This window comes from Chionomys nivalis, chromosome 7, assembly GCF_950005125.1.
Source record: "Chionomys nivalis chromosome 7, mChiNiv1.1, whole genome shotgun sequence".
NCBI lineage: Eukaryota > Metazoa > Chordata > Mammalia > Rodentia > Cricetidae > Chionomys > Chionomys nivalis.
In genome coordinates, this window is record NC_080092.1 from 77,320,700 (window position 1) to 77,390,342 (window position 69,643).

General features: G+C 46.9%; 3 protein-coding genes across 5 annotated transcripts in view; 2 read left to right on the forward strand and 1 right to left on the reverse strand.

Moving 5' to 3' along the window:
- The first annotated feature begins 988 nt into the window (after positions 1 to 988).
- Positions 989 to 12,661, forward strand: Mrpl45 (mitochondrial ribosomal protein L45). Its single transcript, XM_057775161.1, has 8 exons — positions 989 to 1,138; positions 1,937 to 2,114; positions 3,098 to 3,215; positions 4,839 to 4,937; positions 8,756 to 8,804; positions 10,208 to 10,357; positions 11,694 to 11,867; positions 12,071 to 12,661. The coding sequence occupies exons 1-8, from the start codon at positions 1,073 to 1,075 to the stop codon at positions 12,155 to 12,157; spliced, it is 921 nt and encodes a 306-aa protein (XP_057631144.1). The 5' UTR covers positions 989 to 1,072; the 3' UTR covers positions 12,158 to 12,661.
- Positions 12,662 to 16,790: 4,129 nt separating this feature from the next.
- Positions 16,791 to 32,252, reverse strand: Gpr179 (G protein-coupled receptor 179). The gene is made up of 11 exons (XM_057776603.1): positions 31,459 to 32,252; positions 29,289 to 29,397; positions 26,918 to 27,005; positions 26,405 to 26,640; positions 25,643 to 25,711; positions 24,787 to 24,896; positions 24,306 to 24,544; positions 24,000 to 24,138; positions 23,305 to 23,410; positions 22,475 to 22,621; positions 16,791 to 21,542 (listed from the first exon to the last, which is right to left on the reverse strand). Exons 1-11 carry the CDS (start codon positions 32,250 to 32,252, stop codon positions 16,791 to 16,793), a joined length of 6,789 nt encoding a protein of 2,262 aa, XP_057632586.1.
- A 10,104-nt stretch (positions 32,253 to 42,356) lies between these two features.
- Socs7 (suppressor of cytokine signaling 7) overlaps positions 42,357 to 69,643 on the forward strand; it is a 42,137-nt gene continuing 14,850 nt past the window's right edge. Inside the window, exons 1-7 of one of the 3 annotated variants that reach the window (XM_057774477.1) lie at positions 42,357 to 43,480; positions 55,606 to 55,670; positions 58,573 to 58,677; positions 59,114 to 59,215; positions 60,100 to 60,230; positions 60,647 to 60,815; positions 64,263 to 64,391. In XM_057774477.1, coding sequence (XP_057630460.1) covers positions 42,513 to 43,480; positions 55,606 to 55,670; positions 58,573 to 58,677; positions 59,114 to 59,215; positions 60,100 to 60,230; positions 60,647 to 60,815; positions 64,263 to 64,391 — 1,669 coding nt within the window. In that variant the 5' untranslated portion in view covers positions 42,357 to 42,512. The remainder of the gene's footprint in view (positions 43,481 to 55,605; positions 55,671 to 58,572; positions 58,678 to 59,113; positions 59,216 to 60,099; positions 60,231 to 60,646; positions 60,816 to 64,262; positions 64,392 to 69,643) is intronic. The other 2 variants (XM_057774478.1, XM_057774479.1) reach the window with 2 other exon arrangements.

Genomic DNA, 69,643 nt, shown 5'->3' on the forward strand with positions numbered 1-69,643 from the left:
CCCGGTAGTGCTGCATTTATTTAACGTAGGCATCTTTGATTTGATCTAATCTGGTCTGATTGAAATTGTTTGCTTCAGCAGAGATGCCTCTTCTTTTTTTTTTTTTTTTTTTTTTTTTTTTTTTTTTTTTGATTTTCGAGACAGGGTTTCTCCGTAGTTTTTGGTTCCTGTCCTGGAACTAGCTCTTGTAGACCAGGCTGGCCTCGAACTCACAGAGATCCACCTGCCTCTGCCTCCCGAGTGCTGGGATTAAAGGCGTGCGCCACCACCGCCCGGCGAGATGCCTCTTCTTAACAGTGAGGATTAAGTTGATATATGTAAATCGCTTAAATTGCCAGGCGTCTATTAAGCAATTTTGAAAAAACGAGCTATTACCAAATTTGGTAAGTGGGTTTTTTTTCTTTTCTCTCTCTCTCTTTTTTTTTTTTTGAAAATGACCAAAACAAAACAAAAACCCAGATAATTGTCAATCCACGTGCCCGTTTGCTTTTCAGTAACCACAGGGATCAGTTTTTCTAATGGAACAAGAAGAAAGAATTTTCATGTAGAAAACTAGGTGGGGCTCAAGTTTAAGGTTATACAGCATTTTACGGTCAGATACACACCCAGAAACTATCATTTTCGCCCTAAATTCCTCCAGTGTATTCCAAGTAATGAAAGAAAACACTAATCTCAAAGTCCTCCGATTTCAGAGAGAAACACTTTTTCATTCTTTTAGTGAAAGCAAACAAGGTGTAACACTGTGATAAGCAACCAGGAATGCAGCAAGCCGGTGTCCCATAGAGAGCTTCACGCGCAGGCGCAGCTGGTTTTCCACCGCTCTCCGGCTGGCGCGTGACAGCCGTGCGGTCTACCCTAGTTCCAACTTGGTCTCACCGCGCACGCGCAACCACATTGCGCGCGCCCGCTACCCCCACCCCCGCGAACGTGCGCGTGCGCGAGGCTCACCTTTCGGCCGAGGGCGCGCGCCCTGGAAAATTCCACTCCCGAGCTCGCTCCACCCTATGCGCCTTTTCTCCTGCTCAGTGCACTGCGGCTCAACTGGCATCCCAGCGGCCTTTGCGCGGACAAAATGGCAGCCCCCATACCGCGGGGCTTGTCCTGCTTATCCAGGGCTTTGGGACAGTGGTCTCGGCAGGTAGGTAGGGACGAGGCGAATGAAATTTTAGAAACAGAAGGAGGAGGACAAAGTAGAAGGGAATAATCGGACAGTGGCCGTTGATGAGTTTGGACGATACGTGTCTGACTTGGCCTGGGGAAGAATTGGAGGTGTATGTGATCCCTGGGCGGGGCCTTAAACTTCGCATTAGTCCCAGTCTCTTTGGCGAGATGTTAAAAGGAAAGAAGTAGTGGCTTGGAAGGTGGACCGGCTTCTTTTACATTATTTAAAAAAAAAAAACTGCCAAGGATAGAGGTACAAGGTCGGTTTTGTCTTAGCCTGGAGCAAAACTCATGATCGGAGAAAAAGGTCACCTGGCTTTTCAAATTTTATTGTCCAGTTTGGAGCTAAAAGGATAGAATTAGGTTAGTTCGACACTGCCCGGGTAGAAAAGGAAAAATAGAAATGTAGCGAAAATGCCCACCAGATCTTGCTTTTCAGTATTGGGTTGATCCTAAGGTTCACCGTCAAGCTAAATAAAAGGTCTTTGAGGGTAGGACTTCCGCTTAGCTCATCTCCGCATACAGCCCCACTGCAGGATGTGTCAAAGGAAAGCTTTTAGTAAGTGCTGACTGATGTTAATAAAGGTTATTAATTGGCTTGTGGTAAGAGCCATCTCCAGGTGATCGAGTAGTAATGTAGTTTCGCCATAAGTTGTTTCTTAACTTCTGAAGCATTCTCTGGATATGTCTGTTCTGTAAGACTTTGCGTACAGTTGCTCAAGATAGGTTTTTCTTTCCAAATCACTTCTTTGCTAACCTTTCCTTTACCTCCCAGCCCATTCTGGTGACTCAATCCCCAGCTGTAGTTCCAGTAAAAACCAAAAGCCGGTTCAGACCCCCTCTTCGTGAACCCAAGTACAAAACAGAGAAGGAGTTTTTGGAACATGCCAGGAAAGCAGGATTGGTTATTCCTCCGGAAAAGATGGAGCGTCCTATACATCTGGCCTGTACAGGTGAGGAATAGTATTTCTGGGCTCCTGACTCAATCCTCTACGGTCAGATATCTGGTGCTTAGAATGCCTTTGACTCTGATTGACAGCATTAAAGTCTCCCCCCCTCTTTTTGAGACAGACTTTCTCTGTGTAGCCTTGGCACTGGCACTGTAGACCAGGCTGTCTTCAAACTCAGAGATCCATCTGCCCCTGCCGCCCAAGTGTTGGGATTAAAGGCATTTGCCACCCACCACCTCTGATAACATCATTAAATTAACCACTAGGTTCAACCTCACTAATGATTAACTTTATATATACTATAGTTCATAAAGTCAGTTTTATTTTGTTTTTACAGTACTTGGGATTAAATATAGGGCCTCATACATGCTAAACAAGTACTGTAGCACAGAGTTATATCCCTAACCTCTCTTTCTTTTTGCCTTTGAGACAGAATCTTTCTAAGTTTGTCAGAGTGGACTAGAGTTTGTGATCCTCCTGCCTGGGTAGTAAGGGCAACTTAGGGCTACAGCACTAGTCCTGTGTATGTGGTCCTCCTTTGATCTTGCCCTCACACAACTTCGAGAAAGAGTGTAAGTTCTTTGGTTTGTGAAAGTACAGACACTCTAGAAGGAGTTCATTATTATTCTTTCTTTTTTTCTAGAGATGTTCCAGTAGTGCATATAGTTCCTGGTACTTGCACAAGTATGGCAAGGTTGCCTTTATGTGCAAATCTGATTAGGCTGCTTAATATCCTGTGTCCTGGGGGCTGGAGAGATGGCTCAATGACTAAGAGCATGGGCTGCTCTTCCGGAGGACCCGGGTTCAATTCCCAGCACCCACATGGCAGCTCACAACTGCCTGTAGCTTTACACCAATGCACATAAAATATGGTTAAAATAAATTATTAAAAAAATATATCCTGTGTCCTTCCCAGTGTTAGCTGCCCTCAAGGTGATGTTTTCTCAATCTTCCAACAGATTTTTAATTCCCTTCTCTCCTTTCAGCTGGTATATTTGATCCCTATGTTCCGCCTGAAGGTGATGCTCGGATGTCATCCCTTTCAAAGGACGGACTGACACAGAGAACCGAGCGATTAAAAAAGAATGTGGCATCACAGCTGGCGTAGGTGTCGGAGACAACTGGGGTTCAATATTCTAGGCTGAGAAGAACATGTGATATTTTATACTTATTGTATTATATAGTATATTACTTGATTTCCTTCTCTCTTTTTCTTTTTATGTGTTTTGCCTTCATGTAAGTGTACCAGAGAAACCCTGTCTTGAAAAAAGCAAGCTGGACCATGCTTTTATCTCAGCACCCAGGAAGCAGAGGCAGGCAGGCAGATCTCTTTGAGTTCGAGGCTAGCCTGGTCTATAGAGGGAGTTCTAGGACAGCCAGGGCTACACAAAGAAACCCTGTCTTTAGCTAGAAAGAAAGCAAGCAAGAAAGAAAGAAAGCAAGCAAGCAAGAAAGAAAGAATCCTGCTACTCCCCACTTCTATTTTTTGTTTGCTTTTTTTTTTTTTTTTAAAGACAGGGTTTCTCTGTGTAGATCTGACTGAGAACTTACTCTGTAGACAAGCTTGGCCTCAAACTCAGAGATCCAGCTGGCTCTGTCTTCTGAATTCTGGGATTAAAGTCATGAGCCACCAGGACCGGCTTTTTGTTCAGTTTTTAGTGTTGCTATTTAGAAGCTCTCTGCTCTGATACTTACCTGTTTGGTACTCTCTTTGGTGCTGCAGAGCTGGAGACTGAACGAGGACCTTATAAATATGCATTACCTCTAACGAACCTCCAGCCCCCAGTATTTATAAGTTGTAGATGTTTTATTTAATCCCAGAATGCTAAAATTTCACTTTGAAAAAAAATTTGCTTTGAGGTTTACTTTAAGTTATGTATATGTGTTTGTAAGTGGGTGTGTGCACGTGAGTGCTGGTACAGTGTTGGGTCCCCCTGGGGCTGGAGTTCAAGGCACTTTGAGCTACATTAGGATCTGGGACCCAAACCTAGTTCCTCTGCAAATCACTGTGCTCTTTTAGCCTCCGAACTACTCCTCCAGACCTAAGAAAACAAACCTATGTTTTGTTTGTTTGAAGACAGGATCTTACTATATAGCTCTGGCTGTCCTGGAACTCCTGTGTAGACCAGGCTCACCTCACACTCACTGAGATCCTCCTGCCTCTGCCTCCTGTCGTAAAGGTGTTGTAAACCCTTTTACTACCAAACCCTCGCCTGCTTGTTCTTTATAATGTTTACATTGAGAGAGAGAGAGTTGGATTTACAGCCTTGACACAGTCAAGAAATAATTATTAACTGTGTAGATGGACATGGAGATTCATGTGAACTAAGAGTTCTAGAAACTCTAAAGATTTCATAGGTTTTTTTTTTTTTTTTTTTTTTTTTCGGTTTTTCGAGACAGGGTTTCTCTGTGGTTTTGGAGCCTGTCCTGGAACTAGCTCTTGTAGACCGGGCTGGTCTCAAACTCACAGAGATCCGCCTGCCTCTGCCTCCCAAGTGCTGGGATTAAAGGCGTGCGCCACCACCGCCCGGCCAAGATTTCATAGTTTTATGACACTTTATTTGTTTGTTTGTGCTCATGCACAGGCTGACTCATCCCACAGCCCAAGTATGGCGGTCAGGGCCGCCTGGGGAGTCCTGAGATTGAACTCAGGTTGTTAGGCTTGGTGGTAAGTGCCTTTGCCTGCTGTGATGGCATCTTTATGATGGTATTATCTTAATTTTACAGAATTCGAAAGATAAAAGAATTTGATGCTAATTTTAAAACAAAAGACTTCCCTGAAAAAGCTAAGGATATTTTCATTGAAGCTCACCTTTGTCTAAACAAGTAAGTGAACTTCTGTCTTGTGTATGTTCAGTCTCCACAACTACTGTTAAGTAGTAACTGAAGCCGTTTGTTTGTTGTTGTTTGAGACAAGGTCTCTCTTTGTAGTTTTGGCTGTTCTGGAATTCTCTATGTAAACCAGGCTGACTTCCTCTGCCTCCCAAGTGCTAAGACTAAAGGTGTGTGCCTCCACAAGGTGTAAATGGAGGTGGAGTTTTTCTGTCCCATCTACCAGTCCCAAATAAAAATAGAAAAGCTTTTATTATTTTTTTTTTGTTTTTTCGAGACAGGGTTTCTCTGTGGCTTTGGAGCCTGTCCTGGAACTAGCTCTTGTAGACCAGGCTGGCCTCGAACTCACAGAGATCCGCCTGCCTCTGCCTCCCAAGTGCTGGGATTAAAGGTGTGCGCCACCACCGCCCGGCCTAGAAAAGCTTTTATTAATTGCAAAATGCTTGGCCAATAGCTCAGGCTTATTATTAATAGCTCTTACTTTTTTTTTTTTTTTTTTTTTTTTTTTTTGTTTCTCGAGACAGGGTTTCTCTGTGGTTTTGGTGTCCTGGAACTAGCTCTTCTAGACCAGGCTGGACTCAAACTCACAGAGATCCGCCTGCCTCTGCCTCCCGAGTGCTGGGATTAAAGGCGTGCGCCACCACCGCCTGGCAATAGCTCTTACTTTTAAATTAACCCATTTCTATTAATCTGTGTATTGTCATATGGCTCATGGATTTCTCCTGTTCTCTAGCCTCTTGTCTCTTGGGCGGCTTGCTGGCATCTCTCCTGACTCCACCTTTCTTTATCTGAGTCCTCAGTTTGATTGTCCCACCTAACTTTATCCTGCCTTGCTATAGGCCAGACAGCTTTATTACTAACCAGTGAGAACAATTCAGATTCCCAATGTGCAGAAGGATCATCCTACAGCAAAAAGGGGCTTGTCTTTAATTTTAGAAGGAGGATCTCACTATGTATCCCAACCTGTCCTTGAACTCATTGTATATTCAAGGTTGACTTTGAACCTTTTTTATTATTATTATTAAAATTATTTTGTTTCATTTTGTTTTTTGAGGCAGGGTTTCTCTGTTTTACCCTAGCTGCCCTGGAACTTGCTCTGTAGACCAGGCTGGTCTGGAACTGATAGCGATCCACCTGCCTCTGCCTCCCAAGTGCTTAGGTTAAAGGCATACACCACCAGCTCCCAATTTATTATTTTTTTTTGTGTGTGTGAGTGTTTTGCCTGTGTGCATGTCTGTGCACCATCTGACTTCTAGTGGCCTTGGAGGCCAGAAGAGGAGGAGTTACTGGAGTTATAGACAGTTGTTAGCAGCCACGCGAGTGCTAGGAATAAAACCTGGATTCTCTGCAAGGGCAAGAAGTGCTCCTAACTGTGGAGTCATCGCTCCAGTCCCAGGCCTCGAATTTCTCATCTTGCTGCCTATCTGAGAGTGGGATGATGAGCATATGTCATAGCACCTGGTATGAGTGGGCTTTTACAGAAATGGATTTTTTTTTCATGAACAGGGTTTTTCAGTAGCTGTGGAGCCTGTCTTAGAATTCATTCTGTAGACCAGCCTGGCCTCAAACTCACAGAGATTTGTCTGCCTCTGCCTCCCGAGTGCTTGGGTTAAGGGCGTGCGCTGCCGCCCTGCGCTGGCCCTGTGCTAGTTACAATCATCTTTCCTGTTTCTTTTTCTCCTTTCATTTGTTGATTGGTAGGATTTCCTTCTTTTAAAAAAAGTTTTGGGGACTGGAGAGATGGCTCAGCAGTTAAGAGTACTTCCAGAGGTTAAGACCTTTTCTAGAGGTCCTGAGTTCAATTCCCAGCAACCACATGGTGGCTCACAACCATAAGATCTTGTGCCCTCTTCTGGCCTGCAAGAACACATGCAGGCAGAACCCTGTATACATAATAAATAAATCTTAAAAAAAAAACAAAAACAGTAAAAAATAAAAAAAGTTTGTGTTAGCCAGGTGGTGGTGCATGCCTTTAATTCCAGCACTCTGTGAGTTCAAGACCAGCCTGGTCTATAGAGCTAGTTCTAGGACTGGTCTCACGGCTACTAAGAAACACTGTCTCCTGCCGGGCGGTGGTGGCGCACGCCTTTAATCCTAGCACTTGGGAGGCAGAGGCAGGCGGATCTCTGTAAGTTCGAGACCAGCCTGGTCTACAAGAGCTAGTTCCAGGACAGGCTCCAAAAACTACAGAGAAACCCTGTCTCGAAAAACCAAAAAAAAAAAAAAAAAAAAGAAACACTGTCTCGAAAAACAAAAAAAAAAAAATGCTTTAAGGATTTCACTTGTGTTCACTTTCACCCCCAACTTGTCCTCCTAACTCTTACCAGATCCACCTCCTATCCCCCTGCTCCCCTTTTTTTGATAACCCAAGTTCAGTTTGTGTTACCCATACATACCTGAGTAACTGGCCATCCACTGCAGTGTAGTTGACCTACCCAGAAAACTCACATTCTCTCCCCAGAATCTACTAACTCTCCTTTGCTTCTCGGTTAAGGGTAGAGCTTCAGAGCCCCTTCCCCTCCATGTTAGAATGCTGACTGGCTTGATTTTGTGCAGGCGGCCATGAATGTGGTGGTCCTGGTATGTCCAGAAGACGCTGTCATGGTCCTCCCTCCTCTGGCTCTCACAGCTTTCGGCCGTCTCATGTGTGGTAGTAGTCTCTGAGCCGAGGGAGGAGGGTGTTTTCTTTCTTTACTTTTTCAGTTTTCTTTTTTACTTCACACTAAGATCTGAGCTATAAGAAACACTTATCTTTGCCCTGGTGGTCTAGCTTTCTATCCCTTCTCAGAGATGCAGGACTCTTTGGAGAGACATAACATCAAAGTCCAAACTTCCTGCACTTGAAGAATCCAAGGGTGCAGGGGCAGGAAAGACACAGGCCACCTTTTCCTAGTTCAGAGATAAGAGTGTGCGATAGAGGCTGGCCGTTGGCACTGTGAGTGACTCATGTGCCCTCAGGAGATAAGGGACTTTTTATTCCTGCATGACATTGGACTTTGTTCCCTATGCCAGCGTTGAACAAGGGTCAGCGGCACATCTTAGTGAATATCCTTGCCCACCTCAAAAATCTGATTTCAGAGGAACTTCTCTCTGCTCCAGAAATAAACTGTTCAATGCTCTTAAACATCAAGGTTTTGTGTAGATCACAAATTAATATATCATGTGACCCACAGTGCATATGCAGAAAACGTTTGTATAAGTGAATTTCTTTCCATTTTCTTTTTTTTTTCTTTTTGGTTTTTCGAGGCAGGGTTTCTCTGTAGCTTTGGTGCCTGTCCCGGAACTAGCTCTTGTAGACCAGGCTGGCCTCAAACTCAGAGATCCGCCTGCCTCTGCCTCCCAAGTGCTGGGATTAAAGGCGTGCGCCACCACTGCCCGGCTTTTCAGGGCCATTTTCAACTTTAAAAAAGAAAAACTTTTTTTGCTGAATGGGGGTAGTGTACGCTTTTAATCCCAGCACTTAGGAGGCAGAGGCAGGTGGATCTCTGTGAGTTTCAGTACAGCTTGGTCTACAGAGTGAGTTTCAGGATAGCCAAAATTACACAAAGAAACCCTGTCTTGGGGGGGGTAAAAAAACCAAACCCTTTTCTATACACTTTGTTTTGTGTATATGTAAATGGGAACACACATACCATGATTCACGTGTGGAGTCAGTGCTTCTCATGTGGATTGTGGGGATTGAACTCAGCTTCTCAGGCAGGCTTTGTGGCAAGCCCTTACCTACTGAGCCATCTTACCAGCCCATTATCAGGTTTCATAGAGGGTACCATAAAAGTTGGAGTCAATGATAAATATATCTTTTTCTTTTCTAGCTCAGACCATGACCGGCTTCATGCCTTGGTAACTGAACACTGTTTTCCGGTAGGTTCATTTATTTATTTTTATTATTTATTTTTTTTGGTTTTTCGAGACAGGGTTTCTCTGTGGTTTTTTGGAGCCTGTCCTGGAACTAGCTCTGTAGACCAGGCTGGTCTCGAACTCACAGAGATCCGCCTGCCTCTGCCTCCCGAGTGCTGGGATTAAAAGCGTGCGCCACCACCGCCCGGCCATTTATTTATTTTTATGTGCGAGTGTGCCTCATCTATCCTAGCCCTGATAGCTCTGGAAAACACTCCCTTTCATTGCTGAAGTGTGCAGGGGTAAAATGAAAATAAAAGAGAGAAAAACATGCACTATCAATAGAAGTACACATAGTAATTATCAGTGTGTGAGAGGAAGTGATGTGTGCAGTAGTATGGTGTGTGCAGTGGTGTGGTGTGTGCAATGGTGTTGCGTGCAGTGTGGTGGTGTGTGCAGTAGTATGTGCAGTGGTGTTGCGTGCAGTGGCGGTGTGTGGAGCAGTGTGTGCAGTGGTGTTGTGTGCAGTGGTGGTATGTGGAGTGGTGTTGCGTGCAGTGGTATGGTGTGTGCAGTGGTGTGTGTGCAGTAACGGTGTGTGCAGTGGCGGTGTGTGGAGTGGTGTGTGCAGTGGCGGTGTGTTTGGTGTGTGTAGTGATGGTGTGTTCAGTGGTGTGTGTGCAGTGACGGTGTGTTCAGTGATGTGGTGTGTGCAGTGATGGTGTGTTCAGTGGTGTGTGTGCAGTGACGGTGTGTGCAGTAACAGTGTGTGCAGTGGAGTGGTGTGTGCAGTAACTGTGTGCAGTGGTGTGTATGCAGCATGAGTTTTTAGTGATTTGGAGAAGAGACCTCTTAGAGGTGGATGGGTCTATTTTTTTTTCTTTCTTAATGTGATTGGTGTGTTGTGTCATGGGTGTTGGGTCCCCTGGAACTGGGGTTACAGACAGTTGTGAGCTACCTTGTGGTTTCTGGGAATTGAACCCAAGTCCTCTATAAGAGCAGTCAGTGCACTTAATCACTGAGCCATCCCTTCAGCCCTGGTGGATTAAGTAGTTTAATAAAAATGTTGGGAGGTAAGTATGACCAAAACTTGATCAAACTTAGGAAATGCTGGGCGGTGGTGGCGCACACCTTGAGAAGCAGAGGCACGTTCATCTGCTGATCACCTGCCTCTACCTTCCGAGTGCTGGGATTAAAGACGTGTCGTCACCACCCATCTATAATTCTAGCACTTGAAAGATTGAATTAGCATTACTGCCTGGGTTACGGAGTGTGTCCCTGTCTCAACCCCCATTCCCACCCCTAAAATGGGGTCGAAGCATGGACTGCACTGCCTGTTGATTGCAGGTGATTGCAGGGTTGCATTTGTAGTCTCAGCAGCACCTTGCAGAAGGGAAATCTCATGAACTTTTCTCTTCTGCCCTCAGGACATGGTCTGGGACCTCAAGTACAAGACTGTCCGCTGGAGCTTTGTGGAATCTTTAGAGCCAGCCCAAGTCGTTCATGTTCGCTCTTCAGGCATGGTGAACCAGAGCAACATGTATGGCCAGGTCACCGTCCGCCTGCACACTCGGCAGGTAGAGTGGCTGTTTTATTCACTCCGTGTTAAGTACATTAATAATAACCTCAGATGTGAGTTCGAGACCAGCCTTGTCTACAAGAGCTAGTTCCAGGACAGGCTCCAAAACCACAGAGAAACCCTGTCTCGAAAAACCAAAAAAAGAAAAATAATAATAATAACCTCAGAGACACCAGCGTGCAGCAGTGTTGCTTTAAGGAATGAATATCAGACTTCCTCTTGGAATGGTTTGACCAGAAGTGAGCCCAAGTTTGAATTCTCCACTCCTCTACCTCCTGTGTGTATTCTGTGGTTCCTGGTCTACCCAGAATGTGTCTGTGCCTGACTGGATGCCATCTGATATCCAACTGCCACTGTGTCTGTCTTAACAAAGGACTTTCCTCTGTCTTTATTGAATAGCACAGAAAACAGGGTATGGAAAAGGGACGATGGAGTCTGGACAGAAATCTTTAGCAGAGTTTTTTATAAGAGATCAAATTTTGCTGACCCCAGCTGACCCTAAAGCACTCAAAAAAGTAAACAGCCCTGCAGAAATGTTATCAAGCGGCATCTACAGAAATGTTATCAAGGGGATGTCGGCTGCTTGAGCCAATCCTTACTGCAGCACACACATACACTGCTCTGTTCAGCCAATCCTTACCGCAGCACACACGTACACTGCTCTGTTCAGCCAGTCCTTACTGCAGCACACACGTACACTACTCTGCTGTGGGGGCACGGAGGAGTCCAGAACTGTGTCTCAGGCTAGGTTGGGAAAGCACGGGAAGGTCAAGATATTATATTGTTCTCTTAAAGGGGACTTAAACTCAGGCAAGCTGATGACACCATGGGCCAGCAGGCTCAGTCTAAAGTGACCCCAAGGGTTTTAACTGGGCCAGGGGTCCAGCAAAAATATTCAGTCTCTTTGAATGCAAGAGTTATTTTTATTAAATTTCGTCACTGCAACTCTCATGTAGGGCATCTGTCTCTGGACTATTGAGTTCGTGGCTGTTTGTTTTTCGTGGTTCTGGGGGTTGACTATGCTCCCACCACCGTGTTCTGCCCCTTGGCCCAGGACTGTAGGTTCTCAGGAGAAGTTTGCTGGCCTCTCGCCACTACTCAGTGGCGTCTACACTCAGGTGCGGTGTGAGACCACTGTTGGTCCCCACCTTCCCTGTCCATCAAAGAACTCTGAACAGTAGTATGTCAGCAATGATTAGTTCAAAGTTCAGAATTCTGAAATAATTTTAATTTTCATTAATTTAAAATTTTTTTGTTAGGATTGTTTCAAAAATGGTTGTATGACCAAAATAGAGCAAAATCCTGACAGACCAGAATTTATTTCATCATTACAGACTTTGGCCATCTATGATCGGTTTGGCCGGTTGATGTATGGGCAGGAAGATGTGCCCAAGGATGTCCTGGAGTATGTGGTGTTTGAAAGACACTTGATGAACCCATATGGGAGCTGGAGAATGCATGCCAAGATTGTGCCCCCATGGGCACCCCCTAAGCAGCCCATCCTCAAGGTAAGGCTGCTTGCATGCTTTGAGACTTGAGGCTGTATGTTGTCTTGACTTCCTAAAACTCTCCTCATGGGCTCCACCTAGTGGAGAGAAAGAAAGAAGCAGCACTAGAGAAGGGGAACTTTTCCTGGCTACTAGGGAGTGAAGTGATTCTGGGTAAACAGCAGACTTGATTGGTAGGTAACTCAGCCTCTTGTTCTTTTCAGACATTGATGATTCCCAGCCCTCAGCTGAACCCATGGGAGGCGTATGAAGAGACACAAGGAGAGGCCCATAAGCCTCAGCTTGCCTAATGGCATAAATGACTCCTGAGGAGCCTGGCGGTGGTGGTACACGCCTTTAATCCCAGCACTCAGTTGGCAGACACAGGCAATCTCTGAGTTTGCATCCAGCCTGGCCTACAGAGTTCCCGGATAGCCAAGGCTACCCAGAGAAACCCTGTTTCAAAAAACAGCAACAAACAACGAAAAGACTCCTGAGGGCTGACCGGATGATGGGGCTGCAAAACTACCTACATCCTTTAGGCTTCCCTTGCTCTCTCCTGCCCTGCCTGGGTCTTTTCAGAAGACCCTCCCCCTTGCAGTTGCGGCTGATATCCAGCCAGGTAGATGGCTGGGATCCAGACACATGGAGCACTTCCTTTTAAAGTCATGTTTACCTCCTGAAGTGACATGAAAAGCGGCATGTGTGAGAACATATGTGACACTGGCTTCTCACGGCAGGAACTGCGAGTAGGCCGACAGCGTGCATTTTTCTATACACAGCAGAGACCAACATTTGAAATAAAATACTATGAAAGTGTTGAACAAATCGTGGTTTTGTACTTTTGCCCTGGTTCAGACTGGGAATAGAGCGGTTCCATGTCAGAAGTGGAATCCAGAGTTATGAGTGACATAACTTCCAGGGGCTCGCAACCAGAAAGAGTACTTTGTGTCTATAAACCAGGGTATCTCTCTGTAATCCCATTGCTGGGGAAGTGGAGGCAAGAGGAGGACAGTAGCTCAATGTCATCCCTGGCTATGCAACCGTTTAGAGTCAGCCTGGGCTACCCGAGATCGTGTCTCAAGAACAACGACAAAAAAATAGGGTGTTACTTAATTTTACATGTATGAGTGTCCTGTCTGCATGTATGTTATGCACTACATGCCTGATGCCCCTGGAGGTCAGAAGGAGTTGGATTCCCCAGAACGTGAGTTATGGATGGTGGTAAACCACCATGTAGATGCTAGGAATTGGATCTAAGTCTTCACTTACTGAGGCAGGTGTATTAAACAAATTTTTCTACAGACAGGAAAAATGAGAGCTTAAGTTCTGCTTAAGTTCTCAGACTTGATCTTTCTCAAGACTGAGATTTTCTTGGTCACTTAAAGTCAAAAGTAATCTGGTCTGACCGTGTCTAGAATAGGGTGAAAAGAAACTGGAATTGGGAGCCGGGCGGTGGTGGTGCACGCCTTTAATCCCAGCACTCGGGAGGCAGAGGCAGGCGGATCTCTGTGAGTTCGAGACCAGCCTGGTCTACAAGAGCTAGTTCCAGGACAGGCTCCAAAACCACAGAGAAACCCTGTCTCGAAAACCCCCCCCCAAAAAAAAAAAAAAAGAAACTGGAATTGGGTCGACAATTAGTGACCTAACTCTGGTCTCTCTAAGCCTGCCCTTTGAGCAAAGCTGCCAACAGGACAGGCCTTATTGGAGGAGACTCGTGTTACTATTCATTTGTCCGTTATTTATTCATTATGCGTGTGAGAGAGTGTTTGGGAATGTTGTCGATGGTACAGCTTTCAGATAGAGGCCAGAGGATAACTTTTGCCTTCTAATGTGGATTCTAGGAATTGAACGTGGGTCAAGTTTGCATGACAAATGCTTTTACCCACGAGCCACCTCACTGGCCCAAAAAGACTGCTGTTTTTCTAACGGCCCATGAGTGTGGACTGTGGACACAGACCTGTATATATGCTTCGGGAAAAGAGCACTGGCGGCCAATGTCACGCTGTTTTCTCTCAGCCCTCTGGGCTTAAAATGTACATCGGTTTGCAGCATTGCTGTCCAGGTGGGGATTGGGCACATCCTGTTTGCCTGAGCCCTGGATTAAGGCCAAATAAGAAGTGCTTGAGCCAGATCCCTAACCGGAGAGTGTGAAGGAAGGGAGATAATCCCAGCAGGGAAGAGAAGTGGAGAAACAAAAAAACACATTTAGTAGGCAAATGTTACATTGATGTCTCTTGAATTTACGAAAAACAGTGATTCAGATAAGCTATTTCATCCCATTGCCATGGATCTGACTCAGGGTCTCTAGATAATCTTAAATTGCAGCTAAGCAATAGCTGCCACCAGGAGGCCAGGGGATAAGTGCAATTTTCATATCCTCTGGGATCCAATCCAGCTGAGCAAATGGCCCCAGATGTGCAGAGTTGTCTAGGAGAACCAGGCAGAGACCATCTGTTAGCTGTGATTCTGGGCACTGGGAGAGGATAAGCCGGACCACCCAAAGCCCTACCAGGCACAGGGTGGCTACCCTGGACATTGGAGCAGGCCCTGTTCTCTCATCTGCTGTCTCTGTCGACAAAGAAAACCACCATTATAAATAAATGGGTGCTGAGTACGGTAGCTGGGAACAAGCAGTCTTTATTATTTTCCCGGGAGGCTATTATAACAGCGAATGTGGAGATAGACGACCTTCCAGCTAGACCAGACCCAGTGGGATTGCCCTGGGGTGCACAGTTAGTGAAGTCTACCGTAGCTCAGAAGTTGTGGGGTTAAGTAGCCACAGCCCAGAACAACAACACACTGCTTTAGAAATCAGTGCAGGAGGTCTGGGTGGGTAGGAGGGCTCCGTGTGGGAATGAGGACAGCTGGCCCCCAAAGTCTGAGAGTAGGTGACTGTTTGTCTGCTCCCTTTTAGAAACAGAGTACTCAGCTGCTTCTGTGCGACATTTGCACACAGACTCCTGGTTTGCTCCCCCGGCATTTCATCTCACTTGGGGTTTCCCACCCCTTAAGCAGCGTCTCTATCTGTGTTGTTGTCTTTAGTGTAGCCAGCTCTGCTACATTACTCTGCCTGACTACACCCCGTCTCGCTCTCTTTACACGTCTTTCTCATTCCTAGTTTCCCTCTGGTGATAGCATGTAGCTGCAACCCTCTGTTATCTCATACTGCTCAAGCAGGGTAGCCTGAGTGACGCTTGAGAAGAGAGCCAAGGCGGAGTGGACCCATGAGAAGGAGCTTTTGTTCACCTGGTGCCTTGCCCAGCCCCTGGGCTTCTCACTCGCCCAGGAGCGCTGCTCTTTCTAAAGGTAGCAGTTGGAATTCTGGCTGTGAACAGGACCTCCTTTCTTTCCCAGGCTGCTCTGGAAAGGAGTGCAAGCGAGCCAGAGTGGTTCACTTGAGAACCAGAGATCTCCCCTTGTAGTAAATGCTCCCCTTGCATTCACTACAGAAGGGCCGTGTTGCTGACTGGAGAAAGACTAGAGAAGAAGGAGGCAGAGTGGTGAGCTGTGCAGAGGCTAAGAGAGAGCAGGACTGGAAGATGACTGAAAAAGCCAGCAGGAGGTTTACTGAGGATACCTGGAAGGGAGAACACCTTGTCCAGTGTGGGGAGGACCCCGAGAAAGTGTCTCTGTCCTGTGTTGTCACTGTGGACACCAGCTGTGGCCTAGATGTCAGCGTGTCTGATTGTTGTTACTTCAGCCGTCAGTCAGGGCACGTATGAGAGATAACAAAGTAGAACTAGGAGATTCGAGTCAAGACAAGGCCCTTGAGCTGGGGATGTGACTTACTAGTATGGTGCTTGCCTAATATTCCTGAGGATCAGGGTTCAGTTCTCAGCACCACACATTCCCACAGAAACACAAAGGCTGGGCTGGGGATATAGTTCAGGTGACAGGGCTTGCCTTGCATACAGGAAGCTCTGGGTTCAGTTGCCACCACTGAGTACGCTGGGCATAGTGATGCAGCCCTGTCATCTGGGAACTCAGGTAGTGTTGACACAGGGGGATCGGAAGATTAAGGTAAGCCTTAGACAAACCTGGGCTCCATGGAACCATGTGTCAGGGAAGATGGTCTAGGTCTGTCAGGCACATATTTTGTCTTTGTTTTTCCTCTGATTTATCTTTTTGTTTTGTTTTGTTTTGTTTTTTTGTGACAGGGTTTTTCTGTCTGTAGTTTTGGATCTTGTCCTGGAACTGAAACTAGCTCTTGTAGATCAGGCTGGCTTTGAACTCACAGTGATCCGCCTGCCTCTGCTTCTCAAGAGCTGGGATTAAAGGTGTGCACCACCACTGCCCGGTTTATCTTTCATCTTTTAAATACTTTTTTTTTAAATTTGTGTGTATGTTTATCTGTCTGTCTATGTGGGGATATGTGCACCTGAATGTAGGTGACCTCAGAGACCAGAAGAAGAAGCTGGAGGATTCCCCTAGGGCTGGAGATACTGTGGTTGTAAGCCACTTGACTGGGTGTTGAGAACAAAACCTAGGTCCTAAGCAGGAGCAGTGCATGCTCCTAACCACTGAAGCGTATTCTAGCCCTGCCTTTCATCCTGAATTACGTGGCTGTACAGCCTTCTCTCACCCACAGCTCCCCAATCACCACTGCCTTGTGTGGCTTAGTTCTTTGCTGCCTTGGGTAAGCTTCGTTTAAGTGAGAGTTCAGACTTGAATGGCTTGGGTCAGGTACACTGGACAAATAGCAGGGTTCTTTAGAAGGGGAGGGTCCAGCTTTTGTTTCCTCAAGCAGAAAGAGAAATGGAGAGGATGGGATGTCCCTTAGGGTTCAAACTGCACCCCTCTTGTACAGTTCCTTTTGAATGAATTGCCTTCTGGCCTCTTGAGGAGAGGAGTAGCCAAGCAAGGAGTAGTCTTTAAGTCAGCTCTTTGGGAACTGGAACGTGGGATGTGTCCTGAAGGAGCTCTGACCTCTCTATGGCGTTGTCATTCACAGTCCCAAGGATAAGCAGGTGGAGGGCTAAGTTCTCCATCTTGAGTCTCAGAAGCCATTTGTCCTTGGTCTTCAGTTAAGGAAGAAGACTTTGGAGCCTCTGCTTCTTCGAGACTTGGCTCTGGAGCTGACTTGGCTCCGGGCTCAAGTCCCAAAGTTCCTTGTTCTCTGACACCTTCCAGAAGAAAAGCACTGGGTGGCTTGCTCACTTCTGGGCGGATGCTCTTGCTCCCTGGAACAAAGCTCTCCAAAGGTCTGTGTATGGAGAGGCAGAGTGATTTCTCAGGAGCAGCAGGGACATCTGTCTGGGTTGTCGGTAAAGCCAGGAGGCCAGATCCATCAGCTGGGGCTCTGGTTTCCTCCCATGGACAGATATCTGCCATGGTGCCCTTGATTTTATTTCCTTCTGGGTCTGTGACTTCCCATTGACATAGTTCTGCTGGCCTTTTCCCTGGACTGCTTGCTCCATGGGGGCTCACCTTACAGTGGTCTGTGTCCAGGGTGTCTGCCTCAGGGAAGAGCTCTGCTGACTCTGCACCTTCCAAGGGGTAGACTGTCTCTGCTGCTTCTAAAAAGTGTCCTTCAGCCCCTCCAGCTCCCCGTGATTCTCCATCCTGCCCCTGGTCCAGTGCCCCCTCCACCACTGTTCCTGAACTTGTTTCCCCAGGGCAGATCTCTGCTTTCTTAGCAGAGGGAACCTCTTCTACTTCCCAAGGACACACTTTTGCCACCCTGGACCCCACAGAGCCCACTTTCTCAGAACAGCCTTTGCTTCCGTCAGAAGCACCTGTGGCTGGTTGCACCCCAAAGTCCTGACTCTCCCCAGGACACATAGCTTCCTGCTTCCCAAGGCCGCTGATCTGTGATGTTTCCTGAACTGCCACCCCTTTGTGTTCTGGTTTTTCAGGGGCCCTTTCTTGTTCCTCTTGAGGGTTCTCCTTTTCATCCAGTCCTGATGTCTGTGGCTCCATAATTCTCCCAGTCACCTTCCAGGGACAGAGCTCAACCTTGGTGTCACTGTCAGGTTCATTCTGTTCTGGGATAGGAGCATCCCATGGGCACATCTCAGCAACCCTCCTGCCAGCACTGACCAGTGTCTGGGAGCTGGCTAACTCCTTGTTTGTTCCTCCCCTGTCCACTGGGAACTGTGATTTCAAAGCTGCAGCTTTTCCTTGGGTTGTGTGTTCTGGGAGAGAACCCATCTTTGGATCTTCCCTCAGGACTCGCATATCTGTCAGCCTGTCACTTGCTTCCGAGGACTGCCCTTCTGCGATCTGACAGCTGATGTTGCTGGGCAAGCCTGAGACCTCGGTGACCTGGGCTGCCACCTTTTCCAGATCTTTTGGCCCTTCCTCTGCTGGCTCACTCTCTGTCTCTCGCTCTAGGCCTTTCACCTTGGTTCCCTCATACACATCCCAGGGACAGATCTTGGCTTTTTCACTGATAGGAACTTCCTCTGCTTCCCAGGGGCACACCTCTATTGACCTGGCGATCACACTGTCCTGGAGCCCATCTTTTGGTTTCTCGGTGCTCAGAGTATCTGGCTGCTGACAGGAGTCCCCTGGGCCCACACTGTCCCAGGGACAGACCACCTCCTTCTCCAGGCTCGGCCTCTCTGACTTATTTGGAGTAGTAGCCGCTATCTGCCTGGGTCCAGAATCTGCACAAGTCTGGCCTGTGTCATTCAGAGAGACCCCAGAGGCTCCAGCTCCCACAGTCCTCTCCTCTCCGGCGCCAGCACCCACTTCCCAGAGACAGATCTTGGCCTTCTCAGCTGTCAGGCTCTCCTCCATGTCCCATGGGCAGATCTCAGCAGCTTTGCCTCCCATACTGCCTTGCCTCTGGAGAATGGCTTGGGGTTTCTCTGTGTCTTTTTGTGGGGTGCCACCAAGGTCCGTGCTCTCCCAGGGGCAGATTGCTTCCTGCTTTTGGGTCTGCCTCCCAGTCTTTTCCCACGTTTGGATTCTTGCTTTTTCAGGTATTTTTTCCCCGTCTTTTTGAAATTCTCCTCTTTTTGGTGTGTGTTCTGATGTCCTGTCCCCGGTTCTTCCATCTGTTTCCCAGGGACAGATTTCTGCTGTTGAAGGCATTGCCTGCTTCTCTTCTGACTTGAGCTCTTCCCAGGGACACACTTGCAAGGCCTGGCTGGCCCCACTGCTTAGGAACTGCCCACCAGCCTTGGAGGAGGAGCTGTCTGGATGTGGGCTGGACTGCTCAGGGGCTGCGTCCTCCCAGGGGCACACCGACTCCTGCCCTGGATGGACTGTAGCCTTTGCCCTCGCAGTTTGCTCCCCCATCTTTCCCAAGTACCCCTCTCTAGAGGCGGTCTGCCCATCCCCTCCCTGATTCAGTGTGTCTGCGCCTGCTCCCAGTTCCCAGGGGCAGACCTCAGCTTTCTTGCCATTAGAGGTCTCCCATGAGCAGACCTCTGCAGTACCACTGCCCGAACTCCCTGAGCCTCCTGGGGCTTGAAGTGAGACTGCTGAGGGACCCCGAAAATCCGTACTTTCCCAAGGACAGAGAGACACCAGGTCTCTGCCCAGATTCTGTTCTCTCCAGAGAGCTGCCTTCTTGGGGGATTTCTGCCTTTCTTCAGGGAGTTCCTTCACTCTCTGGGGCAATGTCCCCTCCCCTATATCACTCAGTTCCCAGGGGCACAGCTCAGCCTTGGCAGCCTCAGGTAGAAGACCCTCTGGACTGCCCACTACTGCAGAGTTGCCCTGGGTTCTGTCAGAATCCCGATGGGCCAACTGTGGAGACAGACCTCTAGGGTCGGCATTTTCCCAAGGACACACTGCCTCCTGGCTCCGGATCAGCCTCTCTGGCTTTCTCCCAGTAATGGCTCCCACACTCCTGGGCTCTGATACCTCTGCGGCTTTCTCCCTCTCTTCCCAGGAGCGACTTAGAACTTGTATTGATGGCATCTTCTCAAGGTTTCCTTCAGTCCCCTCCCAGGGACAGACTGTGGCTTTGTCGCTACTCTCTGACTGGGACATTCCTGAGTGAGGTACTTCCCAGGGGCATACCTCTGCCACCCTGTGGTCAGCACTGCCTAGGGGCTGAAGGGCAGTAATTGGTGCCTCTTGTTCACCCACAGAGGATTCCTTCGCTTGTTCAGTATTTTTGCCCCCAAAAACTTGCCTCAGTGTAGCAAGCCCTAGCTTACCAGTTCTCTCAACTCTTTGCTCCCCTGGGCCCTGTGATGCCCTCTTGTTCCTATCGTCCTGTCCTCTGCTGCCTTCTCTGTGACAGCCATGGAGCATTTTGCTGGTGTGAGTGTTCTGTTGGTTCTGGAGGGATTCCTCATCTTCACAGGGGCTGAGGGCAGCCTGTTTGCTCACTGCCTTGGGCCGGCCTAGCCTGGGAGATCGGGGTGGAGCCCCCATGCTCACCCCTGTAGATTTTCCCTTCTCAGTCTCAGGGTTGTCCTCCCCACCCTCCTTCTCTTTGTAGGTGCTCCTAGAACGGGTTAGAGCTTTGATGGCCAGGCCCAGGTTGCGCACGGAGCCCTGCTGCAGGGGGGTCTTAAGGCTGTGGGATTTTGAGAAGACCTTGGGCTTGTCCTCATCCATGTCATCGGTTTCCCCCTGGACATGTCCATCCTCGGTGGTCCTCTCACTCTCTCCAGCCTCCCTTTTCTCCATTGCCACAGAGAGGGCCCTCCAGATCCTGGTCCGAGCTGAGGCAGGTAGGTGGCTGCTTTGCTCTGACCCCGTGGGACCTTCCTGGACCACATTTTCTTTCTTGCCTGGCAGTTCTGCATTTTCCCAGGGGCAGATGAAAGTGAGTAGGGGCGGGCTTTGGGGGGACAATGGGAGTGGTGCCAGGACAGGGGTAGAGGTTGGGGCCAGGCTTGGCAACAAAACAGGAGCCAGCGTGGAGGTTGGAGTGGGAGACAACATTCTTGGCTCTCCCAGGCAGGCCCCAGACAGAGCCAAGATGGGTGTGGAGACCTGGTGCAGGATGGGTGGGTGAGGTAGCCTTCTCCCAGCCTCCTCCTGAGGCCTCCCCGGGGTATGAGAACTGTCGAGGCTGCTGCTCTTGGCAGGGGATGGTGGGGCTGACAGAGGAGGCCTTAGAGGCCTCTCCAACCTCCTGGCAGATGGCCTGCGTGCTGGGCTCAGCGCTGGGCTTGGCGCTGGGCTCACTGCGACTGCCTCAGCTTTCTTTCTCTCCTCTCTCTCTTTCGCCTGTCGATAGGTTTCCTCCAGGTAGGCCTGACTGGCCACAAGCAGAGCCCTTTCCCTGGAGCCAGCCGCAACACTAAGTGACTTCTGCAGGGAAATGGGCCTGGCTCTGGGGAGTCTTTCTCCTACGGTCAGGTTGTGGGCACTGGCCGACCTGAAGCCCAGGGCTGGGGGCCCCTCTGCTTGGCCCTCTGACATCGAGGACTTCTTGGACAGGGTCCTCCTCAGTGTGGAGTCAAGGAGGGGTGTGTTATGCTCCCTGTGGTGGTCATACGTGCTGCGGGTCTTGCGCAGAGCTGGTGGCTTCTCAGTTTCTTGAAGATTGGAGCTAAGAAGCCTCTGTCGAGAAGAGCCTGGCAGGCTGCTGTGGCCTGGAGAGCCGGAGTCCCGGGAGTGCTGCTTAGCCAGGGCCTCTGGGAACTCAGCCAGGTACCTCATGAAAGAGCGCCCCAGTCCCTGGCGTGAACTTCTCTGCTTCTTGGGAAGATGGGGGTTGTTAGCAGTCATCTCCTTGGTCTTGCAGACCTCCAGCTGGGCGTAGAGCTTCTTCAGCTCATCCTGCAAGGAAGGGGCAGGGCAGCAGAGCCACCTCTGAGAGACGGAGCCCGCCCCCCACCAACCATGCTGCTCCCTTTCCTGGGGCATCGCTTCTCCACCAAGCTGCCTCCTTTCCTGTTCCTAAAATGCAGAATTCACCACTCCACTCCTGCGAGACCAGAGCCAAGTTGGTTCTGAGTTGGATCCACTCAGCCTTGAGGGTTCAGGGTGCCCTCACTTCTTTGGAGCACTGTGATCTGGGAAATGATCAGCCTGTGGCGCAGGACAGGTCTGGCTTTAAGACTGCTGACCCACGTGTATCTCTAAGGAATTGTATTGACCTCTCTGGGCCTCTGCAGCTTCAGTTTTGGGGTTTTATTGTTGTGGTTGTTGTTGTTTGGGGAGAAATTCAGAGCAGAGGTTTCGTGGACACTGATATGTAACAGTCTCCATCTGCTAGTTCCGTCAACCTCCTCAAATGTTCTAAGGAAGTGGACACAGGTTACATAGAAGATGTAGAGGTGCCCCGGTGTGGTGGTGCACACCCTTAATCCCAGCACTTGGGAGACAGAGGCAGGCAGATCTCTGAGTTGGAGGCTAGCCTGGTCTATAAATGAGTTCCAGGACAACAAAATCGAAGAAGGTGCTGAAACACAGGCTTGGGGACACTTTCTAGACCCCACATCTGACTCTTAGGGTCATTAGCCATCCCATCTTGCTAGGAACTCGAGGCTTTTCTAGTCTGCCCCACCTCCTGATGAGGACACAGGATTAAGAATCAACTCTTGGCTGGGCCTGGACGTCTGGATTTTGGGTATTCCTTTCAAGTGGATGGTATGAGATCAGGGAAGGTGATTCTGTGGTTTGTAGTCCCATGGCAGCCCAGCTGTGCTCCCCTGCTCAGACCTTAAACACTGATATCAAAGGAACTGGGGTGGGGGAGAGGGACCTACCCGAATATCCCCTGGGTCCAGGCTTCGCTCACTCCAGGCTGAGGCGATGCTGCTGTTGAGGTAGGAGCCTGAGCGCTGCAGGTCCAGCTCATCTTCATACACCTCATCCAAGATCTCCTCTCGGGGAGGCGCCCCTGGCTTCCAGAACTAGCCAAGATGGGGGGGAGGGGTCGGGAGACACGATGGCATCCTGCCTACTCCTGTCCTTACCTACTCGGTCTCTACTTCAGGAATCTTTACCCTTCTCTGATTTGGGATCCAAGGTCTCAGAGAATTTTATTCCCTGTTACTCATCTTCCTTAGGGACCAGCACAGTGTCTGTAGGCATGGCCTTCAGCTTTCTAACCTGCTCCCCACATCTTCAGAGTCTACCAGCTGGGCTGAAAGGATGCAAGACATGGTGGCACATGCTTTTAATGTGCACCGTGGCACAGTGATCAGGAGGCAGAGGTAGGAGGAGCTCTGAGTTCAAGGCCAGCCTGGTCTACAGAGCGAGTTCTGGGACAGTGAGGGCTACACAGAGAAACCCTGTCTCAAAACAAAACAAAACAAAGAACCAACCAACCAACCAACAAACAAACAAACAAAAAACCCAAACACAAAACAGAATAAAACAAAACAAAAAATCCAAACCAAACAAAGTCTTCCTCTATCCCTCTATGTTGCTTACATGGGAACTGGAAGCAGGGAGTAGCTTCCTTTCTCAGTCAGGTCCTTGTTCGGGATGCTCATCGTGTTTTGATGTGGAGAGGGTGCTGAGGTGGCAGGGCCATGGAGTTCTTTACCAAGGGGCTGAGGGCCTGCCTCACACAGAAGGGGAAAGACCTTACCTTTGGGATGAAGAGCAGAGCCAGCGTGGCCGTGACTGTACTATGGGTATGGAGGAAGAAGAGGAGAAGGGTCCAGTCTGGGTGCAGGGAAGGAACCAGCGCAAACCTAAGGACCAGATGGGACAGGGTGGTCAGTGAAGGTGGCAGGAGCCTGCCTGCCTGACCTCACTAGATGTCCACTCCAGCCCAGTCTGGTGCTCTGCCAGGAGGACTCCTTGCCTTCTCTGGATCAGAGGTGTGATCTCAAGGTTCTCATTAATTAATTCTGAGAAGCCCTCCTAAATGATTTCACCCCACCGCTTTTGCTTGTCCAGATTACAGAACAGAACAGTGCCCAGGACTCTATGAGGAACAGCCCGTAGTTTGCTTCTTCTTCTGCTACAGGGTCAGGTTCTCATAAACACACAGCAGGGCTGCTGCTCTGAAGGCTAAAGGGTAAGGAAGCGGTCAGGGTTCGAGGGGAAACACTCAGGGATGACAGGCAGGCAGTTAGGAACCAGACACACTTCCTGTGGATTGGGTATCTCTCCTGAAGGAGATGTGAGATAGAGGAGTGGTGTATGTGGAGTCCTTCTGTACCCTGCTGGGCATCACAGCCGTGCAAGGATCGCTGTTAGACAGACCGGACCCCTTCACCCGGAGGTGGGGAACACTGGCGAGGTGAGAGGAGTCTTAGGCAGGGGGCCAGCCCTCACCTGACCGTGTGGAAGATAGTAGAGAGTAGCAGCTCGTTGTGCAGGGCGATGCCCATGTAGCGTGGTTCATGGAAGGCTGAGGGGACAGCCCGGGTGGCGTAGCAGAGGAAACTGCCCCCACACAGCAGTAGCATTTCCGCTGGGGGGGAGTGAGAGAGAGGAGAGCCCTCACCATTTCAGCAGCCGGCTAACCCTCTCCCAAACCAACTGTGTTGGGCAGCGCAGACCCAGGGGAACCAACTCAAGAAGAACATGGCGGCAACAGCCTGGGCCAGCAGCAGGCTGGGCTCAGAAGAAGCAGCTCACCCACAACCATGATGTAGTCCCAGTGGTCGTGGTGACAGAGGTAGAAATGGCGGCCGGTGGGAGTGTGGCCTCGGGTCACCAGAGGCGTGTGCTGGATGCCTGGCTCCAGGACACCAGCTGTCCACAGGACCAAGAAACCCAATACCAACAACAGGAGCTGTCCCAGGCGCTGCAGCAGCTGCCCACTGCTTGGGTGTGGGCCTCGCTGGGCTGTTCGAGACAGAAACAGCTGGAGTACCCTGAGGGGAGTAAGGTACATGTGGGAAGTCAGGAGGACCGAGTGTGAGGCCAGAGTCCTAAGTCTGTCCATTGCTTCCCAGCCCCCCGCATATTTACCTCCCCCCATCTTTCCAAACGCTACATAGAGGGAGAAAGCTGAGTGATTGAGGCTGGGCTGGGGATACAGGGAAAGGACTGGCTTCAAAAAACTTCCCTGGATGAATGAGCTGGGTAGCCAGTGGTGAGGTCGGCAAGGGCCTACCTAGACAGTTTCAGTATAATGGTCCCATAGACAACGGCAAAACCCAGCAGCCGGACCCAGCGGAGAGCGATGCAGCGGAACACGCTGGGCTTGAAGTAGAGGATGAAGACCTGATGGCCAGGAGACAGAGACAGCTGCCCTCTGCTATGCTTTCCTCCCCTCTCCATCTGTGTCATGTACGTGACTAATCTTCCTAGCAGCCCCACAGAGGGGGCCTCACACTTCCTTTTTACACTGTTGGAGCATTAATTATCAGGAAGGGGAGGTAGGTAACTTGCCTTATTGCACCAACAAGTCAGAAATTTCTTTCTTTTTTTAATTTTATTTATTATGTATACAGTATTCTACCTGTATGTATGCCTGCAGGCCAGAAGAGGACACAAGATCTCATTACAGATGGTTGTGAGCCTCCATTTGGTTGCTGGGAATCGAACTCAGGACCTTTGGAAGAGCAGCCAGTGCTCTTAACCTCTGAGCCATCTCTCTAGTCCCCAGAAAATTCTTTTCAATCTGGGTGTCTGCCTCCAGAGCTTACTAGGCCAGCATGCCATTTGTGTGAATAGATAGGGAGAATTTAACTTTTGTTGTTGTTGTTGTTTGAGACAGGGTTTCTCTGTGTAGCCTTAACTGTCCTAGAACTCGCTCTGTAGACCAGGCTGGCCTGGATCTCACAGAAATCCACCTGCTTCTGCTTCCTGAGTGATGGGATTAAAGGCATGTGCCACTGCCACGCTGGTCAGGGGAATTTAAAGTCACTAAATCTTCCTAAGAGACGGAAAAGGATTCTGGAGGATGGGGACAGTTTGGGAGTAGGGGATACTAAGAAAGTAAGGTCAGCTACTGGTCGCAGACTCACAGGAAAGTAAAGAAGTAAGGATCCAAAAAGGATGGTCTCCAGCAGGAAGATTCCAGATGCCCGGATCCTCTGTAAGCCCAGGGAGAAAGGTGTAAGCAGGGCTCTGAGGACACCAAGCCTGGCCTGTCTGGAGGCTCACTCGGCCTTGGGCTTCCTCCAACAGCACTAGTTCCACCCCCTGTTCACAGCCAGTCTCCTGTCTCACCGCAGTGTCTGCCTATGTTTGCACCAAGGGCCCTGCCGGGCTCACACCGAAGGTTGCTGGAGCTAGGAAGGGCCTCTGGTATTCCTTCAAGCTTTGGGGCCTACTGCACCTTGGTCTAGAATAAGATTCCTCTTCTTTGCCCAGATAAAACCAATGAACCTTTGAGCCTGGCCCCAGTAACACTTTTTCTAGAAATTCTCTCCAATGCCATCTCCTCCAGAACAACTGGGTCTCTCCTCTGAGCCCCCATGGCACCTGAAAGTCACTCCCCTCCTTGCCTCTGTCTCATTGCTTCCTCTATGCCTTGGGAATCCAGAGCACTTCTGTTGTAGAGTGCCTATGTAGTAGTTTGCTCTGAGCAGACATTCAACTAATATTTGTTGAATGAATACAATGTTGCAGATGAAAAAACAGGTCGAAACAGGGCTAGAAAAGTACTGCCTAATGTCACACCTTCAAGTGTAGAAACAAGATTGGCACCCATTCTCCCAAGACTTGGCGCTTTATTTGAGATGGGTTGGACGTGTGCATAGAAGAGAGATAGGGGGCCTTCTTGCCTTGCTCCTGCGGCAACGGTAGGCGACCAGCATACTCAGGAAGACGGCCAGCATGCAGCAGGCCTGGCAGGCCAGCACTGCTGTCCTCAGTGCCAAGGCCTCCTCCACCAGGCATGGCGTGGCATCCAGACAGCTAGTGCAGCCCTCAGGACACGGCTGGCACCTCAGCAGCTTCCCTAAACTGCCTTGAGGGGACCCGAATTGCCCAGCAGTCTGAACTGCACTCTCTTCTAACCCTACGGAAGACAAGATGGGTGTAAAGAGAACTTGGCTAGGGATTTCTGAGGTTCTAGCCTTGGGTCCTGAGGGCCACATGCCCTCCTGTAACTTATGGCCCCAGGAATAAGAGGGAAGGGTTGTGTCCCAGTAAGGGCATGGTAACAGGCAGACACCAGGCTAAGGTTTGTTCAGAGGCTAACTTGCCTCATACCTGTGTGTCAACCCCACAGATATTCCATCCCAACTTCCCTTGGCTAGCAAAACCTCTGCTTAGCCCTCTCCACACTTACATACCCCCAGAACTGCTAGCCCCGTAGAATCCAGGTCGGCAGCGACAGAGATAGCGGCCAAGGACAAAACCCTGACTCTCCAGAGGGACACACTGTGGGGATGACAAATGACATTTGTTTTGACTTTTTTTTTTTTTTTTTTTGTTTTTCGAGACAGGGTTTCTCTGTGGTTTTGGAGCCTGTCCTGGAACTAGCTCTTGTAGACCAGGCTGGTCTCGAACTCATAGAGATTCTCCTGCCTCTGCCTCCCAAGTGCTGGGATTAAAGGCGTGCGCCACCACCGCCCGGCTGGCATTTGTTTTGTATGATGTTTTTCTCCAAAAGCTTTCCCTGCTGGGAAGAGTTCCCTCCCTCCATGACTTCTGGGTTTACAATAGGAGATTTCACCAGAAGCTTTCTCCGCTTCTTGCCCAGACACCCACTCCCACCCCCACCTCTGCAAACGTCCCCATTCCCTGCTGTTGGGTCTTTTCAAGGAGTATCCAAGAAAAGAATACAGAATACATAACCGGGATACATAACTCTTTTGTTCGGGCTGGCAGTAACAGGAGCCTCGTGTCCCATTTCTGGGTGCCTAGCTGTTGCTAGGGCTAGGTACTGGGGGAGGTGAAGACAGGGAGAACTCACAGCCCAATCACACCTCTTATGTGCCTACCCCCTGCTTCAAAGGGTTCCCACAACTGCCCCACTTGGCATATTGGTGTCATGCTGGCTAGTTTTATGTCAACTTGACACAAGCTAGAGTTATTGGGAGCAATAAGAGCCTCTGTTGGGAAAGTGCCCTCATAAGATCCAGCTGTAGGGCATTTTCTTAATTAGTGATTGATGTGGCCCAGCACACTGTTGGTAGGGTCATCCCTGGGCTTTTGGTCCTGGGTTCTATACAAAAGATGAGCAAGCCAGTAAGCAGCACCCCTCCATGGTCTCTGGAGCAGCTCCCATCTCCAGGATCCTGCCCTGCTAGAGTTCCTGCCTTCACTGCTTTTGATGATGAACTGTTATATGGAACTGTGAGAGAAATCAACCCTTTCTTCCCCATCATCATGGTGATCCACCACAGCAACAGTAGTTCTAATCAAGACAGGTAGCAATGACTCGGTGGTTGAGAGCACTGGCTGTTCTTCTCTAGGACCTGGGTTCAATTTCCAGCACCCACATGGCAGCTTATAACTGTCTGGAACTCCAGTTCCAGGGAATCTGATACCCTCACACCAATGCACATAAAATGAAATTAGAAAAAAAATCAAGTTGCTAAAATAAAAAAAAAAAAAAGCCGGGCGATGGTGGCGCACGCCTTTAATCCCAGCACTCGGGAGGCAGAGGCAGGCGGATCTCTGTGAGTTCGAGACCAGCCTGGTCTACAGAGCTAGTTCCAGGACAGGCTCCAAAGCCACAGAGAAACCCTGTCTCGAAAAACAAAACAAAACAAAACAAAACAAAAAAAAAAAAAAAAAGACAGATAAGTTTTTAAAAAGACACCCATGGCTGGGCAGTGGTAGCTTGGGAGGCAGAGGCAGGTGAGTCTCTATGAGGTTGAAGCGAGCCTTCTCTACAGAGAGAGTTCCAGGACAGCCAGGGCTACACAGCAAAACCCTGTCTCGAAAAACCAAAAACTAAAAACCATACAAAACAATAACAACAAAAAGACTCCTGTGGAGGGGTAACTTTCTCTGTCAAGACATATCTGGCTTTAACACAGGACTCTTTCCTCAGCGTAAGGCCAGGCTGGTGGGACGCCGAGCTTAGCTCTCTTTTTTACCTCCTCCTATTGACGTCTGCTCAGCAGGGGACAAAACATGGCCTCAGAGCCGGGCAGGGGTATTAAGCACGCAGCTGAGATCAGTGGTTGAGAACAGATCTCTGGGAGTGGCTCGGTTTGTCACCATCACCAGCCCCAGACCTTTTCAAGCTTTGGTTAGGCTCCTCCCACACCCAACCAGCAATTCTGTTGACTTGGGTGAATACCACTGGAGCATCCTCTGTGCGCCCTGAGGAGCTCAGAGCTGTGCTGATGTGGAGCATGGAGCCCAGGAAATGGAAAGCAGGCGAGGCTCAAAAGTTCCCCTGAAGAGGGACCCTGGAGTGCTGAGTACCAGGCGAGGGCAAACAAGGAGGCACATTAAGCTTTCCCGGGCATGCGGAGTAGCTTTCTTGGGAGAGATGGGAGGCATGAGATAGGCTGTACACTGGCCTCCCTGTCATTTCACCTCGACGATCAGTTAGGACCCCCTTGAAGCCCTGAGAAAACCATGTGAAAGGGTGGCTTTGCCGACTGCCTCTGGGAGCTGGATTTGGGGGCTTGGAATCTGGGGTGGGACCGGGGCCGGAGGGCGAAAGGGAATGAAGGCGGGCCTCAGTGGACCCATCCTCCTTGCCTGAGTGCTGTTGAGGTCACACAGGTGGGTGTTGGAGTACCAGCCTGGACCGCTTGCACACTGATTGATGTCCACGCTTTGGAGGTCGATGTCCATCTGCACCTGGCCCCTAGGGCAGCAAATTGGCAGTTAGGCGCCCAGCGGGGGTGCGGAGGCAATCACTACATTATTGAGCAGTGCAGTCTTAGCGGAGGGGCAGGATTGCACACATCCAAGGCAGACCTCCGGTGCCATTAGCCCTGTCTCTGCGGCAGCAGTCCCCTCCCACTAGAGTATTCCCCACCTCACTAGTCAGCATTATCTTATCATTTCCTGGTTCTCATCAGTTGGGAGAAGGGAAAGGCATGTCAAGACACGCAGGAGCCCGGGGCTCAGATGATCACCGTGAAGGGATTTTTTCCGCTCTTACCCATTGCATTTACACACAACATATGCAGCCCCGCTGGTTACCATTACTTTCCTTTGCCCAAACCAGGTCTGAACTAATCACAGCGAAGGAGTCCGAGAATGGACGAGCCCTGTTGTGACTGAATTGGGAGGGCTCTGGCAAAGAGCCAGGATGCCAGTTTACAGGAGGGGGAGCCCTGCTGGGAACAATGCACGGGGGCAGAGAACTGAGAAAGCAATGCTGGCTGCTGCATGCCTGGCTGCGCTGTGTTCCTTTGCTCCTGCTTCCCCCTAGCTGAGCGCAGACCCAGTTCTTTGAGGAATATCACAAAGTACCGTGGCAGGAGACATAGGATAACAGGTCTGCTCCGCCAAGAGCCTGGTCACTGGGAGTGACACCGGGGACTCGCCAACTCCTGTGCAAAAAAAAGGGGTTCCAAGCCCCTGTCCTGGGAAGCTTCCTGAAGTGTCCGTGTGGTTCCTCTGAGAAGTCAGGAATATGGATTATTACTGTCATTAAGTTCTCTCTCTATCTCTCTCTTTCTCTTTTCATTTCGTTTCATTTTGTTTTTCGAGAGAGGGTTTCTCTGTGTAGCTCTAGCTGTCCTGGAACTGGCTCTGTAGACCAATTTGGCCTCAAACTCACAGAGATCCACCTGCCTCTGCCTCCTGAGTGCTAGGATTAAAGGTGTGCACCACCACTGCCTGGCTATCAGTTTCTCTCATCTCTTCTGTCTATACCCCAAACCTGTGAGCCATGAGAGCCAAGACCTGCCCCATCTATACTCACCCGTCTGCACACACACACATATCCACATACACATGTTTAATACCTGTGTTTGCACAAGAGTGAAAGTCTCCTCACTCATTGTCCTCAGCATATAAACAACATCAAGAGATACCCAGGCACATGCCTGTCATCCCAACACTTGGAGAGTAGAGGCAGGAGGACCAGGATTCCAGGTTAGCCTTGGCTACAGGAGAAACTGTCTTAGAAAACAAAATAAACTGGGCAATGGTGGGTCACGCCTTTAATCCCAGCACTCAGGAGGCAGAGGTAGGTGGGTCTCTGTGATTCTGAGGTCAGCCTGGTCTACAGAGTAAGTTCCAGGACAGCCATGTCTGTAATACAAAGAAACCCTTTCTTGAAAAAGCAAAAATAAAAAATAAAAAAAAGAAAAGAAAAAAATAAACAAAATAAAGCTGGGCAATGGAGGCACATACTTTTAATTCTAGCACTCGGGAAGCAGAGGCAGGTGGATCTCTATGAGTTCAAAGCCAGCCTGGTCTACTGAGTGAGTTCCAAGAGAGCCAATACTACACAGAGAAACACTGTCTCAAAAAACCAAAATAAATAAATAAAATAAAATGAAGACATACAAAGAGATGTTCAGGGACTGGAGAGATGGCTCAGCGATTAAGAGCATTGCCTGCTCTTCCAAAGGTCCTGAGTTCAATTCCCGGCAACCACATAGTGGCTCACAACCATCTGTATTGAGGTCTGGTGACCTCTTCTGGCTCACAGGCATACACACTGACAGAATATTGTATATATAATAAAATAAATAAATATTTTTTAAAAAAAGAGATGTTCAGATACATATGTATATTGACTGGTTCATATACATCACAAGCACCTGAGAATGTTAATAGTATAGATACACACAGCTGAACGCACACACACATCTGTGCCCCCTGCAGACACATGTTCTGTGCACAGTGCAGTAGACTCGTGTCCCCCTCACCCTCACAGATCCATCGAGTCCTTCCCAAACCCACTTACCTGACTTCCGGGGTGAGATCTGGCTTGAGACCATAGAATGTGGCTGAGACTGTGACTAGCCAGCCAGGACGGAGCTGGCCCTCGTGGCATTCCAGGAAGGGAGGAGATAGCTTCACCTGCTGTATGTCCCCCACGTACCCATCCCCCCGTGGCCACTTGGGGCTTTCAAGACTCCTTAGGTCATTGGTCAGTACTCGCTTCTGCAGGGCAGGGCTGTCCAGGTTCTCTTCTGGATGTTCTTCCTGTACCTTGATCCCAGAGAGGTCGCGGAGGATGGTCTCATCCCCCATCCGGGTGGCCTGCAGGGCCAACTGAAGGTGGCTGGCCCCTGGTGGAGGGTTAAAGGTCAGTAAAGCCCTGTAGGCTTTTGGGTCCCCCTCTACCACACTTCGGACAAGTGCCTGGTACCACTCAATGTCCTCTTCCACACTTGATTCCCGGATGTCATTGGCTTGTAGAAGCATGTTGAGAAAATTGGCAGCCTGGGCCAGGGTACCCGCTGCTCTCTGTAGGACTGGGGGGATCCCCACACTGCCTTCTGTTCCATGGACTTCATAACTCTCACTACAATTAGTCCCTGACAGCTGTTGAACATCTCCAGAGTAGAGAAAAGCCAGGGCTGCTTTGGCCCCCTGTGGGGGTTTCCACGTGGGCCCAGGTACTGCCTTGGCTTGGGAGGGTAGTGGAGGCAGAGAGCGGAAGGACCGTTGGCTCCCCAGAGCCCAGCTGCAGAGGAAACAGCAACTTAGCAGCCCCCAAACAAGAAAAGGTGTGATCACTGCCATGGTGCCCATTCTTCAGTAGCTCTCATATCCCTAGAATCCAGGCTGCCTGGAGGTTTGGGTGGCTCAGGAGAAGGCAGCAGGCAGAGGCTTGTGTATAGTCTGTCTCCACACCTCTTTCCCTCCCTGCCTGCATCCCTCCCTTCCTATCTCCCTCCCTCTTCTCTCTCATGCTAATACCGTCTAGCCTGTTTTCCCCCCTTTCTCTAATGTTATCATCGGGTAGCTTCTGGATATAGGTATGATGGCCCCGCCCCCATCACTCAGTCTGCCCTCCCCATCTCAAAAGCCTCTTAATCCAGGCATACTACCCTTTTCTCTACCTCTGATCCAGTACCCCCACTCCAGACACATACACTCCACATCTGCTCCAGAGATAAAAGAGGGAAAGGGAGGAGACCGGTTGTTCTCTGAGCTCTGCCTCCCTCCTTCCTCTACCCTTTGCTCCATTAGCAGAGATGGGCAAATCCGGCCTGGAGCACCATAGCAACCACAGATGAATCCATGTCCCTCTCTCCGTCCCTCTGCCCCACTTGGCCTCCTGGCAGCAACTGCAATGGGCATAATAAAGGGTTAGTCGCATGTCCTGGCAGGGTGCTACTGATGCCTGCTCCTCTTCACCTTTCTGTATCCTAGCATCTCCTGTCCCTTTGGGACAACGAGCCGCTCTCATTCTCCCCTACCCCCTTTTCTGTTTGTTTTGTTGTTTGGTTTTTGAGACAATGTCTCATTCTGTACCCTTGGCTAGCCTGGAACTATGTAGACCAGGCTGGCCTTGAACTCACAGAGATCCGCTTGCTTCTGCCTCTGAGTGCTGGGATGAAAGGCAGCTCTTCCCATTTTTAAAGTTTGCATCTGTGTGCTTGGTGTCCCAGGAGGTCAGAAGAGTGTCAGAGTCCCTGGAACTGGAGTTATGAATGGGTATGAGCTGACCAGGGTAGGTCCTCTAGAAGAACAGTAAGTGCTCTTAACTGCTGAGCCACCTCTCCAGCCTCAGGCTCTCAGGTTTTGACCACAAGCATCTTTACCTGTTCATCCATCTTGCCAGAATTCCAAAGATTCAAGGAGAAAGACCACCGACCCAAATCATCATGACCAAGCTAACTAAAGCAAACAATTTTTAAAAATTCGTATGCACAGACTGTCTCCCCTTAAAAGTGGGGTTCAAGAGATTAACTTTTTTTTTTTTTTTTTTTTTTTTTTTTTTTGGTTTTTTTGAGACAGGGTTTCTCTGTAGCTTTGGTGCCCATCCTGGAACTAGCTCTTGTAGACCAGGCTGGCTTCGAACTCACAGACATCTGCCTGCCTCTGCCTCCCGAGTGCTGGGATTAAAGGCGTGCGCCACCACCGCCCGACTGAGATTAACATTTTAAAACACGATTTTTTTATAGCTCAGGGATAGGAGGTTTCCAAATGGTGGGGTTATAGAAGCCGAACACACGAATGTAAGAAGTGGTGTTGGCACATTCCTTTAATCCTAGCACTTGGGAGGCAGAGGCAGGCGAATCTCTGTGAGTTCAAGGCCAGCCTGGTCTACGGAGCAAGTTCTAGGACAAGCTCCAAGGCTATACACAGAGAACCCTGTCTTGAAAAGCAAACAAACAAACAGCAGAACATAAGCATAAAAAAGTAGTCCTAACACCTTTTTGAAACAGAAGCACAGTTGTTGTTTCCCCAACAGGCAGTACGAGGCCATGTGTAGTTAAGGTTACAGGTGGGGGCATAGCCCAACCCTTGAGAAACAAAGGTTTAATCATAAATGAGAATGAACCTAGTTTGTCTTTAATATAAGATGGCTTTTAAGCCCAAGATGGAAGCAGGCTGGTTCATTTTAAAGTTTTGCTAGGTATGGTGGCAATTGCCTTTCATCCCAACACTCAGAAGGCAAAGGCAGGCAGATCTCTGTGAGTTTGAGGCCAGCCTGGTCTACATAGAGAGACCCAGTCTCAAAATAAATAAGCAAATAAATAAATAAAGCCTCACTATTATCTTTCCTGTACGTCTCTGTGTTGAATATCTGTATGCAGGGAGCAAAGGTCAGCAGGGAGCAAAGGTCAGCAGTAGGTATCTCCCTCAATCTTTTTTTTCCTAATTTTTTTGAAAGTCACTGAACCCAGAACTCTGCAAGGCCAGCTGGCCAGACAGCCCCAGAGATCCTTCTGTTTCTCTCGGTGTCTGCAACTGGCTTTTTCCATGAGTCCCAGGGACGGGAGCCTAGGTCTGCGTGACTACACAGCAAATGCTAGCAATGGAGACATAGCCGCATTCCCTACCCGATTTGCTTTTACATTCATTTATGTGTTAGAAAGTGGGACATGTATGTGCCACAGCATATCACACGTGTGGGGGTCAGAGGAAAGTTGTGGGAGTCGGTTTTTTCCTTCTGCCCTGTATGGACTGGCGTTTGAACTCAGGTTGACAGACTCAGTGGCAAGTGCCTTTACCTGCTGAGCCATCTTGCTAACCCTGTATACAACCCTGTATATGCATGTTTATGCTTGTGTATATATTCATGCTCACTCTATAGCCCAAGCAGGCACTAAACTTACAGTGATTCTTCTGCCTCAACTTTCTGAGTCCTGGGATTACAGGTGTGAGCCACCAAGTCAGTTTTCCCTGTTTTATTTTTATTTTATTTTTTTAAAATTTATTTATTTAAGCCGTGTGATGGTGGTGCACGCCTTTAATCCCAGCACTCAGGAGGCAGAGGCAGGCGGATCTCTATGAGTTCGAGACCAGCCTGGTCTACAGAGCTAGTTCCAGGACAGGCTCCAAAGCCACAGAGAAACCCTGTCTCGAAAAACCAAAAAAAAAAAAAAAAATTATTTATTTATTATGTATACAACATTCTGCCTCCATGTATGCCCACACACCAGAGGAGGGCACCAGATCTCATTACAGATGGTTGTGAGCCACCATGTGGTTGCTGGGAATTGAACGCAGGACCTCTGGAAGAGCAGCCAGTGCTCTTAACCACTGAGCCATCTCTCCAGCCCCAGTTTTCCCTGTTTTATACTTCATATGTTCCCCCCTAAAATTTTTAAAAAATCATCACACTCACTTATTTCTTTTTGTTTTTGTTTTGTTCTTGAGAACACTTCCCGCCACCGCCTCCCATTTTCCTCCCCCTCCCCCAATCAAGTCCCCCTCCCTCATCAGCCCGAAGAGCAGGCCTTTGGGAAGTCCAAGGACCTCCCACCTCCTTCCAGGTCTAGTAAAATGAGCATCCAAACTGCCTAGGCTCCCATAAAGCCAGTATGTGCAGTAGGATCAAAACCCAGTGCCATTGTTCTTGACTTCTCAGCAGTCCTCATTGTCCACTATGTTCAGCGAGTCCAGTTTTATCCCATGCTTTTTTGGTCCCAGTTATTGTTATTTTTGAAGTGGAGTCTTGCTATGTTGCCCAGGCTGGTTTTGAACCCTTGGACTCAAATGATCTTACTGCCTCAGCAGGAACACCAGTGCTTGGATGGTCATATATCTCCAAGTCGTGGTATAATTAGAAACAAATGAGCCACAGCATTTAGAGGGACAAGGACCATGTCTTCCGCCATTGTCAAAAGATTAAGTGAACCTCAGAATTCCTAGAGGGTCTCTAAATCATTCTTCTTAAACCTTTTCCAATAAAGTGCTAAGATCCTACATCTGTAGGACACACACCCCAGTCTCAATTTAAAGTTTAGGTTAGCATAGAACACACAATCCTCCTATCTCAGCTCTGAGTTCTGGAGTTACAGGCATGGGCCACCCTCTCAAGTGTATAAGAATCTCTTTTACAGCTGGGCGGTGGTGGCACATGCCTTTAATCCCAGAACTTGGAAGGCAGAGGCAGGAGAATCTCTATGAGTTCGAGACCAGCCTGGTCTACAAGAGCTAGTTCCAGAACAGGCTCCAAAACCACAGAGAAACCCTGTCTCGAAAAACCAAAAAAAAAAAAAAAAAAAAAACAAAAAACCAAATAGTCAATAGATAGTCATTATATTGGTTTTGTCCCTCTAGAGAACACTGACTAGGCATAGAGCCACTCCATACTGAGAGACTTGAAGGAAGGAGGTTTACAGGTTCTAAGCCAGTCTTGGTTGTATAGGGAGATCAGTCTCAAAACAACCACTTAACTGGAGTCTAAGTCACACAGAGGTTTCTTTCCACTTTATTTGAAAATTTACTTATTTATTTTTAATAGAGGATCTCACTATGTATCCCTGGCTGTCCTGGAACTCACTATGTAGACGAGGCTGAGATCAAACTCACAGGAGTCTTCCTGCTTCTGCCTCCCTCTTAAGTGCCAGTATTAAAGTTCCATTTTCATATTTTCCCAGACATGGGGTATAGTTCTGGACTATTAAGTAAATAGAGAGAGGTAATATTTCCTTTCTCTATTTTTTTCTTTTTTCTTTGTTCTGGTCCTGACTCTATCTTACCCGCAGCTGTGCCCTATACCTCTGTAATTTACCCCATGCAATTTACCCCATGACTGACCTAAGTAGCCTCCTCTTGGGGCAAAAAGAAAGCATCTGAACAGCAGAGGGCGCTGCAGAGCTATAGATCTTGCCTTCGTGGAATTATCTCAGGGACCAGAGCGTTTCCCTCAGAGAGCCAGGGATCTTCCAAAGCTGGTTTCTATTTAAGGCAGCAAGTGTTCTGGGTTCTACAGCACCCAGCTTTCTTCCCTTTCTCTGTGTCTTTCTCTCGTGCTCTTTCTCTCCTTTTCTTTTCTTTCCTTCTAGAAATCTGAGTGACATGAGAAGTAGCTGAGGGGAGAAAGGATAGAGAAGAAAATCTTTGCAGCCAGAAGGCTAATTTTAAACTCCACTGCATCTTTCTGAGCAGATTGATCATAGCTGAACAACTCACTGTGTATGTTTGTTCGTTTATTCGTTTACGAGAGAGGCTGTTGATTCTGTTGTACAGAATTGAGGTGGATTTGAATCAGGAGTCTTTTTTGTTTGTTTTGTTTTCAAGGCAGGGTTTCTCTGTAGCTTTGGAGCCTGTCCTGGACCTAGCTCTTGTAGCCCAGGCTGGTCTCGAACTCACAGAGAGCTGCCTGGCTCTGCCTCCTGAGTGCTGGGATTAAAGGCATGTGCCACCATTGCCTGGCTGAATCAGGGATCTTTTATGAGGCTTAAGATTGCCCAAGGGCCTAGTCCATGTCAGGCAGAGTCTCTGACATTAGAGAGTCAGAGGGACAGAGAACAAACACAGTTTTCTAGAACTAACATTTTAATAGGAGATGCAGACTTTTTTTTTGTTTGTTTGTTTGTTTGTTTGTTTTGGTTTAGGTTTTTCGAGACAGGGTTTCTCTGTGTAGCTTTGGAGCCTGTCCTGGCACTTACTCTGTAGACCAGGCTGGCCTTGAACTCACAGAGATTCACCTGCTTCCCAAGTGCTAGGATTAAAGACATGTGCCACCACCACCCAGCGAGATGCATATTTTTTAAACATAAATATTATTATTGTAATTTTGTTTTGTGTTTTGAGACATGGCATCCTGGAATCTACTATGTAGATCAGGTTGGCCTTGAACACACAGAGATCCACTGGCCTCTGCCTCGGAGTGCTGGAATTAAAGGTGCGCACCGCCACAACCGGCTATTTAATTATTTTTTAATGTTTATGATGGTGTTTTCCTTGCACATGTGTCTCTTTACCACGTGTGAGTCTGGTGCCTGAGGAGGCTGGGAGAGGGCATCCCATCCCATGGGACTGGAATGAGACATTAGTGAGCCGTGATACAGGTGGTGGAAATCAAACCGGGATCCACTGGGAAGAGCAGTTGGCGCTCTTAACCGAGCCCTCTCTCCAGCTCCGTGATTTAGTTTATTCTGAATCATCTGTGTGTGGGTATGTGCACGCGAAAGCTAGAGCGATGGGATTCCCTGACACTGCAGTTACAGGTGGCTGGGAGCTGCCTGATCCCGGAGCTGGGAGTTGAACTTGAGTCTTCTGGAAGAGCAGTCTGTGATCCTACCTGCTGAGCCATCTCTCTAGCCTGGACAGATTTTTAATCCAGTCACACATATGCAATTAAGTGCAACAAGGACTTGGTCTTCAAGCCCAGAGAGAAGGCACATCTCTTGGTGTAGGGAGGAGAGTTCCATCCGAAGGCTGGCTAGTTCACTAAGCACAAAATAAAGGGCGGGGGGGACAGAATTTATCCAAGAAAGGAGATTACAAAGGTGGGACACGTTGCTCACTGGCTGAGCTATGTTTTTACTTTGGAGGTATAAACTCTGCATTTGCTCGCCAACACTGAAGAAAAACGGTAAATAATGCACACAACGCCCATACACGTGGGAGATGACGGTGTCGAGGAACTGAACTGCGTGGGACAGACAAGATACAGCATGGCGGGCAGTGTGTGTGTGAGAGGCAGCAGGGAGACCACCAATGTCCTCTGTGTCTCACAAAGGAGCTTTCTGTCTATCCTAGGAAAGAAGAAAACATGCATATTTCCAATCACAGGCTGTGGGTTTGGAGAGATGGCTCAGTGGCTAAGAGCACTGACTGCTCTTCCAGAGGTTCTGAGTTCAATTCCCAGCACCCATCTGGCAGCTCACAATCATCTATAATGGAATCTAATGGCGTCTTCTGGTGTGCAGGCATGTATGCATGCAGACATACATAGGTAAATAAATCTTTGTTGTGAGCAAACTTCCATTCTGAAAGGGCCCGTCCGGGCTGGGAAGTAGTGGCCCAGATGGTAAAGTGGCTAGGTTGACTAGTCAGTGAGCTTCGAGCTTCAGGGAGCCACCCCACCCCCCGCAAGACAGGGTTTCTCTGTGTATCTTTAGCTGTTGAAGACCAGGCTGGCCTTGAACTCACAGAGCTCTTCCTGCCTCTGCTCCCAGAGTGCTGGGATTAAAGGCGTGCACCACCATGTATGGCTTCTGTCTGGCTTTTATATTGTGCTAGAGATCCAAACTCCTGTCCTTATATTCAGTCGTCTACACTCGCACACACCTCCGTGCACACACATACAAAAGCCTCTGGTTGCTTAGGTGCCTACATCGAGCACACAACATAGTGACTCCTTCATCTTCCCCTCAAAGGTCCTGTGGATACTAAAATTGCTCAGTTCTGCTAGCTGCTCCTTCCTCCTTATCCCCTGTGAACTTCAACATCTCCCACAGGACAGGTGCAGTGAGTTCCTGTCTGGCCTCTCCATCTCCAGTTCCACCGCCACACAAGCTTGGTCTTATTTGGTCCTCACAACACCCTTGCCATGTAAGCAAAGCTACAGTGCTTGCCTTTCTTTTCCTGATGTGGAAGTGAGGTTTAGCGGTGCTAGACACGCTTGTGTCTGCTTCTGAAATTCAGTTCTTAAGTTTCTGGATTTTTTTTTTTTTTTTTTTTTTTGAGATAGGGTTTCTCTGTGTTAACAGTTCTGGCTGTCCTGCCTCTGTAGACCAGGCTGGCCTCAAACTCAGGGATTTGCCTGCTTCTGCCTCCCAAGTGCTGGGATTAAAGGCATGCACCACCACTGCCCAGAAGTTTCTGGAAATTTGTAAGCCAGTGGTTACACATAATAACTTCTTGGCCTCCTGCCTAAGATCAAGTGCTGCTAAACATAGTTGCGGGTTGGAGAGTTGGCTCAGTGGTTAAGAGTGCTGGTCGCTTTTCCAGAGGACCTGTGTTCTGTTCCCAGCACCCATGTGGTAGTTCACAACTGCCTGTAACTCTAGTTCCAGAAAATCTGATGCCCTTTTCTGGATTTTTTTTTTTTCGGTTTTTCGAGACAGGGTTTCTCTGTGGCTTTTTTTTTTTTTTTTCCGAGACAGGGTTTCTCTGTGGTTTTGGAGCCTTTCCTGGAACTAGCTCTTGTAGACCAGGCTGGTCTCGAACTCACAGAGATCCGCCTGCCTCTGCCTCCCGAGTGCTGGGATTAAAGGCGTGCACCACCATCGCTTGGCTCCCTTTTCTGGATTTTGAGGGCACCAGGCAGGCATGAGGTACCCAGACAATACATGCAAGAAAATCACCCATATCCATTTAAAAAACAAAACCAAAAACATAGTTACTATTAAAAAATAAATTGTATAAACTTTTAGGAATGGAGGTATAGCTTAATGGTAGAATGTTTACCTGGCATGCCCAAGGCTGTGGGTTCAATCCCCAGCAATATATGTGTGTGTGTGTGTGTGTGTGTGTATATATTTATATAAAATGTTATATATTATATATGTTATATATATGTATATACACATCAAAACATGAACATCATAGCTCGATCGTTGTGGCATACACCTTTAATCCCAGCAGTCAGGAGGCAGAGGTTGGAGAATCTCTGAGCTCCGGGCCAGCCTGGTCTACGTAGCAAGTTCTAGGTCAGCCAAGCTATGTAGAGAGACTCTATCTAAAAAAAAAAAAAAAAAAAAAACCAAATAAACAATAACAAAACGGAGGTACTACATCCTTAAAACATGTAATATTTATTACATTTATTTATTTTGTGTGGTTTGTGTGTCTGCATGCGCCATGCATGTACATGGAGGTTAGAGGATAACTTTAAGGAGGTGGTTCCTTTTTTCTACCGTACGAATACCAGGGATAGAACTCAGGCTTAGCAACAAGTGTCTTAACCCATTGAGCTATCTTGGTGACTCCAAACTCATAATTGTACCTATGCTCTTGGGATTATTTAAGCTCATTGTATGTAATGAAATCACCACAGAAAAGATGGCACATTAAAGCCAATGTCCTCCTTAGTTAGGAAGATGATTGGGTGGATACTAGTCACTGCGCAAGTGCTACAAGCCAGTGCTTGCTTTGTTGTTTGCTAGTCGCCTTGACTTGAAAAGTGATGGAGGAGCTGGGTAGTGGTGGTGATGGAGGTGGCACATGATTTTAATCCCAGCGCTCAGGAGGCTGAGACCAGCAGAGTTCAAGGCCGGTCTGCTCTATAGAACAAGTTCCAGGACAGCCAGGGAAATCCTAATCTAAGAAATCCTGTCTTAGAACTGCACTTCCTCAAAAAAAAAAAAAAAAAAAAAAAAAGGATGAAGGGATGGAGGAAGCTGGAGAGATAGCCAGCAGGTATGCTTTGCTCTTGCATGGGGCTGAAATTCAGCTCCTAGAAAAATTACAGCCCAAGGGGATCTGATACTCTGTTCTGGGTGTGCATGCGCACACGCACGCACGCAGGCACGCACTGTTTTAAGTAATGGAGAATATGAGCACAGTTCTGATTTATACCTCCTGTGTGTCCGTAGGTATTACGTTAGGAATAACAACAAAATGTTGAAGAAGACACCCTTTTAGTCATTAAAACCAGTTCTGGTTCAGCAAAGTTGTCCCCATTATTGACAATCAGATCAACTTTGTCTTCGTTTTTTTACTGTCCTCTTGCATCAGTAGAGGAAAGTATTTTTGTTACAGTTACACTCCTTGGTCACTTGTAACCAGTTTGGGAAGGGCTGGGAATGTGGTCTGGCTGTTGATCTCGGCATGTGCCACATCGTGGATTCTATCCTCAACATGACACACACACACTATATGACAAAAACCAGCATGCATCTGGCAATCAGACATTCAGGACTGGCTGTTGTATATTTTTATTATTTCTTGGAAATTGTGTACTACACCTCCTTTATTCCAGTCAAATTCATGATAAAATTATGCTAACTACATACACACCCTTTCTTCCCCCAAAGAACCAGTAGTTTAACACGGAACAGCACATCGCCGGATCTAGAACACATTTTCATGTAGTCATTCCATAATTCGTCGGATGCCAGGAAAGAGGACGCAGATTTAATGAAATGACTTGGCCAAGGTCACATACCCCAAGCAGCACAGATGGGACAAGACCCACAGACAGTGCCAAGGGCTGCGACCCTCTCCCAGGTCCAGACTCGGGTCCCAAGGCCTGTTCCGCTCCACAGGAAAGGGTGGACAGGGCCTGGGGGCCGAGGAAGTGAAAAGGCAGGGGTCGGCGTCGGAGACCAAGGAGGCCACAGACCCAGCACACGGCCAATAGCAACCAGGGCGGAGAACGACGTCAAGCTCAGCCGGCGGAGGGGGACGCTGCGCACCCTGGGGAAGGGGGCGGGACCTATACAGGAAGTGACGTCTCGGGGGCGGTCCTCGGCGGCGGCGCGCGGCCTGGGCTCGCGCTGGGCTCCGCGCGCCCCCCCGCCCCCTCTATGAGGCAGAGGCCGCGGCGGCCGTTAGCGCTGTCGCTCCGGGGGCCGCGGCGGGCGGGGCTCCGGCGGGGCCCGGCCTAGTCCCCACCCAGCCCGGCTCCCAGCCGCCCGCCCTCCCTTCCTCACCCCGATGCAGGGGGCCGAGCTCCGGGACGGCGAGGCGGCGGCGGCGGCCGCTTCGTACCGGGTCCTGAGCCGCCTCCTCGGCTATGGAGAGGCGGCTCCCGAGCCAGGCCCGCCGCCGCCGCCCCCGGGCCATGGCCCGTCGCCGCCACCCTTCCTCGCTCGGCCCGGCCCGCGGGGTGCCCGGCCGCCGCAGCTGATGGTGTTCCGCAACGTGGGGCGGCCGCCGGAGGAGGACGCGGAGGCGGCCCCGGAGCCGGGACCCTCGGAACTGCTGTGTCCCCGGCACCGCTGTGCACTGGATCCCAAGGCCCTGCCGCCGGGCTTGGCGCTCGAGCGGACCTGGGGTCCGGTGTCTGGACTAGAGGCGCAGCTGGCGGCTTTGGGGCTCGGGCAGCCGGCGGGGCCGGGGGTCAAGACTGCCAGCGGAAGCTGCTGCCCGTGCCCGTGCCCCCCGCAGCCCCCGCCGCCGCAGCCCCAGCCGCCTGCTGCCGCCCCGCAGGCCGGGGAGGACCCCACGGAGACGAGCGACGCGCTGCTGGTCCTAGAAGCCTTGGAATCGGAGGCCGAGAGCCTGGAGACTAACAGCTGTTCAGAAGAGGAGCTCAGCAGCCCGGGCCGTGGAGGAGGAGGGGGTGGCCGGCTTCTGCTGCAACCCCCGGGCCCCGAACTACCCCCGGTGCCCTTCCCGCTGCAGGACTTGGTCCCTCCAGGGCGCCTGAGCCGAGGGGAGCAGCAACAGCAGCAACCTCCCCCACCGCCGCCGCCTCCCGGGCCCCTCCGGCCCCTCTCGGGCCCTTCTCGAAAGGGCTCCTTCAAAATCCGCCTCAGTCGCCTGTTTCGCACGAAGAGCTGCAACGGCGGCTCGGGCGGTGGGGATGGGACCGGCAAGAGGCCTTCTGGAGATCTGGCAGCTTCAGCTGCGAGCCTGACGGACATGGGAGGCTCTGCGGGCCGGGAGCTGGATGCGGGGAGGTGAGATTGGCTGGGGAGGGGGGCAGGCGACAAACTTCCATTTCTTGTTTCGTTTCTCTCTTTTCCCTACTGCTAACACAATACTGTCAGTTGTCAAGCTGTGGACTACTGGAGAAGGCAGACACTTGGGACTAAAGGTGGTGACATCTCGCATTAGATCAGAGCTAATTGTGGAAACAGCTTTCACTGTTGGAGAGTTCACACTCGGTGACACTTCTCAGTGGGTTAGCATCTCTTGCTAGGACTGATTTATAGAGCCCTGCCTGTACTGGCCCCACTTTTTAAGACCCCCCCCCTTTCCCGTGTCTGTCTACCATTACTCACACTGCTGGGAGGTTGTTGGAAATGCGTGGCCTTGGGGCCAAAAAGCTAGTGTCAGTCACCTGCCTGTTATTATCTTGACCATCTTGCTTCTCTCTGTGCACCTGCCCCCACTCTCTTCACACGCCTATGCGTGCAAAATGGCCTGGGGAACCTGGCCAGCAGTCACCTGGGCATCTCCTTTCTTAATATATTCCTGGTTATTTCTTGATATTTGCTATCTAAAGCGTGTGTGCTGACCACGTTCTGAGAATAGCGCTATGCTTGCTCTCTCACTTTCACACAGATGTTGAGAATTCTTAGTGAGGAATACACATTGAATTCTAGGACAGTTAATGACAATTCTAAACTTAGACGCTGAGTTTTTCCCCCTGAATTTCTAGAAAGTGATGGACTTTTGAGATAAGGGCAGAGTTCTGTAGTGTCAATTTAGGAAGCTGTTCGCGCTTACAGCCACTAGTGAGCCTTACTTGTGGTGTAACTGTGGTGGTGGTTCTCGTTCTGACTCCTCTTAGACTTGAATTGGTGGCTTTTGTTTTGAGATGAGGTTTTATTATGTTGATCAGGCTTTCTTTGAATCCACTATGTAGCCCAGACTGGTCTAGATCTCTTGTTCTTCCTATCTCATCCTGCTGAGTCCTGAGTCAGCCTCTCCAGTGCCAGAATTATAGGCCTATTGCCACCATGCCTGGCTGGAATTAGTCTTGCTGTGGTTTATATGATGTATTCTTGAAACATACTGACAGTGACAAACCAAAGCCAAAAAGCAGACAAATCGATAACTTTGCTGAGAACTAGAATCTCCTGGGGATAGGGGTGAAAGATAAGTAGATCTGGGACTCAATTAGCATTTTTTTAAATTTTTATTTTATTTGCATTGGTGTTTTGCCTGCATGTATGTCTGTGTGAGGCTGTCGGGTCCCCTGGAACTGGAGTTACAGTTGTGAGCTACCATATGGGTGCTGGGGATTGAACCTGAGTCCTTCAGAAGAGCAGCCAGCGCTCTAACTGCTGAGCTACCTCAAACCCCTACTATTTGAAGTTTTTATTTATTTTATTTTATTTTATTTTATTTTATTTTGTTTTTCGAGACAGGGTTTCTCTGTGGTTTTGGAGCCTGTCCTGGAACTAGCTCTTGTAGACCAGGCTGGTCTCGAACTCACAGAGATCCGCCTGCCTCTGCCTCCCGAGTGCTGGGATTAAAGGCGTGCGCCACCAACGCCCGGCTATTTGAAGTTTTTATTTTTTTATTTTTATTTTTTGGTTTTTCGAGACAGGGTTTCTCTGTGGTTTTGGAGCCTGTCCTGGAACTAGCTCTTGTAGACCAGGCTGGTCTCGAACTCACAGAGATCCTCCTGCCTCTGCCTCCCGAGTGCTGGGATTAAAGGCGTGCGCCACCAACGCCCGGCTATTTGAAGTTTTTTTTTTTTTTAATATTTATTTATTTATTATGTATACAATATTCTGTCTGTGTGTATGCCTGCAGGCCAGAAGAGGGCACCAGACCCCATTACAGATGGTTGTGAGCCACCATGTGGTTGCTGGGAATTGAACTCAGGACCTTTGGAAGAGCAGACAATGCTCTTAACCTCTGAGCCATTTCTCCAGCCCCATGAAGTTTTTATTTTTATTTTTTTTATTTTTATTTTTTGGTTTTTCGAGACAGGGTTTCTCTGTGGTTTTGGAGCCTGTCCTGGAACTAGCTCTTGTAGACCAGGCTGGTCTCGAACTCACAGAGATCTGCCTGCCTCTGCCTCCCGAGTGCCTGGGATTAAAGGCGTGCGCCACCAATGCCCGGCTATTTGAAATTTTTAATGCTCCCCAATTGATTCTGGATACAAACCACTCGTTTTTGGATGTGGAATTCTGAAGGGAACTTGAATACGCCAAGATAAAAGGTGTAAGTTCCATTCGGCCATGTTGCCCTTTATGAATAGCTGTGCCATGCACCAAACCCAAATTCCTGGTATCCTTGGTTGTACCCCAGTGTGTTGTCCCTTTAGATAGGGCCTGTCCTTTTTTTTGAACTCTTTCTGAGAGCTCAAGTCTTGAAAAGTGTTGTTAGAACAGTCCCTCAATGGTAGGTTTCTGTATTTGATGCTCCACTTACCAATACGGGTGAAATTTGCATCAGCTGAGGGTGGACGGCAAGATTGAAACTGTGGGTAATGACAGGATGGATTGCTAATTTTCTTGTGGTTTGTCTTGCCTTTGTTCCACATTGACCAGGACTTGGTCTAAGATTCCTGAGACGCCGAATATGAGGTGTTGCGTGAAATTAGCTGCTATGTCTAATAGATTAGGAAGTGGAAAAGGCATATAACATTGTACGGATTTTTGCCTTTGGAAGCAGAATTTAATGGTCATTGGCTGCTCTATCACCAACTCTCACACTAAGCACAATACAAATTTCTGCTGCAGAGCAAATTAGGCTGTACCTCTGCAAAGAAGCTTAGTTCAGGGCACTGGAGAAATAACATTTTTTGGTCCAAGAGCTTTTTCTGATGAATTGGAGAAGAGCTAGGTATTTGTGTGTAAACATTTGGTTGACTGCTATTTGGAGGCAGCATGTTGTATAGAGAATTGGGACAGTCTGGGTTCCATTTGGAACTTCAACATTAGCTGCGAGATGGAGGACAGATTTATCATTTTCATCCTTACCTTTTTCATCTGTGAAATGGGACTGTTGTGAATTGTTTGTGTCCTTATAGGAATAAAAGGAAGATGAGAAACTGGATGGGATATTTTGTGCTTTTTGGAAGAGAAGTGATAAGATTGAATTGGTACATTTTTTTTTTCCTGTGCTAAGCTTTGGTGCTGCTTGCTAGCTTTTCCATGTGTGTTATGTGCCAGTCGTCCTGGCAGCCTCGAGACTGTGAGAACCTTAGTAAGTCTGGCTAGGGTACTTGTGATTTCTGTGGGTCTGCGTCTCCTAAGCAAGCCCTCCCTTGTTGGGAAGAACAGTAACTTGGATTTTCATTTGTTCTCCTGTTTTAAATGGTAATACCTGAAACACTGAGAAATGTCAGTCCTTTGCCAGAGTTATGAGGCTTCCACATCTTTGTTGGTTGAAGTTAATTATGGGCCTCTGCTGGCTTTGCTATGTAATTTGGGGCATTTAATGGTAAGCTCTAGGCATAATTCTCTTTCCTCTTGTCAACATCTACCTTTGTCATCTACATGTTTCCCACAGCTATTGCTTTTGATGAGAAGGTATTTCCTAGCAATCATTTTTTTTTTTTTTTTTTTTTTTTTTTGGTTTTTCGAGACAGGGTTTCTCTGTGGCTTTGGAGCCTGTCCTGGAACTAGCTCTGTAGACCAGGCTGGTCTCGAACTCAGAGATCCGCCTGCCTCTGCCTCCCGAGTTCCTAGCAATCATTTTTATAAAGCTTAGCAGTCTGCATGTTCTGTTGGTGAACAACTCTGCTTTTTTCACATACTTTGAATTTGCTTAAGTGGACCTGCCCAGATTATACCAAGTCTGAAGAGAATGGGGAGATGATGGCTTAGAAGTTGAGAAACTTGCTGACTTTGCAGAAGACTGGAGTTTGGCTCCCATACACCCAGGTTGGGTAGCTGTGAACACCTGTAACACCAGCTGCAGGGCATCCAGTGCCCTCTTTTGATCTCAGCAGGCACATGTACACATGCCCGCATGTACATGCACACACATATAAAAGCTATAAATCTTGGGCTGGAGAGATAGCTCAGTGGTTAAGAGCCCTGACTCCTCTTCCAGAGGTCCTGAGTTCAATTCCCAGCAGCCACATGGTGCTGAGATCTGGCGCTCTCTTCTGGTATGCGGGCATACATGGAGGCAGAATGTTGTATAATTAATAAATAAAATCTTAAAAAAGCTATAAAAAAAAGCTTTAAAAATAAAGAGAAGTATGAGGGTCAGCAAGATAGCTCAGCAGGTAAAGGTGTTTGCTGCCAAGCCTGATGTCTTGATTTTGAGCCAGTCTCTGGGACCTACATGGTTGAAGGAGAGAACTGACTCTCACTAGTTATCCTCTGACCTCCACATGCCTGCTGTGGCACATATGTACCCACTCTAGACCTCTTAAACAAGTGCAGCTGGGCATGGTGGCACTTGCCTTTAATCCCATCACCCAGGAGTTAGAGGTGAGCAGATCTCTGAGTTTGAGGCCAGCCTGGTCTACATAATGAGTCACAGGTCAGCCAGAGCTACATAAGAAGACTCTGTCTCTTTTTAAAAGATTTTTTTCAATTAAATAAAATAATAATCATAATAAAATAGTATGAGTTAGATTTGAGAATTCTTTAAAGTAAGATTGAGCCTGCAAACTAATCAGGTTTTTGTTCTGAGGAGCTGGGCTAGGCCTTATACCACACATATGTCAGAATTCAGAGAGCTGGGCTCCATGCCTGTGGGCCTTGGTAGAATATAGGACTTTGCTGTTTCAGGAAAACCAGTGGAGTTCCCTTGTCTGTTTCACGTGTGTTGAGCTAATTGTCTTCCTTCAGATTTTGTGGAATAAAACCAAACCAAACAAACAAACAAAAAAAAACCCCTCATCTCTGCCCTGTTTGAATCATCAGATAGTAATGCTCAGTTGGGAACAGGTACCTTGTTCTCAATATTGTGTACTGAGCTGAAGAGTTGAGGCTCTTCCTGGCAGTCTTCATGGTTGTGTAGTGGAGAAATGGAGAGCAGTTCTCTAGTGATTTTTGATTTGTTTGGGGAAGAAGGTGCAGTTCTGGATGGAGAGGCTTCTTTGGCATAAGTTTGGGGCCCTACTGTCATGGGTAGACTTGGCCAACATCAGAAACTTATTGTTTCTTTGGGTCTTGAGATCCAGGGGGAAAGGGTGTATTTTGCTGCTGTTGTTTTTGTTTCTTTATTCTTACTTTGGATTTTATTAAATAAGATTTTTTTAAAATGTGTATTTATGTATGTGCACATATATGTAGGTGCCCAGTGAGGTCAGAAGAGGACATTGGATGCCATCTGTCTGGTGGTGTTACAGGCAGTTGTAAGCTTCCCTGCTTGGGTGCTGGCAACCAAACCTCTTCCAGGTCCTCTGCAAGAGCAGCAAGCAACAGCTGATCACCCCCTCCACACACATACCTGTTTGAGAAAGTATCACAAAGCAGTCTGGCCTGGTCTTGAACTCACCATGTAGCCCAGCCTGGCTTCCAATTTGAGCTGGTTTTCCTGCCTCAGCCTCCTGAGCTCTGGGATTATAGATGTATACCATTATGCCAGGCCTCATATAACCCAAGATGACTTCAGACCACTGTGTATGTGCGTAAGGCGGGTCTTGATCTGATTCTCCTGTTTCCATCTCTTGTGTGCTGGAATCACAGCCGTGTGTTTACTGTAACAGTCAGGCTCAAAGGGGCCATTTTTAATGATGACATGACATGCCAAGAGCAAGGCAGTGGTGTGGTGTGGTGAGCTATGTTTGGGTTTTTGTTTCATACTCCGTTGACATTTTATTTTTTATTTTATTTTATTTTATTTTTTGGTTTTTCGAGACAGGGTTACTCTGTAGCTTTAGAGCCTGTCCTGGAACTCCCTTTGTAGACCAGGCTGGCCTCGAACTCACAGAGATCCGCCTGCCTCTGCCTCCCGAGTGCTGGGATTAAAGGTGTGCGCCACCACCGCCCGGCCTCTGTTAACCTTTTTTTTTTTTTTTTTTTTTAAATTATTTATTTATTATGTATACAATATGCTGTCTGCATGTATTACTGCAGGCCAGAAGAGGGCACCAGACCTCATTACAGATGGCTGTGAGCCACCATGTGGTTGCCGGGAATTGAACTCAAGACCTTTGGAAGAGCAGGTGATGCTCTTAACCACTGAGCCATCTCTCCAGCCCCTCTGTTAACCTTTTAAACTATCTTTTTAAAACTGCTTATGGTTGTCAGCTCTCTCAGAATAAGCTCTCTGGCTTTAAAATTTTTGTCTGTCCATTTGAGTCTTGTGTCTTTAATATTTTCCTTGCCAACATCATTCCTGAGTCTTTTAGGCTTTAGACTATGCCCCTTATGCCCCTTAGCTTATCCCTAGATAAGTTCCCTCCTAGAAGTTCCCTCCATCGGTTTTTCAGTTCGTTTTCGAGAGTTTTGGATCTGACCTTGCTGCACAGATGTCTGTGTATTGGAACTAAAAATGAACACATGGTTTTTGTGCCTGTAGCACACGAACAGACACTGGCTTATGACGTGTTGCAAATGGCACAAGCTGCCTGTCTTGGCACTGAGTGATTAGCAGGGGCAGAGGTGTGTTGGAGCTACACAAACTAGTATTTGGGCATCCAAGTTTAGAAGGTGCTTTAGGAAAGGGTACTTGTAAGAGGATAAAGGGATTTATGGGCAGGAGTGGTAGACATGATTCATCGTTGGATTTTAGGTTCCTAGGAATTTGAAAACTGGCCAATGATTACATCTCTGTGCTATTGTCCTGTTTAGTCTAGCACTTCTGATTCCTTTTATCTCATTAATCTGTTGCAATGTAGATGATTTGCAGAATGGAAATGGACAGAGACTTCCCTCACCTACAACTTAGGCAATTACTTACCTGACTCAGAGGACAGCAGGCCCTCAAAAGACCTTTGCCTAAAGCCATTTGTCCATCACTTGAGTCATGACCTACCAAATCCTTCTCCAGTGAGTCTGTTCTAAGGTGCAAGTGGCCCTCTGGCAAAGTTAAAAGTACTTAATTTTGTACCCCAGTGTTTTTCAAGGTGATGTGGGAAGGTATGATAACCATGAATGTAGTATGGAGGGTTAATTTGAAATTTTATTTGGGCTGGGGCTGTAGCTCAATTGGTAGAGCCTTTGTCCAGTATATTCAAAGCCCTGGCTTGGATTCCCAGCACTGCAAAGTATGTTTATTTGGAGGCCTGGGATGTATGTAGCTTAGTTGGTAGTGTATTTGCCTTTAATGAATGAAGCCTTGAGTTCAGTCCCCAGAAATGCATAAATTGGGCATGCTATACCTCATAAACAGTGTATGGTGGAACATGAGGAAGTAGAGGCAGAAGGGTCAGAAGTTCAAGGTCATCCTCATCTACATATCAGATTCAGGGACAACATGAGAACCCTGTCCAAAAAAGAATTCCCCCCCCCCCCCCCGAGACAGGGTTTCTCTGTGATTTTGGAGCCTGTCCTGGGACTAGCTCTTGTAGACCAGGCTGGCCTCGACTCACAGAGATCTGCCTGCCTCTGACTCCCGAGTGCTGGGATTAAAGGTGTACGCCATCACTGCCTGGCCAAAAAAAGAAAAATTTATCTGGTAGTATTCTTGTTGCTTTCCAAACACTATCTTATCATATTAGAAATGGGCTTTTATCATCCCAGGTATTTACTATATGTAAAAGGAGAGATAGAAAATATATATACTAAAGTAATAAATACATACCCAGGTACTCATTAAGCTAAGCAAATAGGTAAAGTGTTATCCATACTTTATCTAGACTCAAGTGTTGCTCTCCTCATTATGTTTACCACATCCCCCCAAGGTCACAGCCATCCTCATTTTTGTTTAATAATTTCTTTGGTTTTTTTTTTTTTAAATATATTTATTTATTTATTATGTATACAATATTCTGTCTGTGTATATGTCTGCAGGCCAGAAGAGGGCACCAGACCTCATTACAGATGGTTGTGAGCCACCATGTGGTTGCCGGGAATTGAACTCAGGACCTATGGAAGAGCAGGCAATGCTCTTAACCACTGAGCCATCTCTCCAGCCCCCATTTCTTTGTTTTTTTAGTCTTCTAGATTGGCCTTTTCATTAGACTGCCATCAGAATGCTCACATGGTCCTTGAGATGGAAAATGGGTTTTTAGCTCAGCAGAAAGAAGGAAGCACGCATATTTATTATTAGCCTTTCACCCTCTTAAACCTTTTACCTTTTAGTTTCAAGCCACAAAGTACCCCTCTTTGCCAGGAAAAACCATCTAGCGCTCTCAGATGGCTTGCTTAGGTTTAAATTCAGATGTTTTTCTTTTTCTAGCTCCTAGAAACTATGATTTTTCTTCTTCAAAATGTCGGGGGTGGGGGAGAAGATGAGCTGAAGTGAGAAGGCCTCCGCAAGACGTGTGCGTTTGGGTATTGCCGTTCTTGAGAACTTGGCACTAAAGAGACTCGTCCCCAGCATGGGCAGATGGCAGAGGGATGCAGCTTCCTTTGAAAAGAGGCAAACTGCCAAATGGCTGAGGTGTGAACCTTTTGAAAGGCCAGTGCTTTGGGTTTCTACTTGCTGAGTTTAATGTTTTACCCACAAGTCACCAAAGAAGAGTCAGCTTGGAAGCTGCCCAGCTGCTTTAAGTTCATGTCCAGTGGAGTTCACCTTCCAGTCTAGTCCTTTGGGTTGCTGGCACTAAGTAGTAGTCATGAGCAACTTTTATAAACGGAAACCATGTGTGGTTGTATCTTGTTTTTATGTGGCCATGTCCCCTGTGTGGGCTGTCGATGTATTCAAGTGTGGATTATTAGACCCTTAGAGGAACCTGCGTATGTTTTATCTCTTTCTTTCCTTGAGACATGGTCTATGTAGCCCTGGCTGGCCCTGGAACGCACTGTACAGATCAGGCCAGCTTGAACTCACAGAGACTGTCTCTGCTTCCCAACTGCTGGGACTGAAGGTGTTCTAAAAGTGTGGGCCTTTTTTGTTTTTTAAGCTGTGGTCTTGTTACATAGCCTAAACTCTTGGATTTCTGTCAGTCCTGCTTCTGCTTCTCAAGTGGGGCTGTTAAGTAGTTCTCAGCTCTTTCTGACTAAAGTCTTCACGGTCTGGTTTTGAAATTCTGTTGAGTTTTGAGAAGCTCGGGCATCTATATTAAAACATGAAAGCAGAACTGAGCAGTGATGGCACACGCCTTTAATCCCAGCGCTTGGGAGGCAGAGCCAGGCTGATCTCTATGTGTTTGAGGTCAGCCTAGTCTACAGAGCAAGTTCCAAGACAGCCTGGGCTGCACAGAGAAACCCTGTTTCAAAAAAACATAAAACAAACAAAAAAATATAAAAACAGGAGTGGGAGAGGTGGCTTAGCAATTTAGAACATGTGTTACTCTCGCAGAGGACCTAAGTTCATTTCCCAGCATCCACGTCAGATTGATCACAACCACCTATAACTCTAGCTCCAGGGGATCTGACACCTCTGACCTTCATTGGCACCTGTACTTACAGGTGTAAACACACAGGCACACATATACATAATTAAAATGAATAAAAAAAATCTAAAAAGGTGAAACAAAAATCCAAAGCTGGGCATACTGGCATATACCTATAGACCCAACACTTGAGAGGTAAAGGCAGAGGAATCATGAGTTCAAGCTCATCCTCACCTACTTAGTGAGTTAGAATCTAGTCTGGGCTACATGAGATTGTATTTTAAATAAAAAAAATGAAGCATAAACATGTATTTCACTTTTATTTTTGTTTTGAGACTGGAGCGATGGCTCAAGGGTTAAGAACACTTAAAGTTGTTCCAAAGCACCAAGCTCAGTTGCCAGTATCCAGAGTAGCTCACAGGAGCCTAAAACCCCTTTTCCAGGGGTTCCTTATCCTCTTCTGGCCTCAGTGACCACCCATATACATGTGGCAGACGAACACACTCATGCATATAAAGAAAAACAAGCACGCATTTTTAAAAAAACGTGCTTTTTTGGGGGAGGCAGATGGTACATGATAGGCAGGTGCTTTACCAACTAGACTGCACCTTGGACCCTGAAAACAAATAAGCTTTTTGTTTTGTTTTTGATGGTCTTGAAACTCGCTTTGTAGACCAGACTGGCCTCAAACTCACAGAGATCTGCCTGCCTCTGCCTCCCAAGTGCTGGAATTAAAGGAATGTACCATCAGCACCCTTGAAAACAAATAATTTTTGGTGACTGGAGAGATGGCTCAGAGGTTAAGAGCACTGGCTCCTCTTCCAGAGGTTCTGAGTTCAAGGCCTAGCAACCACAGGGTGGCTCACAACCATCTGTAATGAGATCTGGCGCCCTCTTCTAGTGTGTAGGCAGAACATTGTATGCTAAATAAATAAAATCTTTAAAAAAAAAAAGAAAACATAATTTAAAATAGAATTTCATTTTAGATTTTATTCTGCTGTAATAAAGCATTTGGTTTATGTTTCAGAACATCTGGAATGCAGACTTTCAGTGATTGAAATACTTGTATGTTTACTTCTCTCCTTTATTCTCTGTGTGCTTTCTTACTCTATTGGTGCAGTTGAGAGTTAAAAAGAATTTACGCCAGGTGATGGTGGCACACGCCTTTAATCCCAAAACTTGGGAGGTAGAGGCAGGCAGATCTCTGTGAATTTGAGGCTAGTACTGGTTTACAAGAGCTAGTTCCAGGACAGCTAGGGCTGTTACACAGAGAAATCTTGTCTCGAAAAAAAAAAAAGAATTTACTTTCCATTTAATCCTTTGTATCACAGTGTGTCTTGGAGGTGAGTCAGCGATGATACCTGGAGTCAGGCATTGTGAGGCTCCAAGTATAATGTGTCAATTCCAGGATGGGATTCAGACTTTCTCAGAACTTATCCCTCACCCTTCATAAGCTTGTAGCCTATTCATATCACCTCAGTAAAATCTTTATCATCTTGAGATAAATGAAAAAATGTTTTTCAGTTGACACATTTCTGGCTGGAACATCCATGTTGGCATCTCTTGTTCTTTATTGTTTGCAGAAAAAGCTACTTGAAGTAGGTATAGTTGTTACTTTGGTATGTAATCGAAGGTGGTTTCTGGAGAGCATCAAGCAGAGCTGTGTGACTCAGGGAGGGGAGGGTGTACTTGGGTGCAAGCAGAGCCCCTACCCTAAGAATGTCCTGTTAGCCATGGCCTTGGATCATAGATCTGGGCTGTGGGCAGAGAGGTGCTCATGGCTGACAATGGCAGTGTATCCTTTAGTGCTCTTTTTTTTTTTTTTTTTTTCCCCAATGCACACTGTAAATGCCACATTTATTTGTCAGAGGCTCTCAAGCCTCTAGTAAGCACAGAATAGCAGGGCTCTCCCACATGCTGCCCTGAGCCAGCTCCTTAAGCATGCACGATGGAGCTGGTGGACAAGACCAGGTGTCCTCGGGAGCAGGCCCCCAAGAAACAACTCTCCTCTGTCCATGCCCTCCCCTCCTAGCCTGTTCTGGCCTGTCAATAGAAAAGAGGGGCAGCCTGGCTCCACTGCAGCAACCCCTTCTTGGGGGCCTGCCCTCCCCGCTTTTCCCTACTCTCTGATCTCCCTGGATGTCAGAGCCATGATCCATGTGCTCTGGTCCTTCCCATGGGTGACATACAGGCTGCTTCTGTGCCTCTTGTCTCTCCAGTCAAGTTATCAGCTGGGCAGGGCAGGCCACTTAGGCCGGGGTATGCTCCCTGGCTCCTTGACTGTTTGGAACCTAACTCTCTTGAGTCAGGCCCAGAGGGAAAGCTCTTGCTCCAAGCTGGCAGCTGCTCAGGCCTAAAGCCTCTTGGTTGGCTTTCACATAAAAATCAACTCTGCATTCAACTTTCTTCCTTGTGAAATAGTCTTCGTAATTACACTCAAGGTGCTTTATACTTGATGTTCTGGGCATGGAAGGATCCAAAGGGATTGCTATTGCTTTGTAGGCTGGTGAATTCAGTAGTCAAATCTATTCAAGGAATTACCTTAATTTATTTCATTCTCCTTTAAAATGTAGACTTTATTACAGAAGTGTTGCCAACATGTCTGTAATAAAGGGTTTGCTTTGTATTTCAGGACATCTAGAATCCAGTGTTTACTGATTTAAGTGCATATGTGTTCATTTTTCCCTTTTATTCTCTGTGTACTTTCTTACTTCCTAGGAAACCCAGGTTGACAAGAACTCAAAGTGCCTTTTCTCCGGTCTCCTTCAGCCCCTTGTTCACAGGTAAGGATCATATATCTCTATTCTGATAACTGAAAGTGGGGGTGTTCTGAGACCTCTCAAGGAACACTCTTGCAGATGCATCGCTCCGGGAGCTCCAGGCACCTTTCAGACTGTTTGCAATAATTTTCTTCATTCCATGCCCTCTGGGTTTGGGGTGAGGCTGTTTTTATGGCATGTGGAGTGTGCCCTTGATTTCAGATGCTTGACACTTGAAGGTAAAGGCTGCTTCTTGGTAATTGGGTAGCCCTAGCAGTTATGTAGTTCAGGGTCATTACATATAAATTAAAGGCAAGAATTACCAAGATAATAGGCTTACAATGCATAAAAGACTTTCTTGAAGTTATCATTTCTGTCCCAGCTTCCAAGGAAGTTCATAGATTATCTAATAAAAATGACCCATGAGCATATAGTCTAAAGATGAGCCAGGTGGTGGTGGCGCACGCCTTTAATCCCAGCACTCTGAAGGCAGAGGCATGTGGATCTCTGTAGGTGGAGACCGCTTTTTTGTTTTCTGACTGCTTAGATCCTAATAATCACACAGAAACTATATTAATTAAAACACTGCTTGGCCTCCAGCTTCTTATTAACAAACTCTTACATCTTAAATTAACCCATTTTTATTTTATATTTTACCACAAGGCTTGTAGTTTACCGGTAATGTTTTGGGGTGTCTGTCTCTTTGGGCAGCTATATGGCGTCTCCCTGACTCCGCCTTCTCCCTCTTTTCATCTCTCTTTACAAACAAACAGCCTCTCATCTCTCTGTGATTCTAGGCCAGCCTGGGCTACAAGAGCTAGTTCCAGGACAGGCTCCAAAGCTACAGAGAAACCCTGTCTCGAAAAGCAAAACAACAACAACAACAAAAAACAAGAGGGCAAAGGAAATTGCTTGAGTTTTTGTCTTACCATTTTAGTGGTTAGCAGTTCTTGCAGCTGTTAGTGATCTTCATTGTGTCTAATTTAAGTGTGTCCTCTTGCAGCAGGGAACACAGTTGCTGAAGTAAAGAGGCTGTTGAATGTTGTCTTGGTAATGGGGTGCTGCCATGCCATCTCATATTATGGGGGACTTTTCAGAGAGAGACCTTCTGTTCTGTCAGTCAGATGTGAAACTCCTGGTTGAGTGGAAGCTATGACAGCCTTTTTCATATTGTTTCAAGTCTGAGAGGCCACTTGCCCTACTTGGGTGTGACTGAGAAGCCCTTCAAAAAAATAGTCTTTTGGTTGGATGTAAACCTACCTACTTCTGTAATTCCACCGCATGGGAGGCAGAAGAATTGCCAAGTTCAAGGCCAGTGTGGTCTATGTAGTGAGTTTAGGCCGGTTAGGGCTACATAGTGAGACCCTATCTCAAAAAACAGTAATCAATTAATTAGATTTAAAATGATTTTTTTTTTGAGACAAGATTTCCCTGTATAGTCCTGGTTGTCCTGGAACTTGCTCTATAGACCAGGTTGGCCTTGAACTCAGAGGTCTGCCTGCCTCTTGAGTGCTGGAATTAAAGGCGTGCGTGACTAAAATGCCAATCTTTAACTTCTTTGGATATTATAATCACCCTTATAAAGGTGATTAGAAGAATTACGATTTAAAATGAACATTTCCCAGCCAGTAGGGTCCCAACTGCATAGGTTCCAGTGAGTTGTTGGAACAAGTGACATCTTGTAGACATCTATTGTAGTGTTCCCATGCACAGAATTCTTTATCTTGTTGGCTACCTGTTTTTCTAGTTAATAGTTGTTTCCTCCTTAGGAGCATGGACATTTGTAGTTTCAGGTTAAGACAGAAGCCTTAGCACTCTTTTTGAAGACAGGATTTCTCTGTGTACCCCTTGTTTTCTTATTCAGGAACTCTCTCTGTAGACCAGGCTGACCTCGAACTCACAGAGCTCACTGCCTCTGCCTCCCAAGTGCTGGGGTTAAAGCTGTGTGGACTTTTATTTCTAAAATGTTTATTTTATATCATGGGTATTTTGTCTACATGTTTGTCTGTGTATGTTTGTTGTGTACCACTTACGTGCCTGGTGTATGTGGAGGCTTTTAAGAGGGCATCAGAGACCTTGGAACCTGAGTACAGACAGGTGTGAACTGCTGTTCAAGTGCTAAGAATCCAATCTTGGTCCTCTGGAAGAGAGCCAGTGCTCTTAACTCCTGAGCTATCTCTCTAGCCCTGGAATGATAGGATTTAAAAAGAAAAATTTTAAGTTTTTTTTTTAATTCCTTTTCTGTTTACATTTTATTTATGGATTATGTGCCGTATCGTGAATGTAGAGTTCAGAGGACAATTAACAAGAGTCAGTTCTTGTCAGGGCACTGGTGGTGTACACCTTTAATATTAGCACTGGGTGGGGGGCAGAGGCAGGCAGATCTCTTTGAATTTGGGGACAATCAGGGCTACATAGAGAAACTCTGTCTTGGGGGAAAAAAGTCAGTTCTTTTCTTCTACCATGTGGAGTTTGGAGGTCGAATTCAGATGAAGAGGTTTGTTAGTCTCTTTACCTACTGAGTCATTCTGCCAGCCCTATTTTTTTTTATTTTATGTATATAAGTTGTTTTGTCTACATGTATGTGTGTACTGTGTGTGGGCTTGGTGACCGTGGAGAAGGTGCTGAATCTGCTGGTGCTGGAGTTAAGGATGGTTATGAGCCCAAGTGAGTGTGGAGAAGCAGAACTGGGTCCTCTGCAAGAGCAGCCAGCCTTTTAACCTCTGAGCCAGCACACTAACCCGAGAACAACTGAATTCTAAGGCAGTTGATGTTCAGGGTGATTCCAGGCTGGAGAGCATCAAATTCTAAGCTTTGGAGCCCTCAGTCCTCTGGCCTCTCTTGCTTGCCCTTTATTTCCCTTTCTTCTTGGTCTCAGCTTTGGGCACAGGTCTTCTGTAACATGCTTGCTGTGTGACTCCCTTAGGTGAGACAGTGTCGCTTGTGGATGTGGACATTTCTCAGCGGGGCCTGACCTCTCCACACCCTCCAACTCCCCCTCCTCCTCCAAGAAGAAGCCTCAGCCTCCTAGGTATAGTCTCTGACCTGCCCTTTTGCTATCTTGCCCTAGAGGGAGGGTGAGCTCTTAGGGACTTGTTCTTTTGTCAGGAGCCAGATTAGTTTCTTGGTTTCTATTGATGACCCAGTTATTTCCTGTCCCTTTCTCCACACTTCCGTCATATCCTTAGACATGTAAATGGGTGGGCATCTTATCTGCATGCAGTAATATTTACTGTCCATGTGTTGACTAGCTTCACATTTACCTTGCCCTCAGTCTGTTGCTACTGAGCTGTTTTCTAAGCAAAGCAAGGCTGGTTAGGATGACTTACCCATGGTGCATAAAGATGATGAGTGAAGGCCAGGCTACTTTGCCCCAGAGGGCAGCCTGAAATCCTCTCCTCCTCTGCCTTCACCTCGCTGTATGTGCTCATTTTTGCTGAACCTCTTGCTTTTGTTCTCTCTTCTAGATGATATCAGTGGGACGCTGCCTACATCTGTCCTTGTGGCTCCGATGGGGTCTTCCTTGCAGTCTTTCCCCCTACCTCCGCCTCCTCCACCCCACGCCCCAGGTTAGCTTAGCTTAGAGGCAAGACTTGTAAGAGTGGAAGGATGGGAGAAGTCTATTTATGGAACTTACAACTTAGGAGAAAGCCTCAATCTTTATCCCCTCAGCTGGACTAGAACTTGAAAATGAGTCCAAAAAAATAATTTTTTTCTAACCTGTTTCTTTATGGAAGTAAATCTTATTTTTCTTAGAAATAAAAGACTGGGATTTTTGGTCCCTGCTTCTGGGGCTGTTTTACAGTCTCTGAGTAGATATCACTTAAGAAACTGCCTTAATGTCAGTTCAGTGAACAGGTTGAATATGTTGCTGGTTATCAGAGTTCTGTGTTGTTTTTTTTTCTAAGCTTTTTGGTATTTACCGCAGCCTTGTAAATAAGTACCAAGCATTTAGTAGCCCATACCTGCTTTGCCAGTCTCCGGTACCCAAGGAATAAAATGAATGAAATCAGCATTCTTTTCTACTTGCCTGGCAAAATCGTTACTCTCCCTGGGCAAGTAAGCGAGTCACTATTTCCAAGGCTGCTTTACCGGCACTTCACTTCGAGGTGGGAGAAGTTGGAATCGCTCTAGGCTGGTGAAGCCCCTGAAGTAGTCACCTTAGTCAGGTTAGTGAGCGGCTCCCCTACTGCTTTCCTGGGGTTGAATGCCCCCACCCATCCTTCACAGCTTACACACGAGCCCACACAGCTTTTTGTTCCAGCCCATCCAGCTCTTTCCCACTGCTTTGGCTTCCACCCTCTCCAGCTTAGCTTCTAATGCCTTGTCCTTCTTCAGTTAGCATCTCTCTCTCTCTCTCTTTTTTTTGGGGGGGGTGGGGAAAGGGGAAAGTCTGTCTATGGGTGGGAGCAGTGTAGATAAAACAAGTGGTCTCCATTCTCTTGCCCTGCAGATGCATTTCCCCGGATTGCCCCCATCAGAGCATCAGAATCCCTGCACAGCCAGCCCCCTCAGCACCTCCAGTGTCCCCTCTACCGGCCCGACTCAAGCAGCTTTGCAGCCAGCCTTCGAGAGCTGGAGAAGGTATGTGGTGTGATGCCGGAGGACTGGCAGCTCACCTGTCCTCCCCACTCTAGGGTTATGCCTGGGCTATCCTTCCTGTTTTTAGAGGAAGAGGAGTTTCTGTGCTTCCGAATTCACAGTGGCCTTAGGAGAGGAAGAAGACACAGTGGAGGAGGACTGTAGAGAATATTTGGAATAGTTTAAGATGGTTTTGCAAGGTTAACTGACCCAGTTTCCTCTTGCCCTCATAGGGTCATTTGTAATAAAATGTAGAATTAGTCTTCTGGTGCTGGGGAGGACAAAAAGTGTAAGGAGCCTGGTTTTCACTGTTAATGGCTTTACCTTCTCAGATAGTTTGGAGAGTGGGGGAAAATAGATTGTGCCCAAGATGTTGGCGTTTCTCTGCTAACTACTGTACTGTTTCTTATCTTGTATAGTGTGGTTGGTATTGGGGGCCTATGAATTGGGAAGATGCAGAGATGAAGCTGAAAGGGAAGCCAGATGGTTCTTTCCTGGTACGAGACAGCTCTGATCCTCGTTACATCCTGAGCCTCAGCTTTCGATCACAGGGTATCACCCATCACACTAGAATGGAGCACTATAGAGGTAGGAGGTGCTGGTATGGGAGAAAGCCTTCCTTCAGCTTTGCCTGTTTTTGCTGAGTTAGTTCCCTGACCTCCTTTTTAAGTTTTATTTCATTATTTTTGTTTTATGTGTGTGGGCCTGAGCATATGTATGTATATGCACCCCCTAAAGAGGGTAGTAGGTCTCCTGGAGCTGGAATTATCAGCAGTTATGAGTGGCCTAATATGAAAGTGTTCTACATCCTACAGTATCATTTAGCCAAGATTTAATTCTCTGGAACTCACTATGTAGACAGGCTTGCCTAGAAGTCAGAGATCTGCTACCCCTGCCTCCCGAGTGCTGGGATTAAAAGTGTGTACCGCTGTGATCAGCCCAAGATTTAATTCTTTATGTACAAAATAGTAGCCTAGGAGTGATGGTAGCCTGGTCAAAGATCCATATTTTTTATATAGTGTTCTGCCTGCATGTAAGCCTGCTCACCAGAAGAGGGCACCAGATCTCATTACAGATGATTGTGAACCACCATGTAGTTGCTGGTAATTGAACTCAGGAAGAGTTCTGAGCCCCATCTTCTAAATAATCTTTTAAAAATAAAAGCTGAGCCAGGCAGTGGTGGTGTATGCCTTTAATCCCATCACTTGGGAGGCAAAGGCAGGCAGATCTCTGAGTTGCAGGCCAGCCTGGTCTACAGAGTAAGTTCTGGGACAGCCAGGACAAAGAAACGGTGTCTTGAAAAATAAAAACAAAAAAATAAAAATAAAAGTGAAAATCTTTGTGATTTTCAAAAAAAATATATCTTTATAATTGTTTTAAATACATAGATACCTGAGTTGCATGTAAAATTTGTTGGGGGTGGAGATCATATGTAGAAAAAGTTTAAGAAGTCATAAACTGCCAGGAGGTGGTAGTACCACATGGCTTTAATCCCAGTACTTGGGAGGCAGAGGCAGGTGGATCTCTGAGTTTGAGGTCAACCTGGTCTACAGAGTGAGTTCCAGGACACCCAAGGTTACACAGAGGAACCCTATCTTGACACCCCCCCCCCAAAAAAAAGCCATGAATTAGGTTAGGAGAGGTGGTTCAGTGGTTAAGAGCACTGTTGCTCTTCCAGAGGCCCAGAGTTCAGTTCCCAGCATCCAAGCCAGGTGACTCACAACTGTTTATAACTCTAGTTCTAGAGGATCTGATGACTTCTTTTGGCCTCCATGGGTTCCCATACATACATGGAACACACATACAAAATAAAAATAAACCTTTAAAAAAAAAGCAGCAGCAGCCATGGATGAATTAGCTAAGTGTTGGAAATGGGATTTGATAAGAAGCCATCACTGCCTATTTTTCTGCTGTTCTACAAAAGCAGAACGACAGACCAGTTATGAAATAAATTATTTTAAAATGAGATATTTTGTTGAAACTATTAGACTGCTGATTGGCTAGACTCTGGGAATGGTAGATGAATACTTGATCGTTAGGTTCATGATAGATGAGGAAGTGAGAGCTCTCCTGAGCACTACTGCAGTGACTTTGTGGTTAAAGGTCCTTTCTTACATAGTGGGGTTTTTAGAAAGAAGCTTTGTTTCTGGTGCCTGTTGGTAGTGGGGCATGCCCTCATCATTTTCAGTGATACGTAAGAGTAATTGCAGAGACTCCAGTCTGCAGTTCCGTGGAGCGATTAGTTATCACAAATTATGTTCTTTTTGAGGGTGTTTCTTTTGGAACCTTGTATTATGTCATAGGAGTTCAGATTCTCTTTTCCCTTTGAGACTCTGGAGTTGGAGGAGGAGGACTTGCTAGTGTTCTGGGCATGGGTTTTAGAAGCTCAAGAAGGAAAGGTGGCTGGAGAGATGGCTCAGTGGTTAAGAGCACTGACTGTTCTTCCAGAGGTTCTGAGTTCAATTCCCAGCAACCACAAGGTGGCTCACAACCATCTGTAATGAGATCTGGTGCCCTCTTCTGGGTTGGAGGTACACATGCAGGCACAACACTGTGTACATAATAAATAAATAAATCTTTTTTTAAAAAAAAGGCAAGACTGACTTTACTTTTTTTGTTCTTGCTGTGTAAGAATGGCTATTTGAAGGAGGGAATGGTGTGCATATTTGCAGGCTTGGATCTTAGATCATTCACACATGTTACTATAGTTCTCACCTCTCACATCCTCTATAGTCTGTGTGCATCTCATTATATAATAAGTGTACTTAGACATTTAGAAGTAAAAATATGGGAAGTATGTCATTTAAGGAATAGTTTACATACGGAAAAGAAGATCTTTTCTAAATTTAATATTCTTACATTGTTTTTAATTTATGCATTTTGTGTGTGCATGTGTGAACACGTTTGTGCTAGCTACCATACGTGTATGGTAGAACAATCGGACAGAATCAGTTCTTCCCTCCTACTGTGTTGGTTTTAGGGCGAGGACTCAGGTTGTCATCTTTGGTGACAAGCACCTTTATCCACTAAGCCATCTTGCTGGCCTTATATTTTAAGAGTTTTGTTTTGTTTTTTGAGAGAGCTTTCTCTGTGTAGCCCTGGCTGTCCTGGAACTTACTCTGTAGACCAGGCTGGCCTCAAACTCACAGTCTCCTGTCTCTGCCTCCTGAGTGCTTGAATTTAAGGTGTATGCTGTCATAACCAGCAAAGTGAATTTTTCAAAATTACTATTTTTAAAGATTTACTTATATATTAAGTATACAATGGTCTGCCTGCATATGTCCCTGTAGGCCAGAAGAGGGCACCGTATCTCATTACAGATGGTTGTGAGCCGTCTTGTGGTTGCTGGGAATTGAACTCAGGACCTTTGGAAGTGCAGCCAGTGCTCTTATCCTCTGAGCCATCTCTCCCGCCCATCAAAATTATTATTATTTTTTTTTTTTTTTGATTTTTCGAGACAGGGTTTCTCCGTAGCTTTTTGGTTCCTTTCCTGGAACTAGCTCTTGTAGACCAGGCTGGCCTCGAACTCACAGAGATCCGCCTGCCTCTGCCTCCCGAGTGCTGGGATTAAGGGCATGCGCCACCACCGCCCGGCCAAAATTATTTTTTAAAAATTTAAGAATTTAATTATTAGGCCAAGTGGTGGTGGCTCATGCCTTTTATCCCAGCATTTGAGAGGTAGAGGCAGGTAGATCTCTGTCAGTTCCAGAATAGCCTAGACTACAGCGTGAGTTCTAGGACAGCCAGAGCTAAACAGAGAAACCCTGTCTCAAAATAACAAAAAATAAAAATAAATGAATAAAGTAAATAATAAAAAATAAAAATGTTGAAACCGGCCTCTCAGATCATTTGCGGTTCTTTATTTGGTTTATTTGGTTTGGGTTTTTGTTGTTGTTGTTTTTGTTTTTAGAGTTTTGCTATATAGTCCACTCTAGCTTCTGATTCAAATCTACCTTCCTTAGACTCATGACAAGGGTGTGATACCACACCCCACCAAAAAAGTTTGTAAATTTATTCTTTAATCTTCCATTTCAGGAACCTTCAGCTTATGGTGCCATCCCAAGTTTGAGGATCGCTGTCAGTCTGTGGTAGAGTTCATTAAGAGAGCCATCATGCACTCCAAGAATGGGAAATTTCTCTATTTCTTGAGATCCAGGGTTCCAGGTAAAGCTATAGTTATAGTAATTATTATTGTTGTTGCTTTTTTGAGACAGGGCCTTATTGTGTTATTTTAGGATGGTCTTAAACTTTCTGTGTAGCCCTGGTCTTAAACATATGGTCCTCTTGCCTGAGCCCCTGCTAGTTAGATGAAATATAAAACCTAACTTGGAAATGATCTAGTATCCTACCAGAATTCCCCAGCTGACAAACAAAGGTCACACCTGAAACTTTCTGACCTGTCTATTGTAGGAACCCCTTTTCCTGCAGAGTCCAATAACTAGCCCCAGCCCTTGTACATTAATCCTATAATGTTCTGAAAAATGATTTTTCTTATCTGACCATGTGAATGGTCATCTCTGAAACCCAGGTATCTTGTACCATTTGACACTGCAATGGCTCCTTGCCGCTGTTACACGTCTTGACTCCTGTGAAACAGAAAGTGAGAACTCCCATGTCACTTCCCTGGAGATAGGGACGTGAGAGTGGACTCACTGGAAAGGCGGTGTGAATGGATCCAGGAGGCCGGCTCAGTTGTTTAGGAAAAGATGCCTGCTGTAGATTTGTCCATACTGTGCCAGCTGGTCATGAGGAGTGGGGTTCTTGTTGTATTTGGTATATTGACATCTCTACTGTTGTTAAAGACGAAGATTTCTCTCCATTTGGGAGCGCTGTCCTGTTCTTGGCTTCACTGGTGTAGTCATATAGTCAACCAGCCACTCAAGAAGGCGCTTGCTTAGTGTAGAAGGAGCTGTGGGCTGCCTGGGAGCTGCGGGCTGCATTCCTGCCACCCGGCTCCCAGCTGCTAGCTAGCTTATGCCCCGAAATAACAACACACAAACTGTATTCTTTTAAACATTGCCTGGCCCATTATATCTAACCTTTTCTTGGCTAATTCTCATGTATTAATTTAGCCCATTTCTAATAATCTCTGTAGCACCCCAAGGTGCACTTACCAGGAAGATTCTAGCCTAAGTCCATCCTGAGTTGGAGCTTCATCGCATCTGCTCCAGAGAGGAGAGTCTGAGCTCACTTCCTCTTCCTCCCAGCAGTCTGTTCTGTTTACTCCACCCACCTATGTTCTAACCTATGAGGGCCAAGCAGTTTCTTTATTTTTTATCCAATGACCTTCCTCCATCAGCCTAGTCTCTATCAGAGAAGGTGAAGGAATGGTTTAGAGGAAATTGGTTTTGAGCATTGGGTAAAGAACACTAACAAGCACATTAATGTGAGGAATTTGTAAGATACAAGCAGAACTTTAGTGAGAGCTTCGTGCTTTCACTTAGAATCAAATTAGCTTCCTAAGCAGGGTGCCAAGAAATGGCTCTAAAATAAAATGTAGGAATTGCATGGGAGCCTTGGGCAGAACATCAGGAACAGGATCGGGCCAGGTGACAGTGATGTTTGTATAATGTTGGTGATTTAAATAAGGCACGACAGGGTGTGAACTGTATTAATTCTCACTTCATTTGGTATTTGCTGCTGTGCTGCCAACACCATCGGGGCTCATGTGTTTGTCTCAGTTGAAGGAAAATGCTAGAATTCTTCAGGATTGACTCTGCTTAGCAATTTTTAACATTTGTGGATATGATGGATACTTATTTAACATTTACTTGTAACTCAGTGTAAAAAGTAAGCTAGCCAATGCCTTCCATTAGCCTTAGGAAGGGATGGCAGGAAGACAAAGGTAGGAGAACCCCCAAACAGAAGTGATATTCAGGGAAAGAGTGGGCTCTGCTTTTGTGAAGTAGGCAGATTCAACAAGATGTCATAGGACTCTGGAACATCTCTGCTTGCAGACTGTTGAGGGACTTGGTAGACTCTTAGACTCTACCAGTACAGCTCAAATGGGCTTTATCTTCAGAAACTGCAGCTGAGATTTTAACATTGTACATGGGCTAGAGTTTGTAGTATTTGCTACTATTTATTGAGTGTCTGTTGTATACTAAATATAGGTCAAGTTTCTAATGTAAATATCTCTTAATTTTAACCACCTCAAAATTAGCTAATCAATTAGTCTATTATATTATAGATAATGGGACTGGGCATTAGCTCAGTTGGTTGAATGCTTGTCTAGTCAGTCCCCAGCACAGCATAAACTAAGTATGGTGGGCACACTTGTAATCCTAGTACTCAGGGTGTGAACTAAACCCACGGTCTTGGGCAGGGCAAGCTGGGCAAACTCTATGGTGGAATCACATTCTTGTCTGTCTGTCTGTCTGTTTCTGTCTCTGTGTGTATGTGTGGTTTGGGGAGGTGGTTTGTCGTGTGTGTGTGTCTGCTTTGAGAGGTGGTGTCTCCTGTGTGTGTTTTCTTTGGATGATGGTGTCTCTTGCATACCATGCTAGCTTCAAGTACACTATCTAGCTAAAGCTGATCTCAGTACTCAATATGTAGCCCAGACTAGTCCTGGAACTTGTGACAATCCCCCCTGCATTAGCCTCCTAAGTACTGGAATTACAGCTGAAAGCTGCCGTACAAGCTTGCCCTGCTGTGACAAGATTTTAAGTATCAAGTTCAGCACCATAGAATGAGACCCTGCCTCAAAAATATTTTTAAGTAAAATATCGTTCTGTCTGGAATTTACCTATTGTAACCCCATGGTTACAATATGGCTCTCTGAATTTCCTGTAAAAATCATTATTAGATTCAAAGACTTGACCCATCCAGTTTGGACATATGGCGGAGGAGGGCTAACAATACCACTTTTCCTAGGTATAAGGTGAACACCATTCAGGCAGAACTTGAGCACTGCCAGATACTGCACAACTTTTCCCATAACTCCACCTGATTTCCTTCTTCGTTGTTAGTTAAGATTTCCTTTTGTTTTTCTTTTGCCCCCCGCCCCCGGCAATGACGTATAGACCTTACTGACCTCAAACTGACTATATTGCTGTGACAGACTTTGAATTCCTGAGTCTCCTGCCTCCACCTCCCCAGTGCTGGCATCATAAGTGTGTCTTTCATTTTTCTATTACCAGTACTTGGATCACTGAAGTGCCTATCTCTATACACAAAAGTTTAGTCTTTATAGCTGTCCTAGAACTTACAGAGATCCACTTACTTATATGCTACTCTGCCTCTAATGCTGGGATTAAAGGCATGTGCCACCATGCCCAGTTTTAAATCTCTCTTTAATGCCGGGTGGTGCTGGCACATGCCTTTGATTCTAGTACTTGGGAGGCAGAGACAGGCAAATCTCTTTAGTTCGAGGCCAGCCTGTAATGGTTTACAGAGTTAGTTCCAGGACAGCTAGGGTTATTATACAGAGAAACTCTATCTCAAAAAAAAAAAAAAAAAAAAACCAAAAAAGCAAACTCTTTTTCTTTTTCTTCTTATTTGTCTTTTTCATCTTCTTTCTCCTCCTTCTCATTCTTTTTTCTTATTTGTTAATATATATTTATTTTACACACACACACATATTTACTGAGCTCTATATTTTTATCTGCTCCCGTCCCTGCCTCTCCTAAGGTCCCCATGCTCCCAATTTACTCGGAGATCTTGTCTTTTTCTCCCAATTTACTCAGGAGATCTTGTCTTTTTCTATTTCCCATGTAAATTAGATCCATGTATGTCTCTCTTAGAGTCCTCATTGTTGTCTAGGTTCTATGGGATTGTGATTTGTAGGCTGGTTTTCTTTGCTTTATGTTTAAAAACCACTTATGAGTGAGTACATGTGATAATTGTCTTTCTGGGTCTGGGTTACCTCACTGAAAATGATGTTTTCTAGTTCCATCCATTTGCCTGCAAATTTCTTTTTTTTTTTTTGGTTTTTCGAGACAGGGTTTCTCTGTGGCTTTGGAGCCTGTCCTGGAACTAGCTCTGTAGACCAGGCTGGTCTCGAACTCACAAAGATCCGCCTGCCTCTGCCTCCCGAGTGCTGGGATTAAAGGCGTGCACCACCATCGCCCGGCTTGCCTGCAAATTTCAAGATGTCGGGGTTTTTTTGTTTGTTTGTTTGTTTGTTTTGCTGTGTAGTACTCCATTGTGTAAATGTACCACATTTTCCTTATCCATTCTTCGGTTGAGGGCCATTTAGGTTCTGGCTATGACAAACAAAGCTGCTTATGTACATAGTTGAACGCATGTCCTTGTGGCACGATTCAGCATCCTTTGGATATATACCCAAAAGTGATATTGCTGGGTCTTGAGGAAGGTTGTTTGCTTATTTTCTGAGAAATCGCCACACTGACATCCAAAGGGGCTATACCAGCAATGCAAGCAATGCAAGAGTGTTCCCTTTACCCTACATCCTCTCCAGCATAAGTTGTCATCAGTGTTTTTGATCTTGGCTATTCTTACAGGTGTAAGATGGAATCTCAGTGTTGTTTTGATTTGCATTTCTCTGATGACTAAGGATTTTGAACATTTCCTTAAGTGTCTTTCAGCCATTTTAGATTCTTCTATTGAGAGTTCTCTATTTAGGTTGGTATTCCATTTTTTTATTGGATTATTTGTTCTTTTGATGACCAATTTCTTGAGTTCCTTGTATATTTTGGAGATCAGATCTCTGTCTGATGTGGGGTTGATGAAGATCTTTTTTCATTCTGTAGGCTGCTGTTTTGTCTTGTTAACTTTACAGAAGCTTTTCAGTTTCAGGAGGTCCCATTTATTAATTGTTTCTCTCAGTGTCTATGCTACTGGGGTTATATTTAGGAAGTGGTCTCCTGTGCCAAGACATTCAAATGTACTTCCCACTTTCTCTTCTATGAAGTTCAGTGTGGCTGGCTTTTTGTTGAGGTCTTTGATCCATTTGGACTTGAGTTTTGTGCATGGTAATAGACATGGATCTATTTTCATTCTTCTACATGTTGATATCTAGTTATGTCAGCACTATTTGTTAAATATGTTTTTTTTTCATTTGATATTTTTTGCTTCTTTGTCAAAAATCAGGTGTTCAAAAGTGTGTGGATTAATATCCAGGTCTTCGATTCAGTTCCATTGGTCCTCCTGTCTGTTTTTATGCCAATACCAGACTCTTTTCAGTACTGTAGCTCTGTCGTAGAGTTTGAAGTTAGGGACTGTGATGCCTCCAGAAATTCTTTTATTGTACAGGGTTGTTTTGGCTATCTTGGCTTTGTTGCTTTTCCATTCCATATGAAGTTGAGTACCGTTCTTTCGAGGTCTGTGAAGAATTTTCTGGGATCCTCTTTTTTTTTTTTTTTCTTTCAAGGCTGAGTTTCTCTGTGTAACAGTTCTGGCTATCCTGAAACTCACTCTGTAGACCAGGCTGGCCTAGAACTCAGAGATCTGCCTGC

Bases quoted from the DNA above. Each gene is read 5' to 3' on its own strand.
- Mrpl45 (XM_057775161.1), top strand. From the start codon at position 1,073: ATGGCAGCCCCCATACCGCGGGGCTTGTCCTGCTTATCCAGGGCTTTG. The intron at 3,216-4,838 runs GTAGGTGTCGGA...TTAATTTTACAG, and splicing joins AATGTGGCATCACAGCTGGC to AATTCGAAAGATAAAAGAAT. The intron at 11,868-12,070 runs GTAAGGCTGCTT...TGTTCTTTTCAG, and splicing joins CTAAGCAGCCCATCCTCAAG to ACATTGATGATTCCCAGCCC.
- Gpr179 (XM_057776603.1), bottom strand. From the start codon at position 32,252: ATGGGCACCATGGCAGTGATCACACCTTTTCTTGTTTGGGGGCTGCTA. The intron at 27,006-29,288 runs GCAAGGAGGATG...TCATCCCCACAG, and splicing joins GTGACCTCAACAGCACTCAG to TGTGTCCCTCTGGAGAGTCA. The intron at 23,411-23,999 runs GTGAGGGCTGGC...TCTGGTCCTTAG, and splicing joins ACTATCTTCCACACGGTCAG to GTTTGCGCTGGTTCCTTCCC.